The sequence below is a fragment of the Myodes glareolus genome, chromosome 4 (genome assembly GCF_982192425.1).
Source record: "Myodes glareolus chromosome 4, mMyoGla1.1, whole genome shotgun sequence".
NCBI classification, from domain to species: Eukaryota; Metazoa; Chordata; class Mammalia; order Rodentia; family Cricetidae; genus Myodes; species Myodes glareolus.
The window spans coordinates 47416154-47488242 of NC_142029.1; the positions used below are offsets into that span (position 1 = coordinate 47416154).

At 42.9% G+C, this 72089-nt stretch overlaps 2 protein-coding genes across 7 annotated transcripts in view; one reads left to right on the forward strand and one right to left on the reverse strand.

The window, feature by feature from the left end:
- The first annotated feature begins 1263 nt into the window (after window positions 1-1263).
- Nt5e (5'-nucleotidase ecto) lies at window positions 1264-48860 on the forward strand. The gene is made up of 9 exons (XM_048435809.3): window positions 1264-1695; window positions 26583-26805; window positions 29636-29824; window positions 40046-40243; window positions 41239-41393; window positions 43213-43318; window positions 44079-44228; window positions 45823-46023; window positions 46907-48860. The coding sequence occupies exons 1-9, from the start codon at window positions 1339-1341 to the stop codon at window positions 47068-47070; spliced, it is 1743 nt and encodes a 580-aa protein (XP_048291766.3). The 5' UTR covers window positions 1264-1338; the 3' UTR covers window positions 47071-48860.
- Window positions 48861-56913: 8053 nt separating this feature from the next.
- The window catches only part of Snx14 (sorting nexin 14), a 59156-nt gene continuing 43980 nt past the window's right edge, over window positions 56914-72089 (reverse strand). For 4 of the 6 annotated variants that reach the window (XM_087905458.1, XM_087905455.1, XM_087905454.1 and 1 more), the window contains 11 exons: window positions 70691-70774; window positions 70202-70302; window positions 68290-68401; window positions 67277-67317; window positions 67048-67167; window positions 63819-63942; window positions 63455-63619; window positions 63179-63274; window positions 61842-61933; window positions 61205-61261; window positions 56914-57110 (listed from right to left, as the gene is read on the reverse strand). In XM_087905458.1, coding sequence (XP_087761584.1) covers window positions 57072-57110; window positions 61205-61261; window positions 61842-61933; window positions 63179-63274; window positions 63455-63619; window positions 63819-63942; window positions 67048-67167; window positions 67277-67317; window positions 68290-68401; window positions 70202-70302; window positions 70691-70774 — 1031 coding nt within the window. In that variant the 3' untranslated portion in view covers window positions 56914-57071. The remainder of the gene's footprint in view (window positions 57111-61204; window positions 61262-61841; window positions 61934-63178; window positions 63275-63454; window positions 63620-63818; window positions 63943-67047; window positions 67168-67276; window positions 67318-68289; window positions 68402-70201; window positions 70303-70690; window positions 70775-72089) is intronic. The other 2 variants (XM_087905456.1, XM_087905459.1) reach the window with 2 other exon arrangements.

A 72089-nucleotide genomic window follows, 5' to 3' on the forward strand; every position in this document is an offset into this window, starting at 1 on the left:
CTGTATGCTTAAGATAGTAAATGATAATGCGTGTCATGTATGTTTATACGATGTGTATCTTACTGCAATTGAAAAACAACATAGTGGTGGGTGAGACAGGATCTTACTTACTTACAGCCCAGATTGTTCATGGACTTTCAGCTCTCCTGACTCAGCCTCCTGAGTCCTAGGATTAGGGGCATGCCCCAGTCTCTCTCTCTCTCTCTCTCTCTCTCTCTCTCTCTCTCTCTCTCTGTATGTGTGTGTGTGTGTGTGTGTGTGTGTGTGCGTGTTTGTGTGTAAAACAAGACTGGCCTTGTGCATTCTGGAGATGTGTGGAGATTAGATATTGTCTACATAATGTGCAGAACACATGAGAACCAAACTAATTCTCTTTCCTTTTTCAGAGCTGCTAGTTTATTGATTATACTTCATTCAAACGCAAGAGTTAATCTCTTTGACGTGGAAATCATGTAGCGATTTACATTTAATGATGACAATTTATTAACAACAAATATGGATTGCCACTATTACTTCTAAAAAGCTTTGCAAACACACACACACACACACACACACACACACACACACACACACACACACACCACAGCACATACTCAAAATCTCAAAAGTTAGGACAGAGAGGAAAGAAGACTGGAAAAGCACGGGGCAGCAACGCGCTTAACTGTCAAGGGTTTAGACCCTAGGATCCGCATTAGCTTTCAGAGCTGGCCATGAACGGCCACCGCAGAGGTTTTATCGCTAAGGTTTTCACTGTGGGTAAAAGCTTGCTTGACTTCTGAGATTCCAGATCTGAGCAACGTGGAGCAGTTGCCTCCTCAAACCCACATAGCGTCTCAGCCCTCGCTGTGTCCTGGTCCCACCGCTGTAACTGCGGAGCGCTCCTCCCGGTGAGCCCTGGACTTCTCTCTCTCCCACCCCATCTCTCTTCTCTTCGTCTGCAAGCCACAGCGCCACACAAGCAGTACACTCTTGTAGAGAAATCGGTGTCCTCAAGAGGTGAAGATCGGTGAGGCAGCTCCTGCAGCTACTAGTGCCGCCGGGGTCTACGGAACCCCGGCTCCCGAAGGTGCCCGCTCACCGCGCGAACAACCTCCTCTCTGTTCCTGCCGGGTGCATGTGCCAGGCCAGTCGCTCCACATCCAGTCCCTAGTGCCTGGGGTGCCAGGGTCAGATCGGGTGACTCCCGGAGTGCGCCTGCCAGCAGGAGGGCCTTGGACTGGAGGAGGCGCGTCCGGCCCCGCCTCTCCCTATTCCTCCCCGTAGCCTAGGGGAGGCCAGGGTAGCCGGAGCTCGTCGGGCTCTTGGCCAGTCCACCAACTCAAGGCGTTCTAGACAGCCATGCGTCCGGCGGCTGCTCCGGCGGCCGCTCAGCCGCCCAGGTGGCTACACATCGCGCTGAGCGCGCTGCTGTTGCTGTGGCCGGCAGCCAGAGCCTGGGAACTCACGATCCTGCACACCAACGACGTGCACAGCCGGCTGGAGCAGACCAGCGAGGACTCCACCAAGTGCCTCAACGCCAGCCAGTGCGTGGGCGGCGTGGCGAGGCTTTACACCAAGGTGCAGCAGATCCGCAAGGAGGAACCCAACGTGCTGCTACTGGATGCCGGCGACCAGTACCAAGGCACCATCTGGTTCACCGTTTACAAAGGTCTTGAAGTGTCACACTTCATGAACACCCTGCGCTATGATGCCATGGTAAGAAGAAGGTTACCGGGGTAGGACCCCGGGCCCAGAGGGAGGGGCTGGAGAACTCCCTAGTGCCCTGGCAGAGAAAGGATTCACAGATGAGCAAGTGGAATTCGACTCAGGCCAGTGTGCCGCGTCGATGCAAACTGCGTCCCTTGTATGATAGTCTTAAACTGATGCTTTTGGGGACCCACAGTGAACTGAGTATTAAAAGGGGGATCCTGCCTACGGAGTGATTTAGCAGAGGGAGGGCAGGGGTAGGTAGGAACATTGGAAGTTATTGAGGGCTGGAGACCAATCGGTCTCCTCCACATCTCCATCTGCTCCATCATTCAAAGAACGTCTCATCCCCACTTTTCTGAAAGGGAAACAGGGTAAAAAAAAATTATTCAGGTCACCAGGCCCCAAGGGGGGGAGATGGACCACCACACCCAATTGGCCCTGAGGTCTGAGCACTACAAACTCACCTTCTTAGGTAGATTTCCAGTGCTGTCACCTTATGTAAGTTATTTATTAGGCCTCAGTGGTCAAATCTTCTATAAAACGAAAAGAAAAATATTTACCTCAAAGTACTGTGTGCACACAATATGATCTCCATGCCTGTTCTTGCTACTCCCAGACACTGACACGCGGGTTCGAGGAAAAAGAAATATCAGAGAGAACACAAATGCGGAGAATCTGTATTTCAAGGGTTCAATAAAACCCTCTTGACTGTAGAGATTGTAGAAGAGCCCAGATTGAGGGATAAGGGACCTGGGGGTGCAGCTGGATTTTTAGAGTGCTTCCTTAGAATTCCATAGGCCCTGTGCAATCCACAGCATTGCGCAAACTCGGTCCGCGGGCCAAGCCTGGGGGAGACCAGAGGGTCAGGTGTGCTAACAAAGACAGCCAGACTAGGGAACGTGAGATTCTGTCTCAAAGGGAAGGAGGAAGAGAGAGATCTTAAAATGTTCAAACTTAATGCGGGGCGGTGGTGGCTCACACCTTTAGTCCCAGCACTCCAGAGGCAGATCACTGTGGATCCCTGTGAGTTCCAGGCAGCCTGGTCTACAAGGGCTAGTTCCAGGACAGGCTTGATAGCTGAAACGAAACCCTGTCTCGAAAAAAAAAAAAAAATCACTTCCCAATACTCTGTCGGAAATGTGCGTTGCTTGTTGAGAAGTGGGGGGGGGGGGGAAACAATGAAATAAACATAACTGAGATGTAAAAATTAATCGATCCACCACTCATGATCAACCAGGTGTGAATTCCTAGAGTAAACGATTCTGCGAGCTTGTGGGGTGGGGGAATAAGAACAATCTCCACAAAAACATAAGAGCTTTGCAAGAGAAATAACAGGGTGGGTACCCAGAACTCTGTGAAATCAGAGGGCGTGACAGGGAAAGGAAGGTTCCAAAGGCAGACCACCCGCTGTGTACAGGAACAGCTCAGAGGTCGGAGAAGGGGAGGGCTCCCTCTTAGCCAACGCTGCTTTAGAGGTTCTAAAGCGAGGGCGTTCTAGGCCTCCAAGCCTCCAGAGCTGATGGAGGAAGGCCCTGTTCAGCTTGACAGAAGAAGAATCGCAGGTCTCAAGAGCTCTGTGGTCTCTCAGCCCTCTTTTTTTTCCACCGCTAGGCCTGCTTGAATCTCTGTAAGTAGTATGGCAGTACAAACATTTACATAATTGGATTGTTAACTAGCTCACATCTCTCCTTCCCCCAGAAGGGTAGGATAAACACTGTGGGAGTTTGTTTTGATTTCATGTATAAACCGCCACTTTGCAGCATTTCCTCTTTCTAACACTCTTTTCCCCTCGGTTGTGTAAATACTCCTCAGTAAACACAGGTCCCTCTCTAAGACCTCAGGAACTCACTCTGCTGCTAGATGAGGCCACAACAATGTGCTGTGAGTTGGAGCTCATCCTCCTTGAATGTTTCCAAGACTTTTTTTGTGGGAGGGAATTGCTTTCTTACAAATTTCCCTCAAAATAATTGGACAGGGAAGAGTCAGCTACACTGACCCGTGTCAAGAGTGGGAGGAAAGGGAAAGACAAAGTCCATAGCTTTCCATCGCTGCCGTCAGAATTTATCTGTGGGATGAGTTGTGGGTGAGTTTAAAACACACGGATTGACCTGCATGAATGCGAGCTATTGTAGCATACAGCACGTGGCAGGGCTCTGCAGTCTTCGGATCTTACAGAGCATCTTCACTTAGTATACTAAAGCCTGAGGAGTTTGTGGCTCCTCTGTTATAACCCCCCTCCAGCCACCTGCTATGTCTTGATTCTGGGATACTTGGAGACCCCATCAGCGTGGACAGCTGTAAAGGGGTATCTCCAATTCCCTAAAGCCTCGGAAATTAGAGTAGGAGCCTTGGAGATAGTTTGTGTTCTCGAGACCTGCCACACTCCCCAGAGAACTGCTCTGGTGGCTACAGAGGACCAGGAGGAGCTTGAAGACCCCCTTGGGCCCTGCTGCTAGGCAGAAACGGGGAGGGGATGACAGAAGCAGCCAGGTGGGGTAGCTATCTATCCTAGTGGAAGGACTGGTGTCCCCTGAGGTATAAGAGGAAGACACATCAAGCTATTGCATAAAATGGCTCAGAGGTCAGGAAAGCACAGTACTGATTTCTTTTTTTTTTCCTTTCTTTTTTTTTTTTAATTCTTTAGAAACGAGAAGAAGGAAGGCAGAAAAAGATTACAAGGAGGCTCAGTTGCTTGGGAATATTCTTCTTTTCTTCCTTTTGCCCTGGTTATTTCTGAGCCTCATGTTCCTTAACTGGGGAAGAGGGGTGCTAACCCCTAGCCTGTAAACAGCACATGGTGCCATGAGAAACTCCTAGCCCCTGGCGCAGTGAATGCCACTAAAGCTTAGTTCCTATACCTTGGGGTTTGGGAAGAAGAGAACATGGCATCTGCCAGGCTAGGTGGGTCTGACAGCCTAGCACAGACTACCGCCAGCTGCCCCTCCACCGTCTTTTCTAAGTACTATTGTCTAGACTGTTCCTTTTAGCATAATTTTCTTTTTAAGGTCTCACATAGCCTAAACTGGCCTCTAACTTACTGTGTGGTACAGGATGTCCCTTGAACCTCTGGTCCTCCTGCCTCCACCTCACAAATGCTGACTCCTGTCTCAGTTACTTTTCTATTCCTGTGACAAAATACCATGACTAAGGCTACTCACTAAGGAAAGCATTTAATTGGACTTAACAGTTTCAGAGGGTTAGAGTCCATAATGGCAGAGCAAAGGCATGGTATCAGCAACAACTGAGAGCTCACATCTCCATCTACAAAGAGGAGGCAGACAGAGAGGGGCACGCTGAGAATGGTGTGTGTCTTTTGAAGCCTTAAAGCCCTCCCACAATGATACATCTCCTCCAATAAGGCCACACCTTCTAATTCTACCAGCTGGGGACCAAGTATTCAAGCGTATGAGCCTATGGGGGCTATTCTCGTTCAAACCACCACAGTAACCTTGCATTTATGATTTTCCCACCTCACTCTCTATGTGCCATGTCCCTGTGTGTCATGGTGCATGGTGACCTCTTCTCACATCAGACTCTGGTAGATTTGGAGATGTTCTAACCAATTCCCTGCCTCACAGATTCAGCAGATTCCACTGTGAGGATTTCCACACCCCAGTGCAAAGTTACTGGTCACAATGTGTGTGCTTGGTTCTTCCTTTGGCAAAGGATTGTCAGCTGTCTTCCTGCAGGCTTAAAGCCTACTACTTAGCTCCTCAGATAACATCCAGGCAGAGGATTAATCTCTGTATCTTTACCTCTTCTTCTTCTTTAAAAAAAAGATGCTTTTATTTTCATGTATTTGTGTGTGTACATGTGTGTACATGTGTTGGTGCCTGTGGAGGCCAGAGAGGGCATCAGATCCTCTGGAGAGATGAAGTCACTGGAAGTTGTTAGCCATCTGATGTGAGTGCTGGGTGCCACATTGCTTTCCTCTGCAAGAGTGGCAGGTGCTCTTAACCATTGAACCATCTCCTCAAGCCCCGACTTTGCCTGTTCTTACCTCTGCCCAGCCTGTCAGCAGCTTGTGTTTTCTTAATAATTAGGAATTTTCAGCCTCTTTTGATAAGATTGTGAATCTTTTTGGGTTTCCTCTTCTCAGGGCATGTTTACAGAATTTTTTGTTTCTTTTCCATTGGATTTGCTTTGTTTTGAAGCACTCTAACTATTGATCTATGGTCAATTTTAGACATAAATGTGATGATGCTACTGTGCCGGTCAGTGTTGCTCAACTCTGTACCTCTTAGAACAGAAATCCCTTATTTGATATATTTAATAATCAAATATTCTTTTGTTTGTCTGTTTGTCCTGCTTCTAAGTTCTTGAAAGCTTATGCAACAGTTTGTTCATTTAAGCTCCAATCACCAAGACTCTTACAGGGAATGCAATTGCTGCTGTCTTCCCTGACTTTGAAGACAGCCTGTGAAAATTGACTGCCACTTCCTCCTCGGGCAACATTTTAATGACACAGCACATCCCAGAGGGCGTGTCTAAAAATAGGAGTCCTGAGGAATGGTTTAATCAGCTGTGAGATACTCTTCTGTTCCATGAAGGGCACAGGTGTGGAGGCCTGGACCAACGTGAGACAGTGTGGCCAGACTGAGACCTTACAGACCCTGAGGTGAGCTCCTTTGCGGCAGAGCTCAGAGAAGCACACAGCTTCTCCGGAAGGTGACTGTGGTCCCCTGCTGCTTAAACAAGAGTTTCCAAAGTGGCAGGAAGTGTCTTTTGTTTTTCATAATGAGCCCCTTTGATAATCACTGAAGCTAATAGTTTAAGCTAACGAGTTTGTTTTGACCCGGAACTCTAGATAGCCTCGGGGTGGAACCCTGAGACGTACCTAATGCTTAGATTAGAGGATTAGTGGGAATTTCTAACCTCGCCCACCCACCTGCAGGGGGTGGGGCTGGAGATTAAATCCTGCCTTAATCTGTTCCTTAAACACAGAATTTGGTGAGCTCTGGAGCTGTTTCTGGAGGGTAGGGTGCCTGGAAGGGCATTGCAACTCTGTTTGTCCTATGCCCTGTACCTTGCCCTGGACATTTTTTTTTCCATTTGACTATTCCTAAGTGTATCCTTCATAATAAACCAGTAATAATGACCTTTGAAGTTTCATAAATTCCTCTAGGTAGCTATCAAATGTGGGGATGAGATCATGGGAACCTCCAATTTGTAACTGGTCTGTTAGAAGTCCAGGTGGCTCAAACCTCTGGACTGGGTGCCAGAATGAGCATAGCTTTGTGCAACAGAGCCCTGCGACTCACGGGAAACGGCACCATTTGGTCCAAGGTCAAGGAAGGCCCGTATCAGGATTGAATTGTTGAATACTTAGTCAGTGTTTTCAGAAAACTGGAGAACAGGTTGTTGCGGAAAAAAAAAAGAAAGAAAGAAAGCAAAATACGCAAAAGTTTCAGCTATTGGGCCCGTAAGCTGACTCAGCCCGTAAAAGTACTCAGTGTGCAAACCTGATAACCTGCGTTTGATCCCCTAAAGTTGGGTTAAAAAGATCATCCCACAGGTGCACAGGTGAAGAAGAGCTGAGGACGAGAAGCTCTTGGCAATGCTCATCCACAGAGAGGGCTCTTTGCTCATATGCTGTGGGAGGGGATGGTTGAGAAGAGGCTCCTGTCTCAGGAATGGCTGCTGTTGCTATGACAAAACACCATGACCAAACAAAAGAAATTTAGGGAAGAAAACATTTATTCCACGTTACACTTCCTGGTAACAGTCTACCCCTGAGGGGCATCGAGGCAGGAATGCAAGAAGGACAGGAACCTGGAGGCAAGAACTGAAGCATAAACCTAGGAGTAGTGATACTGGCTCCCTAGTCCTGCTTACTCAGAGTTGCCTACAGGCAACCTGAACAGAAGCATTTTCTCATCTGAGGTTCCTCTTCCCAGATAACTTGAGTTTCTGTCAAACTGACCCAAACCAAACAGAAACAACCCCACCCAAGTAGGACAGGTGTAAGGCAAAGATGCGTAAGAGTACTCGAGTCAGGGGCATCAGGGTAGTGGGCAGCTTTTGATACGACTACACGGGACCATTGGTTCATCTATTTAAGTTCCTCCCTACGCTCTTGGGTTCTCTATTACTTATTATAAAATATCTAAGATTGAAGGTTCTGTAAGGAAAAGAGAGGACATCGTCTCTCAGGTTTTCTGACCCGTGGGAAGTTCAAGATCAGGTCGGTCCGCCCTCCTTGCTGGTAGGTACTCACTACAGGTTCCTGAGACAATGCTAGGCTTTCTGGAGAGCAGAAAAATGCAAGGTCCACAGCCAAAATGGTTTTTACAACAAAGCCACTCTTAGTATAACCCAGTAATCCAGCCATGACCCAACACTTCCTAAAGGTCCTACTTCTTGACACCTCCCAACGAAGATGAAATGTCAATGTGAGTTTGGGTGGGAACAATCAAGCCACAGACACTCTTGACAGCGGAAGCCTGCTATTTTAAGCCCTGAGATGTTGAGCTTGCTAGGCAAGTACCCTGCCACTAAGCCACAGCTTCAACCCACAAGCCAGGTTTTGTGTCACCTATGTGAGTTTAGAAGCGGTTTCTCCGTTTGAAAACTGGGGTTAAAGAGAGAGGTCTCTTGCATTTGAGTTCTCAGCATCTCGGCTCCTGCCCAGTCCTCTGTCTGCTCCTGATCTGCCGCCGTACTCAGTATGTCTTTGAACTTAATTTTACACTCAAAGTCAAGTTTGCTTGGTGACTCCCATTTCTCCCTAACAGATCTCACAGATACCTGGGGACGAGGCAACCATTTCCTGGTGGAGAGACACCTTGAGCCTCCTCCTAGGTGCTTCCTTTTGGCCACTGTCTTCAAGGGAAAGGGCAACCAGAGTGCTCTGTGGAGAGTTGTTCTCCGAGTAGCACAAATGATGCCCCAGAGAACTGGAGAGCAGCAGCCTACTTCCAGGTTGTTGCTTTGGAGTTATTTAATCAGCCCACAGGTCTTCATGGAGTGCCGCTGGGCGCCAGCTCTGTGCCAAGTGCTGAGGATAGTATACAGGCTCGAGGGTGAACTGTGGTGCTTAGAATGCATTCCCGTGGGCAGTGCCCATTCCGGCTCCGTTTAACCACAGAGCAGGACAGGCTTAGAGATATTAAAGAGAGGGTAAAGGGCCAGCAAGATGGTTCCACTGGTAAAAGCCCTTGCCAAGCAAGCCTAAGAATCCGAGTTCAAGTCCCAAGAAGATGAAGAGAACTGATTCTACAAAGTGGTTCTTTGACCTCCGCACATGTGTCTACATACACACACATCATACACACACATAATGATGAGAGAGAGAGAGAGAGAGAGAGAGAGAGAGAGAGAGAGCATTTATATTCAGTTGCTTACTAGGCCTCTCTTTTTAAGGGCATTCCCAAAATGTTTGGGGGGAGTGCAAATTAGCAGTGTTAGCTTAAGAAGCTTGCAAGAGCTCTAGATGACAATGTGATCTCCAGGCAACTCCTACCCTATGCTAGGAACCAAACCCAGTAAGATAGCTCAGTAGGTAGGGGTGCTTGCTCCCAAGTCTAATGACCCGAGTTTGATCCTTGGAACCCAAATGGTGGAAGGAGAGAACTGACTCCCACAGCTATCCTCCGACACTAATACATGTTCCCACGTGCATATTACAAACATAATGATTTAAAAATTAATACACCTTTATTATTATCATTTTATTATTTATTTGTTTTGCGTTTTTGAAACAGGGCCTCTCTGTGTAGTCCTGGCTGGCCTGGAACTCCTTACTTTATACACCAGGCTGGCTCTGAACTTGCAGAGATCCACCTGCCTCCGCCTCCAGAGTTCCAGGGTTAAAGGCTTACACCACCACAACCTGATAAATTATAGCCAATTATTGCTTAGACCCTAGACCGCAGAAGTTGTATTAGGGGAGTTCTTGAAGTAGAGAGTTGGTTCTCAAGCCTCAGGCGTGAGTGGGAACCTCCCCTATGGGGGCTGTGGCCACAGCCTCTACTTCCTTGTCGGAGTTCTGGGCTTATGGAACCAGGTGACATTGGCTCTGGATGACTGGAGGACAAAACAGAGGCAGCCTCTTTGTTCATCTTGCCGTGACTTAGCATCTAGATTTACTGAGAACTGAAAAGAACCCACCATGCATCTCTTTGTTAGCCTCCTGTACTTCACCCACGAATACAGCTGAGTGCTATTCATGTTCTTTTCGCACTGGTTTTCTTTAGCCCCATAAGCAGATTTCAAGATTCTCTAGATGACGTGGAGAGACAGTTCAGCAGTCAAGAGCACTTATTGCTCTTGCAGAGGATCTTGGTTCAGTCCTGGGCTCCCCCATGGTGGCTCACAGCCATCCATGACTCCAGTTCCAGGGAATCCGAAGCTGGTTCCAGACACACATGTGTTGGGCATTAAGACATGACAGCAAAACACTCAAATCCATTAGTTAATTAACAACAGCTTCTTTAGGTGCTTCTTTTCCCTTCACATAAATAATTGCTTCTATATATAATGTGCACACTAGCTAGTGTTCTCTAGCCCCAGAGAGATAAACCTGCCCAGACCTATTAATTCTTAGCATGACTGTGCCACGCATATTTTGCCTGTGTAAAGACTGTACATTTCCCAGATGATACAGACAGTATTGCATGCTGCTCGTTCTGCTCTTTTTCATCCATTGATCCTTTCAGCTGATGTTGACACTACAGGTAAGCTGACCAGACCCCAGGATCCTTTCCGCCATTCAGTGGGATGTTACACTCACCCACCAGGGCCAATATTCCCTTGCTCATAGCTGTGGGAATGGAGGGTAGCCCAATATAGACATGATCCATGTATCAGATATGAATCACTAAACGTGCTTTGGAAGGCTGTGGTTGAGAGTCCCTAAGTGATTGACAACCGAGTTTCATTGTGTAATAGACCAATATGTTTCTCTAAGTCTTACACTGTAGGGTTTTCTGATGAATTGTTGTGTCACTCAGTAAATTAATATGCCTCCAATCTCTGATAAAGAGCCCTTTCGCATGGTTACAATTGAGTTTGATAGATTGCAAAAGAGCTTCTTTTCTTTGGCATCAAACATATTCTACTGCTCGTAAATCAGCTCTTCTTTCCTTATTTTCCTCTGGCATGGTTAAGCTTCTCTTCTTCACTTGGAACGTTTCTTCACTAACTCTCTTCCTCTTGTTTTCAATTTTCTATATTGTTTATATGCCGTTGAGGCTATTTGCTAGTGAGCCTTTGCTCCCTTCCATAAAGCTTTTCCTCTAATATTCTGCAGTTACTAAGATGCATCATGGACCTGCATCTTCACATGTGTGTTTCCCATGTGTTTGATGCATGGGTGGATGCATGCATGGATGGATGGTTCGTGGGTAGATGGATGTAAGATACTTCAGTAGGTAGAAAGACAGGCAAATGGATAGATGATGTAGGAATGCATGGGTGGATAGATGTGTTTACTGAGTTTTCTGTCCTGCCCAGTTCCTGTAATCGTTAAGTCCCAAAGAAATCACACACAGGTCTACATTAGTTATAAACTGATTGGACCATTAGCTCCGGCTTCCTATTAACTCCTATAACTTATATTAGCTCATTATTCTTGTCTACGCTAGCCACGTGGCTCAGTAACTTATTCAGCAAGGCAGTCATATCTTGCTTCTTCTGTGGCTGGGTCATGACTGTGGACCAAGCTTTCCTCTTCCCAGAATTCTCCTGTTCTTATTGCCTGCCTCTCCTTCCTGTCTGGTTGTTCCGCCTCTACTTCCTGCCTGGCTACTGACCAATCAGCGTTTATTTAAAATATAATTGACAGAATACAGACCATTGTCCCACACCATAGATGGATGGTGTTTGAGTGAGTGGACAGGTAGGTAAATGAATAGAGATGATGCATAGGTGTATGGATGTATGGATGGGTGGTGCTTGGGTGGGTGGATGTAGAGGTGGGTGGATATGCATGCTGGTTCTCTCCTTTGTTCTAGTCTGCCCTTCAAGCATCCACAGGACAAAGATTATGATGTTGTTACTTGGCATTCCAGAGCCTTGGAAAAACTAGCAAGGAGCTAAATGATGCTCACCTCAACCATTCGTGCAGATTGGCAGCAGTTAGGCATAGTAAGGCCCTGTATGACTCCTCAAGCCTCACTACTGTTTCTCAGGTCTCAGCTCTGCCACTCGCTAGTTGTAGGAATCCGTGCTTCAGTTTCCTCATCTATGAAAATGGAAAATAATAGCACCTGTTTCATAGCACTATTAAGATAAAATGGCCTAGTGAACGACACAAAAGCATGAACTTCCTTGTGTCAAACTTTGTCTTGTTTTCTTTCTTGGATTCTCCATATTTTAAATTTATTGATACTTTTGTATTCTTCTATGAACAAAACAAAGCTACAAGATACTCATTTTCTAATTCATATAAAGGTGACTTTTGATAGACCAAACAGTTATCTTAGATTTCCGATAAAAATAGACTTTTACAAGGTTCCATCTTCTCTCAGATTCCCATTGTGAAACCCAAATAGTTTATGTCCTCACACCCCCAGACACACAGAGAACAACTCAAAACTGTGCTGCTGTTGTTTTGAAATAAGGTGAGCTGTGTAGCCCAGCATGGGCTTAAATTCCAGGTGCTGTATTTACCCGTATGTACCACCATGACCTGATTTATGTTTTTTAAAATGTATGTTCCATTCATTGATAAGTGCCACAAAGATATTAACAAACACATGAAGGTAACTTGTAAATTAAAGCATAGGAAATGAAAGCACAAGGACCTGACAGTTGTCTAGAGAGGAGCCGGAGGTAGAAAAGCAGTAAGCTAGATTTATCACCAGTTGCCGAGCAACCTGGTTTCTCTCACTAGAAAACTGAGGCATCACGTACCTACTATTTACGAAGTTAATTTCATATCCTGCAAAGTTTTAATGGCTTCCACATCCTAGCAGAAAAATGGAGCCCATTTAAAAGAAGAAGATAGAGCGAGTGGTTTGATTCCTCATTCAGTAGACACTGGCATGATTCACCTGGTATCCCTGAGGGTACAAAGACAGACAATGTGTGAACACACAGCCACAGTGAGGACAAGCGACATGAAAGATGTGTGTGAGGTCTTGTGGACACACTAGAAGAGAGGGGTCTGCAGGGAACATGTCACTGAGGCATCCTCAGCATCTCAGTGCACCTGGGGGATTAGGGTTTCCTAGAGCTGAGGGTACCTAGAAGTTAAGCAGAATGGATTATGCCGCTAAGGGCATCACCAGAAGGGCATGGAGAGTCCACATGGTACTTGCCTTAGTTAGGGTTTCTATTGCTGTGAAGAAACACCATGACCACGGCAATGCTTATAGGGAAAGCATTTAATTGTGGAGGTTCACTTGCAGTTCAGAGATTTAGTCCATTAGCATCACAGTGGGAAGCAAGTCAGCATGCAAGCAGACATGGTGCTAGAAAAGGAGCTGAGAGTTCTTACATCTTGATGCACCAGCAACAGGAAGTGGTCTGTCTCACTGGGCATGGCTTGTGCATATTTGAGACCTCAAAGCCTGCCTCCATAGTGACACACTTCCTCTAACAAGACCACACCTACTCCAACAAGGTCACACCTCCTAAAAGTGCCACTCCCTTTGGGGACCATTTTCTTTCAAACCACCACAGTATCCAAAGAGGCAGGAATGTTTATTTCCTTAGAAAGTAGGGAGTCTGGGGTGAAATTAACTCAGAGGCAAGAGGTAGGTGTGTTGTTTGGGACACGGCTCACTCTGGTGGCCTGCAGTTCATGGATGAAGTCACGGGCCTGTGGCGGGAGGACTAGCTAGAAGATCCTGAAGTGGACTATATGTGGGGGTCGGGCAGTTTGGCACTGCAGACAGAGCATGGGAGAAGTAGGATCTGAGGGGCAGGGCAGCCGCGGAAACTGCATCACATTGGGGCACTGGGGTAGGACATGGATGTGATAGGGTTGTCTATGCCGCTATGTTCCTGGGTGTTTCCCACACTGAGGGCCATGTGTGTCCTCTACAGCGGCTCTTTTACAGCCATTCTTTCAATGCTCTGCTGGTGGCTGATGTAGCAGGGACATCCTTGGTCAGCAGATAATTGGGAGCAGAGAAGGCGTAGAAGGGAGGGAGCATGACCTCCAAAGTACTCCAGCTGACTCCATAGTGTCCCCTGAAGTAATCCAAGGCGCAGTGGCCGGGGTTGGGGGAGGGAATATGTAACATGAGGGGAACCTGCTTGTTTGGGGGGTTTTCTGTCCTCCCACCAGGTCCCCACAATTATTTAGTCCCAGAGAAAATCACCCACACAGAGGACTCTGTAAATTATAAAGCTGATTGGCCCATTAGGTCAGGCTACTTATTAGCTAACTCTCACATCTTGACTAACCCATTCTTTACTGATCTATGTTAGCCACGTGGCTCAGTACCTTTTTCAGCTGGCAGATCACATCCTGCTGCTTTGATGATCTGGGCAGGAGTGGGGGAATCAGCTTCCTCCTCCCCAGAATTCTCCTGCTCCCCTTGCATCATTTCCACTTCCTGTCTGGTTTTCCCACCTACACCTCCTGCCTGGCCAATCAGCGTTTATTTAAAACATGATTGACAGAATACTGACAATTCTCCCACACCAGGAATAGGCCTCCTCTCCACTCCTTGATCGCCTGCCTGTAGCCTACTTTGTTAGGCAGGACGAGAAGGGAGAAGGAGTCATTTAAACAGTTTATAAAAACCCAAGTTTTCTGATATAGTTAGAATAAAAATTCTACCAGGAGGACTAGGGGTGTAGCTAGCGACAGAGCGCTCAGCTAGCGTGCAGGAAGCTCTGAGGATCATCTCCAGCACTGCAGAAACCAAGCATGGTCGCAGCTGTAACCCAGCACTTGGGAGGTAGAGGCAGGAGGATCAGGAGTTTGGGGTCATCCTTGACTGCCTAGCATGTGGAAGGCCAACCTATACTACACGAGACTGTCAAAAAGAGGGGGGGAAATCTCCAGCCAGCAGTCAAAGTAAAGTGACCAGAGACCTAAAACGCTGGCCAAGAGCTCCTAAGCAATCTGACCACCTCTTTAACTGTGTAGTGGCTACGGAAGCTCTTTTAGCTCCGGAGGCTAAATGGCTCCACCTGCTTCTGCTGCTCCATTTCCTGCCCAAATGTTCATTTTGTGGCCGTGGCACTCCTTCCTCAGAAGCTTTCAAAGCAGAATTCTGCTTGGTAGCTGGGGCCTGGGACTGAGTTAGATGACTGTTTCCCCCATTATAAAACACAGAGGACACAGTACAGGTCCAGGGTTGGAGATCTCTCAAACAAAGCCCCACTGGGCAACTAAACCAATAATTACAGCCTCAGGGTTGTGTTTTTGTTTGTTTGTTTGAGACAGAGTATTGCTATGTAGCCCTCGCTGACCTGGAACCTGGTGTATAGACCAGGCTGGCCTTGAACTCCTACAGACTGCCTGTTCTGCCTCTCAAATGCTGTGATCAAAGGTGTGTGCCACCTCACCCAGTCTTGGAGTTAATTTATTAATTCTTTCTTTTTCCTTTTCCCCGCCAGCTGCTTATCTGAGTAGTAGTTCACTAGTAATAGATGTTCAATAAGTACTCCTCTCTGTTAGACACGTTTCATGGGCTGTGGGGACAAATCAATGTACATGGTTTAACTACTGAAGAACGAGGAGAGAGATTGTGTAGACCCATGGACTGCAACTTGGAGATTCAGAAAATGGGAAATTTTGCTAAACTATTTCAGAGTATCGAGAGTCCTTCAGTGGATAATCAGGTAGACACTGACTTCTGTGTCTTCTTCAAACTGCAGAGCAGTGTGGAGCTTAGCATGCTCCCTAGGAACACTCTCATTATCTGCTCCACACATCCATTCATTCAGCGCCAACTAGAGCATTTGCATATGAGTGAATCGATGCATGGCGCACCTCCTATAGGCACTGGTGCATCACCTCAGAGCCAGTGTGGGCAGCAGCTGAGCATTGCCACCGAGTGCGGTTCAGAGAGAAAAGTCAGATGCGGTCTGTCCTTGTTTAAAATTATGCCTCTAGCATTTGGTGCTGCTTAAGAGTACATTTTTCTAGTTACAAATAGATTCCATGCTCATAATTACTATCTTAGCAAAGGCATGAAAAATGACATCACTGGTTGGTTGACAGTTGTTCCCTTTATTACTGGGTTAAGGGAGAGTCAGAGGCTGGATCTAAATTCATCAGAAAAGAGCAACTCAATCCATTAATAGGCATCTGTCACAGACAAGCAAAAGGGTGTGGTACATCGTGTTTTCTGGTATTTATTTATAGTTCAACTTGAGTGGGTCTGAGCTACCTCCCATTTCATTGGTATCCAAAAGTTAATAATTGAATATTGCTTGGGATTATTTCAACATATAGTATGTTAGAAATTAAGTGACTACAGATGAGATAACTTCACAATTATCTATAGTTTCCTCTGCATATGCTCATTGCTTTTCCTCAGAGGGAAAAGTAGCGTTGGCTTGCAACAGAATGCATGAGAATTCCAAGCCAAACTTTAGGCACAAGTTTTCCATCTCCCCCAATTACAGGGTGTTTTTAATAATCAAAACAAGAACCCTGGCACCAGAAGCCTTCAAATAGCTTCATTCCTCTGTTGCTAATTCACAGAACTCTCTGAGTCTTACCTACAATCAGCAGAAGTTTCCTCCAAGGTTAAAGGGCTTTTGTAAGCCACCCATAGCCTGTGTAAATACTTCATACCTACAGTAGGCAGGAGAAACATAACGGTAGTCCTCAGAGTCCATTTACGGGCCACAGAGCCCTGAATCACAGAGGAACTGAGCCCTCTGTTGAGGTCTCTGTTCCTAACATTTTCATTTATTTGTGACTTTAAGTGGCAAGTAGAGTTTTGGGGTGTTGGGAAGTCAAGCATTCCACGTGTCTTAGCCAGTGTTCTATTGCCGTGAAAAGAAACCATGACCGCGGCAACTCTTATAAAGGAAAGCATTTAACTGGTCTAGCTTACAGTTTCAGAGATTTACTCCATTCTCATGCAGGGAGCATGGCTGCATGCAAGCAGACATGGTGCTGGAGAAGGAGCCAACAGTTCTATATTCAGCTCCTTAGGCAGCAGGAAGAAAAGAGAGGTGCTGGGCCCGGCTGGGCTCTTGAAACTTTAAAGTCCTCTCCTCTAACACACACACAACCAGTGATATGCTTCCTCACAAGACCACACCTACTCCAAATAAGGCCACACCTCACCTCCTAATCCCTCTTAAATAGTGCCACTACCTGATGACCAATATATGAGCCAATGGGGACCATTCCTACTCAAACCACCATACCAGGCTAGATGGATAGTGCGCAAAACGTCTTTCTGTAAAATCATCATTTCTTTTCTTTATGTGTGTTTTCCTCAAAAGAAGGTGAGGGAGAAGGAGGAGCCAGGACTGGACCAGTTGCTGAAATTGCAATCAGTGATTTCTCTGTTGGAAATACAGGAAGTTATTTTGCTAAGTTCATCTCTCATAAGTTACAGAAAAGTGTATTTGGTGAATATCCAATGTTGTCAAAAGACTCAGATTAATAAATGAATAAGATGAATGAATAAATGAAGCTCAGTTTGTACAGAAGCCTGTAGACTCTTTGACCCCAGCTGACTAGAACATTGTAACTGTGGGGTGATGGAATGTTGTGGATCAAGAGCCAAGATCATCTTGGGCTATCTTTAGACTCACTCAATAACCACTTACTAGCAACCTTTCTATTTGACCTCACATCCTTTTGACTACTAGATATAAATCCTGGAATTTATCTGTCTGCAAGTCTTTTCACTGTCTACAAAGCAAAAAAAAAAAAAAAAAAAAAGAATGTGATTCCAGATCATAGCAGGTTCTTACCTGAGATGATGGTTAAACAGTCAATAGCAATGGAGCTAGAGATGTGGCTCAGTTGGTAGAGTATTTATCTAACCAAATGAAGTTCTGAGTTATCTCACCAGAACCACATAAACTAGTAATGACCTGTAATCCTAGTATTTCAAAGGTAGACACGGGGGAATCAGATAGCAACTTCAAGGTCAGCCTGTGAGATGAAACCCTGTCTCAAAAAAAAATTATCACATTATTAAGATTAGAACTGTCAAGTTTAGCAGGATGATAAATTCCAGGAGTTTTTACCAAGAGGATATGAGGTCGGATATAGAGATTGACAGCCAGTAGCTATTAAAAGAGACTAAAAATAGCCCAAGAGGACCTTGGTTTGTGACACACAACATTCCACCACCCCACAATCACAATGTTCTAGTCAGCCAAGGTCAACCAGTCCATGGGCCCTTCAGTGTAGATGGGGCTTCATCTCGAGAGCTTCAGTTTGTAGATGAGAACTTCCAGAAAGGAACCCCCCACCCCCAAAAAGGCAAAGAACCACCACAGGGCAGTCTCAAATTCATAAATCCACCAAAAGCAGTTCCAAGGTAACTGGAAAAAATGTCCATATTGAATATGCACAGATAATCTTCTTATTAGTATTCCCCAAGCACTTAGATCTAACCATGTGCATGATATCACATAGCAGTTGTGTTATGCAAGACAATTTAAACAGGCTAAGGATGACTCAAAACTCATGGGAACATATGTATAAGCCAAAGGCAAATGTGACACCATTTTCTACCAATAAGGGGTTGTGGTTTTTCAAGGGACCTGGAAACATTTCCCCATGTATATTGAGGGGTGGCTGTCTCTTCTTTTATGTCACTCCATCATTATTGCTCAGTGTTCTTCTCTTGGACAGCCCTTTCTCGGGCATTTCCATGTCGTTACTATAAAAGCTAATGATGGGTAAGTAAGATCCATCCATTTAGCTCACTCCTGTGGTGCCTGCTGCTGTGAGCCAGCAGTGCGGGAAATCTGGTGATAAGTGTGGTATTCCTGAAGAGCTGATAAATTATAAAGTTCTCCTTACTGCAAGAGGAGTAAGGCAGCAGGAGAAATCCCAAGCGGGGAAAAGGAAATATGAAATATTTATACATGGAATTTTCTGCACAAACATTTGTAGGAAAAGTTAACTGTAAGGGGAGAAAAACAGGCACTTGTGAGTGATTCTCCTTTTCATCTGCTCACCCAGCAGAGAGTCCTGCTGTGGTTCAAAGAGACTGACCTCCCAGAGGGCAGGGGAGATGGCTACTGAAGGCGGCCATTTCCTCAGACAGGGATTCTCAGAGCATCCATCCTGGAAGGATCTTTAGGTGTATAAAGTGATAAAGACCAGCAAGGAGCGGCAAGATCCCGCTGGAACTGAGTGTGCTCCAAATGTCACTCATCTGTCACCAAACACAAAGCAACAAGGATAGGTAAGAGCCTGGGAAACTTCAGTTAAGATTCATATTGCCTTTCCCTCGCCTTCACTTTTTGAATGTTTGCTGTTGTCCTATGGCCGGCCGAGGACACAAAGGTTAGGAACGTGGAGTCATGTGGAAGTGGTTCTAGACTGGCTCTGCCACTTACAGAGTGTGTGACCTCCAAGTTCTTTCGCTTCACCGCATCTCAGTTATGTTCATCTGTCAAATAAGCATAGTAAGAGTAAATATCACAGCAAGCAGCAATGGTTTTTCTTGGGTTTTATTTTTGGGTTTATTTTGGTTTTTTTTTAAGTCCTTTTTTCCTTGTTCCCTCATTGTGGCATACGGCAAGTGCTTAACAAAGGCTGGCATGTATTAGTTACCGCTTCCATTTTACTCATTTATTGCCCTTTCAGAGGATGTTACCACTTAGAAATGTGTTTCCTCATGCTTGGTCATAAGTGGCAGAGCCAATCCTACTTCCTTTCACAGAGTGCAGGGCTGGTGGGGTCAGGGGTAGTGCCAGAAGTGAGACTGAAAGAGATGATGCCAGTTCACAAAGCAAGGTTAGGGTGCAAGCCTAAAGGAGCTCCGTGCTTCTGTGGGGCAGAGTGGCAACACCTAATCTGCAGCTCAGAAAGCTCACTCTGGCAGCAACACAAAGGATGGTTTAGGGAAGAGAATGGCAATGCCGAAAGCCCGGTTAGGAAGTCACGGTCCTGTCCAGAGAGAAGGACAAGGGCTTCACCGAGACAACAGCAATGGGCCAGAGGGAAATGGAGCGCTCGGGGCCAGGGAGGCTATGGGACACGTTACCAGGGAACATGGGGTCCCTTTTAAACCAGACTCAGAGGACATGAGGATAATTGTATTGGAATTTGAGAGGAAAGATTAACATAGCAGGCAAGGCAAGCTAGAGATCTCACTGGCTGCTGGTGGAAGCTGGAGAAGAGGGGAAGAACCGTGCCTTCTGAGTCAGATGCTAGGCAGGTAGGTAGGGGCTGTCTTCAGAGATAGTGAGAATGCCCGCTTTCATGGCAACTGGCTTTAGGATTTTGACTGATGTGCAAAAAAGGGAGATGCAAAGAGGAGGAAAGATGGGAAGATGGCTTAGTGGGTGAACCCTTGACGCAAATCCTTGCTCTGTAAGCAGGAGAACTGGCCAGGTATGGTTGTATATGTCTGTTTCCTCAGTACTGGAGCCAGAGATAGGCAGATACTGAGCTCCGTGACCAACCAGCCTAGCCAAAACACTGAGTACCTGGCTCAGTGAGAGTCCATCTCTCAAGACAGTAAGCTGGAGAGCCGTAGAGGAAGGCACCTGACCTCACCCTGCTCTGGTCTCCCCACGCATGTGCACAGATACATGTCTCCACAGTCACATGCATGCACCACATCCACACACACAACACACACATCCTCATCAACACAATGGAGTGGGAGGAGGGGGGAGGGAAGGAGGGAAGAAGGGAAAAGCTATACTTTCTGAGTCAGAAAGCCAACAGGCTTAGCAAGGAAGATCTGTAAGCAATTGCAGAGAGAAAGGGTCTTCTGGGTGCCTTCTACATGCCTCACTAAGGGGTAACTATCCTTCTCATGTTTTTAAACATACCTCCAGGTATATCACATTTCTTAAAGTTAGGACTTTTCGAGGGGTATTTTTCTGTCCAGGTGATTGGCGTGCCCATTTTGGTGGATTTAAGAGAAGGAACAACAGAAAATCTATCATCTTTTAACCTTTTGAGCAGTTTGCAATGTCATGTTCCCAGCCAGGGACAAAGGTACAACTCAAATGCCATTCTTTTGACTAAAAATCAGTTCAAAAGAATGAAAGAAAAAAAAAAGAAATACAGTTGGGTGTGGTGGCTCACACATTTAGTCCTTATACTGAGGAGACAAAGACAAGATCTCTGTGATCAAGGTTAACTTGGTCTACATAGAGACTTCTAGGTCAGCTAGATGTATATAGAAAGATCCTGTCACAAAAATAAATGAAGAAAGGAAGGAAGGAGGTAAGAAAGAAAGAAGGAAAGAAAGAAAGAAAGAAAGAAAGAAAGAAAGAAAGAAAGAAAGAAAGATAGAATTTGGCACAAACGAAGGAGGGGACCTTGATTGAGGAATTGTCTCCATCAGACTGGCCTGTGAACATGTGGGGCATTTGTGAGTGACGGGAGAGGCTGCTGTGGACAGTGCTATCCCTGAGCAGGTGGCCTGGGTTGTGTAAGCAGGCAGAGAAAGCCAGGGAGCAGCAAGCTCTCCTCCATGGCCTCCACATCGGACTTCTGTCTTGAGTTTCTGCCCTCGCTTTGCTCAGTAATGCGCTGTCAACTGTACCAAAAACCAAATCCTTTCCTGTTTAAGTCGTTTGTGGTCATTGTGTTTATTACAGTAACCAAAAGAAAACCAGGACAATAGCCGTGTTTTACCAAGAGGAAACAGCCTTCCCAGAATGATCTTGGCCAGCTCATGGCTATCTCCACCCTCCTGCCTTTCGTGTGGCAACTGTGACAATTTCCCCTTCCTTTGATATGGTGTTTCAGACTATGAGGAAGGGATTTGTCATCGTTTCTCTTCCTCAAAATTAGTGTATTGCAAGGCACTCAAGTGGTGGGGCCCTCAACAGCTCTCTGGCAGGAGGAGAGAGCTAGGGGAGCTAGGAGAAGGGCACGGCTGTGTTAGTGCTTGGTTGGCTGGAACTGTCCTTCTCCGTAGGACAATGTCACCAGCACTGCCATTTTGGGGGACGGGAGACTTGAGACCTGATACTTGGGACTGCAGACCCACATGACAAGTCTCAGAGATGGTTCTTTGGGTATGGAAAGCTGGGGTTCTGCTGAAACACCAAGGAAAAGTGAGCACATGACCATTGACTTGCAGACCTAGATGTCAAAATATTCAACAGAGATTGTAGATTTGGAGCTGAGGGTGAGTGTGAATAGGGCTGTTTGGTCCTCTCTCCAGAGTGCTGGTGGCCATGAATCGAGCTGCTCTCCCCAAAGGATACAAAATCAAAGACAGCCACAGGCGCTACTCTCAGGGATTGCACTCAAGTCATTGAAGAAGCAACAGATGAAAACTTGAACTGTTGCCATTCTCTAGGGATAGAACAGCACTGATAAGATGGTTGATCTTCCACAGAGAACTGTGGAACCACATGTCGTCATGCATGACCGTAATCCAGTATTCTGGAGGCTAATGCAAGACTGTGACTTCAGGTCATCCTGAGTTCCACAGTAAGACTCAAAAAAAAAGAAATTTGTTTGTTTTTTTGTTTGTTTTTTGTTTTTCAGTTTTTCGAGATAGGGTTTGTCTGTAGTCCCTGTCCTGGGACTAGCTCTTATAGACCAGGTTGGCCCCGAACTCACAGAGATCTGCCTACCTTTGGCTCCAGAGTGCTGGGATTAAAGGCCTGTACTTCCACTGTTTGGCTAAAGTTTTTAAACTGTAGAAACATTCACTAAAAACAAAACTCTATACTTAAGATTATTTTTTATTTTTTTATTATTGATATTTATTAAGCTCTACATTTTTCTCTGCTCCCCTCCCTGCCTCTCCCCTCCCTCCTTCAGCCCTCCCCCAAGGTCCCCATGTTCTCAATTTACTCAGGAGATACTGTCTTTTTCTACTTTCTACTTCCCATGTAGATTACATCTATGTAAGTCTCTCTTAGTGTCCTCATTGTTGTCTAAGTTCTCTGGGATTGTGGTTTGTAGGCTGGCTTTCTTTGCTCTTTATTTAAAAACCACCTATGAGTGAGTACATGTGATAATTGTCTTTCTGTATCTGGGTTACCTCACTCAAAATGATGTTTTCTAGTTCCATCCATTTTCTTGCAAAATTCAAGGTATTGTTACTTTTTACTGCTGTGTAGTACTCTATTGTGTAAACGTACCACATTTTTCTTATCCATTCTTCAATTGAGGAGTATTTAGGTTGTTTCCAGGTTCTGGCTATGACAAACAAAGCTGCTATGAACATAGTTGAGCACATGTCCTTGTGGCACGATTGAGCATCCTTTGGATATATACCCAAAAGTGGTATTACTGGGTCTTAAGGAAGGTTGTTTCCTAATTTTCTGAGAAATTGCCACATTGACATCCAAAGGGGTTGTACCAGCTTGCATTCCCACCAGCAATGCAGGAGTGTTCCCTTTTCCCCACAACCTCTCCAGCATAAGTTGTCATCAGTGTTTTTGATCTTGGCCATTCTTACAGGTGTAAGATGGAATCTCATAGTTGTTTTGATTTGCATTTCTCTGATGACTAAGGATGTTGAACATTTTCTTAAGTGTCTTTCAGCCATTTTAGATTCCTCTGTTGAGAGTTCTCTGTTTAGGTCTGTACTCCTTTTTTTATTGGATTACGTGATCTTTTGGTGGCCAATTTCTTGAGTTCTTTGTATATTTTGTACATCAGACCTCTGTCTGATATGGGGTTAGTGAAGATCTTTTTCCATTCTGTAGGCTGTCATTTTGTCTTGTTGACCGTGTCTTTTGCTTTCCAGAAGCTTTTCAGTTCAGGAGGTCCCATTTATTAATTGTTTCTCTCAGTGTCTGTGCTGCTGGGGTTCTATTTAGGAAGTGGTTCCCTGTGCCAATGTGTTCAAGTATAATTCCCACTTTCTCTTCTATAAGGTTCAGTGTGGCTGGCTTTATGTTGAGGTCTTTCATCCATTTGGACTTGAGTTTTGTGCATGGTGATAGATACGGGTCTATTTTCATTCTTCTACATGTTGATATCTAGTTATGTCATTTGTTAAATATGCTTTATTTTTTCCATTTGATATTTGATATTTTTTGCTTCCTTGTCAAAAATCAGGTGTTCAAAGATGTGTGGATTGATATCCGGATCTTCTATTTGGTTCCACTGGTCTGCCTGTCTGTTCTTATGCCAATACCAGACTGTTTTCAGTACTGTAGCTCTGTAGTAGAGTTTGAAGTCAGGGATTGTGATGACTCCAGAAGTTCTTTTATTGTACAGGATTGCTTTGGCTATCCTGGGTTTTTTGCTTTTCCATATGAAGTTGAGTACCGTTCTTTCGAAGTCTTTCAAGAATTTTTCTGGAATTTTGCTGGGCATTGAGTTGAATCTGTTATTCTTAAGATTATTATATAACAAAGGGTATTTATTTCACCATAGAAAGAAAATGATGTTTTAAGACTAGAAGAAAGAAAAGCATTTGCCTGAGCCTAAGAGAGCCTTTAGGACTTTATCAGCGTTTAGAGTCGTTAACTCAGTCAGAGGAAAGGGTGAATATGTAAAGCATCAAAGGTGGAGAAAAGTTCAAGTTCAGAAATTATGAACATACCAGGCAGACCTGAATGCTTCCTTGAGGATGCATGCACAGCCCTTTGAGTGACAGGTGCCCAGTGAGACAGTGTGCCAGGTGAAGAAGCAGCATGCTGAGCAGGACAGAACGCACAAGGTAGCTTTGGAGGATTCAGTCGAACCAGAGGACAGACAACAAATGACCCCACAGTATAGCCACGGAGGACACTGGTATCACATGACTGGTGCGCCTGTCCAGACCAGGTTTATTGGCTTTTGTCTTCATGTTAAAAGCATTGTAATAAAGGTACATGTGAATTGCAAAATAACAAGGAAATATCATTCAGAGTTCTCCCTAAAAGTTCACTTGCAGGACACAGTTTGCCTCACCCAGCATGTATCCTAACTTGCTCAGGCCAGATCACGTCCGTACCCTCATACCTAGATACTCTCATACCTAAATTATGACTTAATAGAAATCGCCTGTGTTTGATGGTTGTTAAGGGGAGAAGGAACTTAATTCCATTCAAGATGCATAAAACAAGGCTGTCGGTGGAATTCTGTCCGAGAGGACAAACCAGTGTGAAATAGGGCTGTAGCAGATTACTATAGGAGGGAGAAAATTCCAAATAGGTGTAATCATGGGCATCAACAGAGGTGCTTAGGACAAGGGCACGCACCCTTGGGTGTGGGCTGCTCAAGACAGAGATGTCCTTGTCATTATAATAGCCACACATACTGGTTTTGGTGACTTCTGAAATTGCACCTCAAAGGTAGCTTAGGAAACTTTTCATTTTGGGCAAATGAGATCACAGGGTGGTTCTTATATATATTGGCTAGGATTACAGCTGACAAGGTAAAACTCTAGGTCACAAGAGCTGTAGGGAACATTGAAACTGTTTTTACTGTAAACAACGTTTTAGTCTTATTTGAGAGACTGCCAGAAAATGCTTAAGAAAGGGTAAGAGCATAGCATGGCCCATCAAGTGGAGGCAGGACTGAGCTCCTCCCCTGTATAAGGCTGGGCAGGGTAATTCAGCATGGGGAACAGCTAAGACTCAGGGACAGGTCCTGATCTCACTGCTAGGAGCCTTGCAAAGAGACCAAGCTACACAACTGTCGCACACATGCAGAGGGCCTAGGTCGGTCCCTTGCAGGCTCCCTAACTGTTGGTCCAGAGTCTATGAGCTCCCAGGAGCTCAGGTCAGTTGTCTCTGTGGGTTCCTCCATCATGGCCTTGACCCCTGGCTCAGACTATCCTTCCTCCCTTTCTTGAGGAGAACTGCCCGAGCTCAGCCAGGGAGCTTAGGCTCAAGCCCAAGGGAGGCCTGGCCCCTTCTGAACTGAGACAGAGCAGGAGGAGTGGGAATGTGGGGAGTGGGTGGATAGGAGTAGGGGGAGGGAATGGGAGGAGGGGGAGGGGAAACTGTGGTCAGTATGCAACCTAAAGAAAAAAATGCTAATAAAAAAATACTTTATATAATTTATAATACTCTTCTTTAATTAAAAATGCTGGTTGTAATAGTTCCAAAAAGAAAGAAAAAAGAAAGGATAAGAGCAAGTCTTAAGCATGGTTCATTGATATTTTAACATTCTCCTTTGAAAACAAATTTTTTTCTATGTAACAGGAATATTGTCCCTCAGTCAGTAACCTTCATGGCCAAGGTTAATTGTGCTGGAATTCTTGATTCTCAGCTGGAAGGAGGCTCTACCAGGCTCCAGAGTAAGGGATTTCTTTGTCTTTCCACTTACCTGTAATGTTTCCTCGCTTTCTAACATGCTCAGAGGGCAGACTGCCTGGGATGTACTAGAGCAGGATGCAGGCTCCGCCCTGTCAGTCCGAATTTCCCCAGGAGAACTGGAGAAGTCCTTAAGAGGAGAAACTGAAAGCTTGAGTAATAACCCAAGGGAAGCGATGTGGAAAGAGATTCTGGGGGTGTCAGCATTCTACTATAATGCTGGTAGGTTGAGTGATTAGGTCTGAGGCGGGGGCTAATTGCAGAGAGCATCAGGAACAAGCTGGGTAGGGCCTGGTAAAAGCAATCTGTGAAGCTGTGTACTGGAGGGTGGCGGGACAATGTTTGCTGGGGGAGCTGTGAATATGCACATCCAGGGCAGGTCACTAGATGGCAAGCCCTGGGCAACAACACTGTACCTACCTGTGACCTCAGTGTCCCTGGGCCTCACCCCAGAGCCCCACGTCATATTTCTGGAGGTAAGGGGTCAAGTCTCAGAGAGCCCAGCCCATTTCAGGAGCTGCTGGGCTAACATGATCTGTTTAAATATATACTTCCATTGGAAAATCCAGGGTACTTAATCCTTTTTTCTTTTCCATTTTACTTAGGCACTGGGAAATCATGAATTTGATAACGGTGTGGAAGGACTGATTGATCCCCTCCTCAAAAGGGCCAAATTTCCAATTCTGAGCGCAAACATTAAGGCAAAGGGGTCACTAGAACCTCAGATAGCCGGACTGTATTTGCCATATCGAATTCTTGCTGTCGGTGGTGAGAATGTGGGGATTGTTGGATATACGTCTCAGGAAACCCCCTTCCTCTCAAATCCAGGTACCTTCTACTTTCTCGGCACTCATACTTGGAAACAGATGTGGTAAAGCAGAGCTTGGCCACGCCTTTATGAACTGTGGGATACAGAGGATGGTGGTTAGCAAACCAGGCTGGCAGATTCTGTGTTGTTCTAAGTTACCTCCGAAGGGTGTCGCTGTCTCTGCTCAGTGAACTTATCTGTTGACTAGACAGTGGCTTCCCTTAATTCCATGTATTCAAAAATTGTCAGTGAATCCTGGAACAAGAAGGTCTCATAGATCTCTAGCCCCAAGTACGTTCTTCCAGTTCTAGTGGTTGGAGCATGCACATTGATTCCTAGCACACTTAATTTATTTTAACTAGGTGATGAAATTCCTCTCTCTCTCTCTCTCTCTCTCTCTCTCTCTCTCTCTCTCTCTGTGTGTGTGTGTGTGTGTGTGTGTGTGTGTGTATGCATAATTCTTCTCCTGGCATTCTAAAACACGTCCCATGCATTCTATATATGTAGTGCCCAGACCTGAGGCATTTCTTGAAACTATTCTGTTGGACTAGCCAAAGGAGAGGGCGGGCATTCTTTCCACACCATTCCTCCCTGCTCCCTCCCGCTGGGAACCTGTGCTCCCCACACTGTTCTCGTAGCAAGGAACACCAACCAAGAAGTCTGTGTCCCCTGTGCTCACACGTTCAGTGAGAGACTAACTGAATGAGGATGTGTCAGGAAGTAGTGAGGTGAAGGAAAATGAGACCAGAGGGGAGGGCCTACGTGGCAGGAGGAGGGGTGCACCTTGCTATTTCAGAAGAATGCTCAGAGAAGGCAGACGGATAGCAGGGCTGTGACAGTCAGTATTAAGGGTCAGCTTCGCAAGCATCACCAGGCACACTCGTGAGGTACTGTCTTAATTGCGGTGGGAAGATCCACCATAAAGAAAGATGGCATCATTCTCTAGGGTTTGGTCCTGGGCTGCACAAAAAGAAAAGGAAGAACCTAGCTGAGGCCCAGCACTCATCCATCCCTGCTTTCTGACTGTGGATGCCATGTGACCAGCTGCCTCAAGCTTCTGCCACCAGGACTTCCCCAAGATGACATGTGTCCTCAAAGTGGGAGCTGACACAAGCCTTTCCTCTTATAAGTTGTTTTTGTCAGAGTATTTTATCACGGCCCCAGGAAGAGAAACCCCACAGAGCCTCAGCACCGAGGGCTGTCTGGGAAAGCCCCAAGGAGACTCGGGGTTGTGGCGGAGAATCAGATAATCCTTGATGTTCCCACAGAAGACAACTGAGGCAGAGCATTGCCTCTCCTGGGGTTTTCTTTCAGTGTTGCCCTGAGCTGCTTCAGCTCTGTCAGGCCATTCTGTCTGGGAGCTGCTAACTTCCCAGCTATCCGTCTGGAGCCTCTGTGAACACAGTGCTGTCGTGCTGATTCGTCTTCCATATTTGTGCGTGTGGAGCTGGCATGTGGCCGGGACTCAAGAGTGGTGTCAGGAAGGAGAGTCCTGAGCATGGCAATGGACAAGGGATGCCTCTTTAGTAGTCTGCTGATATTTGGAAAGACTCCTGATTTTCACCCTGGGCTTTATTAACTTACATTTTGAATGCTCTTTATGAGATTTTTGCATTTGGGGCACCTTCATTTTAGTGCTGGTTTCTTAAATTAGCACGAGGGCGTCTAGGTCCCCTGGAGGACTGCCGAGCTGCAGAGTGCTGGATGTGACTTCAGAACAGCATCTTTGTGATCCCTTCATGACCACTGAAGCTGTAAGACCTAAGGACTTGCTAAGTTTTGGCTACAGACTGGGAGGTCCTGTTCATGTCTCAGCATAGGAATACCCAGTCTGTGCTAGCTAGAGCCAGGGGCACTCATTAGCACTGAGTAGCAGAGCGAGTTCCGTGAGGTATGTATCCTCTCCCAGGGCCAGCAATGTTTAGATGAGGCCTCTCTGCAACACAGCACTCCATTCTACTCTAATGCTGCCTGCAAGTGAGCAGTTATCTACCATGCTAAAGTTAGTTTTCAAGGGCCAGCAAGATAGCTCTGTGGGTAAGGGCACTTGCCACCACATCTGAGGTTCAATCCCGGGAACCCACAAGGTAGAAAGACAGAACTGACTCCTACAGGTTGTCCACTAATGTCCACAAGCAGCCATGACACATACGTCCCCAAATAAATAAGTCTAAAAACCACTGTTTGAAATTGGCATTTCTTGTTGACATCTTAGGTTTGAAGACAGAATGCCCCAAGTTTCCAGACAAAGCAATGGAGTCAAGAGCAGCTGTGGACACCATACTTTTGTGCTGACACAATTTTTGACATAGTTATTGTGGTGGTCTAGATATACAAGACGTGGAAGCAAACCATACCTGAAGTATACTGCTAGTGTGAGACTGAATTTATGCAAATGTATCACATATGGCTCAGTAAGAGGGTTCAATAGATGTAGGTGTTCCCTACCTAACCTGATGTTCTCAGTTTGATCCCTAAGAGCCATGTAGTGAGTGAAGAGAATCAAATCTGAAAATTGTCCTCTGACCTCCATGCACATTCTGTGACATATATGAGCACACAAAAATAAATGTTTATCATCTATAACTTTAACCCAATATTTAATTTAATGTAAATATTTAACCTAATATTTAATATTAATATTAACTTTAACCTAATATTAGGTAATGCAACCAATGGCATTGATTTAAGTTTTCCTTGTTTGTCAGGGCTTTTGTACTAGATATATTCATACATTTACTCTCTATAACTAGAGAGCTTCAATAAGAAACATAACATGCTTAGTGTGTTGGTGAACAAACAGTATAGTGAAACTATTTTAATATCCACTTTATTAATTTTCTTCCTTAGGGACAAATTTAGTCTTTGAAGATGAAATCACCGCATTGCAACCTGAAGTAGATAAATTAAAAACTCTAAATGTGACCAAAATCATTGCACTTGGACACTCTGGTTTTGAAATGGATAAACTCATTGCTCAGAAAGTGAAAGGCGTGGACGTCGTGGTGGGAGGACACTCCAATACCTTTCTTTACACAGGTAATTGTTTCAAATGCATTCTGCAAGCTAGGATGTTCGGGTCAGTTATTTTCTCTCTTTACCTTTTTAACTGTTACTATTACTATTTAGTATGTAATATATATTGTATAAACTGTAATATGCCATATAAATGTAATCTGCGCTGAATAATGACAGATGGTCTTACTGGCAGACATTCCAAGAATTCATTCATTTCATGATTAAAAGTCAATGCTATAAGCATATAGCACACATAATAAAATGAAAAGAGTGCTGATATTGGGCCAGAGGTCAGTTTATGATAGACTTTTTAAAAGATAATTTTTAAATTGTATTAATTCTTAGACCTGAACCCAGGGCTTTCTGCATTTTAAGCATCTATATCCCCAACCTTTGGTTTTCAAAGACAGAATGTCACTATCTAGCTCAGATTAGCTCCAATCTCATGATTCTCCTGTCTCTGACTCTTGAGAGAGCGATAGGATTATAAGTATGCACTGATGCATCTGGTTTGGAAGGTATTATTATTACTATTATTATTATCATTATTGCTGTTAGTACTTTTAAATGCTGAATGTTATATTTAGAATCAGAAAATGAGATACAGTACAAATTATGGAAACAAAAGCACCCTAATATTGGGTGGAAAGTCCTCATTCCTAACTCACTTGAGTGTCCTTGAGCATACAGGTCACGGACCCCCTCTGGCTTCCTAATGAGGAGTCTATCACAACTTTGGATATTGAAAGCTCAGAACAGTTGACTTCACTAGCTTGGCCTTGGGTGAACATCCTTTTGGCTGCACTATAACATGACAGAGAATCAGGAAGGGAAACGGACAGCACAGAAGGAACACACATGTGGTGGCCTCGCTTTACAACCCCTCCCGCTCCTAGAACTAACTGGGGTCTCAAGAGAACCACACTGATCTCTTCTGAGGGTGGTGGCCCTAATGACCTCATCACCTCACATTAGACACCATCCCTCAGTGTCACCAAGGAGGACTAAGCTGCTCACACATGAACACAAAGAGGACAAGCCACATCCAAGTCACAACAGACTCAGCTAGGTCCTTATATTCACCTTCCCTAATTTTAATTCTATGTCACCCCTATGGATAAGACTCTTTCAAAACCTGGGCATTTTCATAGCTGTCCCCCAAAGCAGTATCAGAAGTCTGTAACTAGCAGCAGGAACAAGTTGGCTCTCCCGTCCCTTCAGTCTTTACAGGTTTGGCTGTGATCCATAGTAAGCATGACATTTTACAAGAGGCTCTAGTAAAAAATGTGTTCAAATATGTGTGTGCACTCTCACACAGATACGGATAAAGTAAAGCGAAATTTCCCCAAACATCCAGGATATCCTGCTTTGTTGCTGTTCTACTGCTTCTTTTATTGTCATTTTGATTCTTTTTATCTTGAGACGGGATCCCAAGTCAGCCCTGCTGGCCTTAAACTCACTGTGTGACTGAGGCTGACCTTCAACTCCTAATGCTCCCACCTGAGCTCCCAAGTACTAAAATTATAAGATACAGGCTTGTCCACCATCCCTGGCTCCTGTCTTCTCTTGTCCTTCCTCATCTCTCTCCCCCCTTTTCCTTCTCTACCTCTCTTCCTTTCCCTCTCTCCCCCACTTCATTATTCTGTTTTGCTTCTATTGAGAGTCTCACTCATGAGACTCACTATGTAGTACTGGTTGGCATGGAACATGTTGTGTTGATTAGGCTAACCTTGATTTAAGACCCCACCCGCCCCCGCTTTGCCCCTTCCAATAGCATAGCACCAAGCACTGCTGTTACAGGCATGCCATGCCACTTTGGTGTGCCCTTACATCATCTTGATCTATGCTATCTTGTGGCATCTGTATGGCTATTTACTGGGGTGCCCTCCTAACCCAAAATCTGGGTTGGGGGAGTACCTGTTATTTATTTGTTCTTATAACTATTGCCCCAGACAGCAAAGTCCTGCAACATAAGATAAGAGATCTAAGGACAAGTTGTGCCTGGCTTATCTGTAACTCCTGAATAGATTGTTCCTATCTCTTAGTGTCTAAGAGTGTCTGACCTGAGTCTCAATTGTTTATTCCACATTTTATAATAGATTTCAAACATTAAACTTGTTGTCATGAAAATGAATTTTTGGTTCTCTTTTGAGGATCTAATTTATCAATTAAAGAACATAGTAGTAGATGAGACCTACTTATATATTTAAACATTTTTTTTTGCAATAAAGAAAAATTAGGCTGACAAGATGACTCAGCAGATAAAGGCTGCCAAGATGACTCAGCAGATAAAGGTACTTGCTGCACAAGTCTGGAGACCTGGGTTCAGTCCTCAGAGCCCACGCAATGGTGGAAGGAAAGAAACTGCTCCCAAAAGTTGTCCTGGGACTTCATATGTGCCATGGCACTCACTCTCTCCCTCCCTCTCTCTCTCTCTCTCTCTCACACACACATACACACACATATATACAACACACACACACACACATACACACAAAGCTTAAGTGATTTCCACCACACTATTTTATGAAGCTAAATAATAGTCTTTAAATATTACTTATTAAATACAGAAAAAAAAACCCAGCCTATGAATAGATCCTTTTGTGTTTAGAGACCAGAACTCACTGTAGTCCAGGCTGGTCTGGAATTTATATTGTAATCCAGGCTAGACTCAAACTCATGGAAATTCTTCTACATTAGCCTCCCAAGTGCTGGGATTACAGGCATGAACCACCATTCCCAGCTCAAAATTTGAAATATAAGAAACATCTCAGCATACAACACAGACACAAACCCAAAAAAAAAACATCCCCAAAGCATCTGAACAGCACCCTGATATTTTATGTTATCTAACCTTTTGTGCTTGTTACTGCCCACTAAGTTAGTTTCCCCCCACCAACTCCCACCCTCGTATGTAAATGAGTTAAATGGCTCACATTGCATAAGTTACCACCTCTAATGAAGAGGAGGGAACTTCCCAGCCAGGCTCGCAAAGTGTTAGAGCTGCAGGAACGAGGCTTGAGAGGCAAATGCTGTCTCTGAAGGCATTACATCCAGGAGCCACAAAGTGGTCCATGACAAAAGTAGGAAAGTGAGTTCAAGTTGGAATCTGCAGCAGGCATGCAAAGGGCTGTCCTGTCTTCTTGTTTGTTTTTGATATTTGTTTTTTGAGACAAGGTTCTTCTGTATAGCCTTGGCTGGAACTCACTCTGTGGACCAAGCTGTCCTAGAACTCACAGAGATCCATTTGCCTCTTCCACTGAGTGCTGGTATGCGCCCAGATCATGCGCCCAGTATCTTTATGATTCCTGGAGAGACTCCTAATGAGCTGTTTCCTGTCTGCTTCCCAACACACTGGACATTTGGTTCTTCAAGTCTGTGTGGTCTTGGACAAGTGCAGACATCATGTTCTATTTGCAGTTCAGCAAAGGGCTGAAACCTGGAAATGTGTGACTCCCTTCTTTTCTGACATATTGTCCCTAAAAAGGCAACCATGCAGCGGCTAACTATTTACAGTTCAAGATTTTAGGAAATCTTTTTTTTTTTTTGGAGGGGGTAGAACTTAATGATGTTGCAAGCTACAACGGTAAACTATGTGACTCATACAACCTGCCCCTTCTTATCACTGTACCAATGACTTCTCAGCATCCTCCCATATCACTGAGTGGTGAGCACCAATTTCCTGTCTCCTTCTCCACACCAGCCCCTGCCTTCATCCTGTGAGGAAGTGTGTGTGTGAGCAAGGCTCAGGGCCTCTTGTTCCTGTTCCCTGAAAGACTGACACCTCCACTCCAGCTCAATGTCTTCACTTCTCAGACAGGCTGAGACTTGGTCACTTGCAGACAGCTTCAGAACTCCACTCCAGGACCCTCGCGTCCTACCCAGGCTCTCTCACTCTGTGTTCCTTTTCAGTCAGGCTTCAGAGGTTCAGAAGCCTTGGGTCTCCTGACCAATCTGGCTGATATCCCATTTTTCTCCTGATAGCCTGGTTAGCTGACACGTGAGAGGCAGATGTCCAGTGTTGTTTGAACGGATTCTTTTCTGTCTTTCTTTTGGTTTTGGTTGTTTTTTGTTGTTGTTGTTGTTTTGTTTTGGTTGTGTGTTTTTTGTTTGTTTGTTTGTTTGGGGTTTCTTTGTTGTTGATGATGTTTGTTTGTTTTATTATTTTTTGAGACAGTGTCTCACTATGTAGGCCAGGCTGGCCTCAAACTCACAGAGATTCACCTGCCTCTTCCTCCCACATGCTATCATTAAAGGCATATACCACCATGCCAGGTACAGCTCTTTCAAAAGATTTGATTGTTTAGGCTTTAAAAACAAATAAAAAGTTATTTTTAGAATGATTGACTCTGGACTTAGGCACACATTCACTGAATATGAAATTTACCTTTTTTCATATATTTAAGGAAGAGAAATTATATTAAGACTCCAGAATTAAAACAAATGGAGTTCACAAAATAATCGCAGAGCAGCCGGACCAGAACTGCTGTGTCCTGACCTTGAGCAGGGGTTAGAGTGAGAAGGGAGGGAGCAACTACTGCTGACAGTCCCTCAGTCAGGGAGCTGTGCCCCCAACCCTTCGATACCTGGCCGAGAACTTGCTACATAGCCAAGGATGACCTTGAACTTGTGGTCCTCATGCTTCTACCTCCTGAATGCTGGGGATACAGGCATGAGCCACCATACCCAGTGTTACGCAGTGCCTGGAATCAAGTCCAGGGCTTTGTGCATGTTCAGTAGATACTGTACCAACTGTGTCACGCCCCATCCTGGCAGCCACTGTTCATCTCTCCGTTGCGTACACTCAGAGCAAGGCTTCTGGAATCTTTTCCACTCATGACCCCTTTTTGCCCAGGATATTTTCATAAGGCCCGGGCATATAAATATATAAAATCGGGGATACATTTTTGAAACTTTCTGATAATAAATCAGAAAGAAAATGACTTTCCTTTTAAAATTTATTTTTGTGTGCACATATAGGACATGTGCACTAGTGGGTATGAGCACGGACACACCAGAGCACACGTGTGGAGGTCAGAGAACAACCCTGGGGAGTTGGTTCTCTCTTTCTACTGTGGGTTCCCAGGAGAGAATTCAGGCTCATAGTCCAACCATTTTTACCACTGAACATCTCACCAATGCAAGAAACTTATTTGAAAGAATTCTTTGGCATACATATAATTTTACCATTTTTTTAAAAAAGACAAAGCAAATTTAAATACTAATGAGGTGGAACTGCTTGTTTTTAGGTGAAGATTTGAATCTGGGCTGAATACTTGACACTTCAGCATCGTCAGTGTTTTTTTAGAGTTGATCAATATTTTGATTTTATAATCTTTAATCCTGAAAATGCCACTTGGTATAAATACGTAGTACAGAATGGCAGAATTACGTTTAGAACCACTTCAGAAATTGTTGGACTTTCTGTCCTAACCAAGGTTAACTTAATGTTTTCTATGAAACTCAAGTCAGTAATTCAAACAGCAACTTTTTTATAATCAAACATACTCTGATACAATAAACTCCAAAAACAGACTAGCTTGTTACTTATGTACCAAGGAATGGTGGCAGGAATGTATTACAAACCTTTGTTTTCAATAACAAAATCATGTTTTTATAAGAGCAAAAACAACTTTGTATGTACAGTAGCAACTATGCAGTTCTCAACATACAGTAGTCTCGAGTCTGAGCCTCAGCTACCATCCAATGGCACTGCCCGCTGTGACCATGTGTGCAGGATCAAGACTACAGTGAAGTCCGAGATGCAGATCCATCATATGTTTGATTTTGAACCAATTTTTGGTCCTTGTATGTTCAGAAACCTTTTACTGTTGCCAGATTTTCCATTACCCTCCTTTCAGTCACACTACCTCATAGGGGCTCATGACCCACAGTTTAAGAAGCTGGGTCTTAAGCCAGATGTGTTAACAACAGGCCCATCATTCAAGCACTTGAGAGGTAGAGGCAGGAAGATTAGAAGTATGAGGTCATCTTTCCCTACACAAAATGTTCTAGACCAGCCTGGGCTCCATGAGACCATGTTTCAAAAACAAAAACCAAAAAGCAGGGCAAGTGTAGTTAGAGATGCACACTTTTAATACCAGCACTTGGAAAGCAGAAGCAGCAGATCTCTGTGAGTTTGAGGGCAGCCTGGTCTACATAGTGAGTTCCAGGATAGCCAGGAACATACAGTGAAACACCCCCATCCCATCCCCTGCTGTCACTCACTCACACACACACACACACACACACACAAGCATAAAAAAAGAAAGAAAGAAAAGAAAAGAAAGCCGGGCTTTAGATAATCTTGCCTTTCCAGAGCGACCTTAATATTTGTTACGTGCACAGGACAGAGAAACAGTCTCCAAAAAACTGTTTCCAGGCCCGTGATAAGAACTGCTGAGGCTCAAAGGGCAGCAGTCTGACCTGTGGCCTCAGTGATCTCCCTGGGCGTTTCTTAGGTCAGCACAGGGACCTTCCTCATTCCAGTGGTCACTCACTCCTGTCCTTTAGCCTTTGCCTGGCCCAGCTTCAGCACCCGCTTCCGTTCGAGCAAAGCCACATCATTTTGCAAGCACACAGCAGTGGTCGGTGGTCTCGCTCCTCGTGAGGCTCCTTTCCGAGATGAGTCTATTGAAAACCAGGCTCTGAAGAGAATGGCCGTAAATAAGCGCGGTCAGGAGGTCAGGATCTCTGGGCAGGAAGGTCTGTTATATGAGGAGAGTTGATCAACTCCTGGGGACTCCCAGGCCAGGTACCCTGAGCACTGCAAACTGCACAGGATGGAAGCTTGCGCCCCCTTAGCTCTGCTGCTCCGTGGTCTGTGTGCAGGATTTCTTTTTTTTTTTCTTTCACTAGAATGTGACTTGGGGGTGTGAGAAGGGCTCAGTACTCTTACAGGCTCAGTTTGCTCCCCAGTTCAGTCAATACTGTCTGACAATTTACATCATCTCTTTGAGCCCAAGCTTTCCTTAACAACAACAACAAAAAAGATAGTGGTGAAACTTCCCCCCAAACATTGCCATAGGGATGGATCAAGGTAAGATAGGGCAGAAATGGGCTTGGAAAAGTACGTCTAAGACAAATACCCTAGTTTTATGTCCTGAGACTCTACCCCCTAGCTTCTTTATATCCGTGAACATAGTCCTGTTTCTCTGGAGAACACTGGCTTTACTAAACAAGGTGGCTTCTTCCTAATATAGGCTGCCACCAATTTATCCCCTCGCTGCTACTCATAAATATATTTTCTTTAAATTTTCAGAATTTTAAAGATGGAGAATCATTAATTTTGTTCTTCTTTTTCCAAATATTCTACAACACTGCTTCTATTTGTACAGCAAACCCTTACACAGGACTCTATAAACTTAACCATTAATCTTAAGCTTGAACTATGATATTATTTTTAAATATAATTTTGTTTTAAAAGTTCTCCAAAGGTATCTAACAGTTGTGCAGACCCTAACTGGAATCATGCACTCCTTGACTGAGGACAACCCCCTGCTGAAGTCTCTTTGGACACTTAGAAAGTCCTGGGAAACGGAGGGTTCATCATGTCCACGTGTGTCCACCGCACCACAGCCACACGGGTTGAGTCCTGTCTCCGTTACTGGAAGACGGTCTATACACACTTCCTCTCATGCCAAGATGATAAGCCACATACCTAAAGACAAAGTGTGGCTTCATGTGGAGACAATATTTTAGGTGTGAGAACCTTTGGCTGAAGGACTGGGGGTGTAGAACAGTGGTCATGTTTATCTAGCACACAAGCCCTGGATTTGACCTCCAGCACTGTGAAAGTAATAAACTTTTTAGGCCTTTGGCTGATAAGCACGAAACAGTGTAGGAAACTTGAAGCCTGAGATTGTTTTCCCTGCCAGGGGTTTCCTGGAGTTGCCAAATGCACAGAGGAGTGAAAAGGGTTCATCCTTGGTGGAGGCAGGGGTTAGCTACCAGACCCGATATTAACCTCAACCACAAGGGAAGCGCCTCGCCTTTCCTGACTATGTCTGTGTGAGATAACCTTCACATGTCTTTTATTCTCAGAAAAGGAACATGAAGACTTTTCTGAATTAGAAAGTAGGTGCTCCCTACCAGATGGGTGCTGCTGAGCTATTGAAGCATTTGACAGGATTGTCAGGTTTCTGACTTTTAACAATCTGTTTAAGCTATTTCCAGGGAAGGGGGTGGGGAAGAAGAACAAGGCAAAAAGTCTGGCTTGCCATTCTCTTTCATTTCCAAGAAACTGCGAGATGCCTGGTTTCTGCAATTTGTTAATCTCTTTTCCACTTGGACGGGATATTCTCTGCCACGCTGTGGACATTCAGGGAAACTGCAGCTTTCCAAACATTGCCCAGAAGAGGCTGCCCTAAATATACCTAGTCCCTGCAGTGAAGGGCAGGATCTATCCTTGCCCAAAGGAGCACAGAAGAAGACAAGGATTAGATTAGAAGTGTCCCTCCTCCCTGTTACTCTACTGTGTCTTAGATCATCTGCATCAAGCGAAACGCTAACTTGGGAAGCAGCTAGCCCAACTTGTGTAATGCTGGTGGTATTTGCAGTGCTTCTGTCCTTGAAGTTGACAGGGCACCTTAGCTTTTCTTAGGTAAATAGTAAGACCCTGAAAGCTTAGGACACAAAGGTACAAACCTGGCTTAGCATGTACTTTTGTAAGTGGTCTGCGCCAACCAGCTTACAGCTTCTCAGAGCTTCGGTTTCCAGTCAGCTCCTCACCACACTGCAGCAAGTGCCCTTGAGTATCTGCTACGGTAGTCAGTCTTCTTGTCTGCAAAGTACAGTTAATAACATGACCTGCCCCGTGGGGAGCTTGGAGAATTAAATGTATTATAGCCGCAGATGCCTCTCAGAACCGTGTGAAATGGATCATGTCTTGAAGTTCTCTGGACCTTCTGGAGACAGCCAGTAGGTGAGACCAGTCATGTGTGTAGTGGGCAATCGGAACAAAGTGGGCCAAGGGTATTAATTTCATAATCTGATTCTAAGCAGCCCAAACTGTGTCACTTCCACAGAAATTTGATATGAATCATGAAATGCATGCTGGGGCATACCTGTAATCCCAGCATTTATGTGGGAGGCTGAAACAGTAGAATTACAAAGTCAATGTGTAGGTTAGAACTACACATTGCTCTTCAGAAGATGTCTCAAAAGCAAATCAAAGGAAATGAAGCACACTGAACACCAAAGAGGGGGGAAGTTAACTTAAACACACAGGTCAGTGAGAGGGCTCAGCAGGGAAAGGAGCCTGCAGCCAAGCCTGAGGACCCAAGTTTGATTCCTGGGACCCACACACATGGCTCCTCCCACACAAATAAATGCTTAAAAATAAATTCAGCTTCTGGTAAGAAATTAAACATGGGCAAGTGAAGAGACGCTGGGCATTGTGCCTCCCCTGTGGCCACTCTGACCCTCAGGCAAGCAAGGAGGCCTCTGGGTGATGAATGGCTCCCAGGTTCTTCCCGTGGCCCCTGTGAGATAAAGGCCTGCAGAACTTGCCTGATGTAAAGGTTAGCTGGGGAGATGCTTGCTTTGGGGTCCCCAGGGTGGATGTGGCTGTTCCTAAACACAGCTGAGAATTCAGCAGTAAAGCAGCTCTGTTGTTCCTCCTTCGTTCTCACTGACAACCTAAGCTTGGGGCTGCACATGCTGTGTTTCTTCAGAATACCTTCATCTTATGCGAGAAAGATAAAGGGTGCACCTACTGTGCCTGGCAGGCACACACTGAAGAATTAAGACACTGAATTGTCTGAACAACCCTTTAGAATGAGAATTGTTATTCACCCACTTCAGATTCCTTTCCTGTACTTCTTGGCAGGAAAGGAATCATTGTGCACATCTGTAATCCTAGCCCCCAGGAAGCAGCAGCAGGAGGATTTTGCAGAAAACTGTCCAAGCGGCTTGTTCATCCAGTCAGGGTGAACAGAGGTGGAGTCTGCATGGTAGAGGGATAATCTTAGCAATATTCTATTTTTTTCTGACGCTCATCAGATCACCAGGCACAATACCCCAGACTTAGAAACAGCTTAGTAAATGCCCACTGAGTGGAGAATGGCAGGATTTGTACGCCAAAAGGGCATTTGGAACTAGTGACAAATGTCCCACAGGGCTCTGAAAGACCAACCATGCAGAACAGCAGATGGCGAGTCATCAAGTTAAAAGTCGCTGTCATCCAGCAAGTGGCCTGCCATGTGCAGACTGACCTGATCAACTTTGCCTCTTTTATTTCAGGAAGTCCACCTTCCAAAGAAATTCCTGCTGGGAAGTACCCATTCATAGTCACCTCCGATGATGGCCGGAAGGTTCCTGTGGTCCAGGCCTATGCTTTTGGCAAATATCTAGGCTATCTGAAGGTTGAGTTTGACAACAAAGGAAATGTCGTCAGTTCACATGGAAACCCCATTCTTCTGAACAGCAGCATCCCTGAAGGTGAGATCTGGGCAGAGTCTACCACACGGCAAGTTATGTGGCTAGATCGTCAATCCCCTTCTTCCTCTTGCTTTGGTTCAGGAAATGCCTGTAAGACTTGTGAAGAATTTAGCTTTTTCGTTGTGTCTACTCTCTTTATTGATAAGGAAATTCCAAATTCCCAACGTCCAAATCCTCACTAGATTTTCCAAGTCTGCTCTGTGTACCACTGCTCTTTCTGCTTTTCAAACGCTTCCTCTGGGGAGGCAGAAGTCACTGCCAGCTCCTGTCTAGAGAGGAGAGGGAGACTGAAAAAATAGGATAGCTCACCTAACAAGAGGCCGTGACAGTGTGGTGTGGGCCTCAGCTTCTTCTTCATTCATGAGACAGTTGTGATCTTTGTTGTTTTGAGAAGAGCTTCTCCATATATAGCCCGGGCTGGGGTTATATTGTACAGCAGCACATCTGGCTTTGAGACTCAGAATAAAAGCATCATTTTGCCATCCATTTTCACATGGTCTTTGTGAGCGTGATGTTGTGATTCTACCACCCCTTTTATGCTCGCTATCATCAGCTCAGAAGGATGGGCAAGGAGGTTCCACTGTACCCAGCAGAGTCTGTGGTCCATCACAACATAAGCAGCTAGCAAGGAAGCAAGCTAGGAACCATACCCTCAGCAGAGTCTCTAGACTTGCCCAACATCTCAGTCCATGGCACCACCACGGTGTCATCCCAGGTGGGCTGACAGGTACTCACCCAGATGTTGAGTGGATGCTGAGATGCTCAAAGGCATCCTTGAGGTAAGAAATGCCCAGGTATTAATGTTAGAAAATGAAATTCCCTAAGGAATTTCATAGTCCAAACCAAAATTCACAAATGTACTAATGCTGCTCTCAGCAGGGAAGCCTGACAATGCTTGATTTCTCTAGAATTTACCCACTAGGAGATCTGCTTTAATGACAGGCCTTTCCTTTCATTTGCACTTTTCTGATGGTCCTTCCTTACTGTCCTTCTAGATCCAGTCATCAAAGCTGACATTAACCAGTGGAGGATAAAGTTAGATAACTACTCTACCCAGGAACTAGGGCGAACAATCGTCTACCTGGATGGCTCCACTCAGGCATGCCGGTTCAGAGAATGCAACATGGGCAACCTGATCTGTGACGCCATGGTGAGCTCTCTGCAGGGGCAGAGCACCTGCATCTAGGGAGGGGAGAAAGGGAGATGGAGAGAAGAGACTACAAGGGACAAAGTGATGGCGGCAGAATTGAGGGTTCTGATACACTTAGTGCCCAGACGGGAGTTTGAAGCATGACTGGTTTCATGCTGAATACCTTGGTGAGGAGGCTCAGAGAGGTTAGGAGACCATCTCATTATTGCTTTACAAGGGCTAAAACCTTTTAAAGTATGTCTTTCCTAGATGTCTAAATTTGGGGTGTTTCTTTCGGTAAGATGATCTTACAGATCATGACGGGAACCCACCCCACCACTCCGCTGCCGCCAGATGTTACATAGTAGATCAAGCACATCTGCTTGGACCTGACTTGGCAGGACAGTTTTCCCTGATTTGTTTTCTTGGCTGTAAAGATCATGGGCCTCGTATAACTTGCATGTCTTTCCCAAGCATAGAATGACATACATAATTATAATAAATCCCAGGCTAGAGCAAGGTCATTCATGAAGAGCATTTTTTTTCTGGAGCCAATTGGCCAACATGGCTTTGTGGGGCTGTGCTGAGCAAAGGTCTCTATGCTGGACTGTTGCTCCCATGGGCTCACCCATGGTGGGGGCGGCTGTCGGTGTCAGTATCCTGCTGGTGTTGCTTTCTGTGATACAACCACACTCCACAAACTCTGGCCAAGTGAGGGACAGCATGAACGCCCTCCAAGAGAGGTTCAGACTGGTTACCGAACACCATGAAATCAGTATGGAAAACAAACAGACAGAAACATCTAGAGAAACATCTTCAAAGAAACACTCCAGGGTGCTACCAGCACTTAACCTTTCTGTTAAAAAGGCTGGGGGGGTTGGGGAGAGGTTGGAGTAAATCTAACTTTACTTTTGTGCTTGTTTTAAAATTAGAAAGCACACATTTTGAGGCAGGAGAGTTGGTTCAGAGCTTGACATTACTTGGACCTGGGCTCAATTCCCAGTACCCACATAGTTGCCCACAACCATCTGTAACCCCAGTCCCAGGGGATCTAATGCCCTCTTCTGACCTCCATAGGCACACATGTGGTACACATAACATGCATGCAGGTAAAACACTCATACACTTAAAATATAAAATAAATTTTAAAAATAAAAGGTTTAAGGTCATATATGGTAGTGTATGTCTTTAATCCCAACATTTGGGAGGCAGAAGCAGGTGGATTTCTCCAAGTTTGAGGCCAGCCTGGTTTATATAGCAAGTCCTAGAATAGCAAAAGCTACATAAAGAGTCCCTGTCTTAAAACAAATAAACAAAAGCATGCATTTACTTGCTTAACTGAATGTGTGTTTTTGTAAAAGTAAAGTAAGAATGAACCTGCTTTTCCCCAGCTTCAGGAGGCCATTCCTGTGCCTCCAAGATTGCCAATATGGGGGAACTGCATGGCATAAGATAGGTGATGGGCAGGCTGGAAGGTCCTGCTGACCTGGAAGAGCAGCTCCACAGACCAGTCCACCCTGGAGCAATCAACACCAGCTATGCCCCCTAGCCTGGGACATAGGTTTGAGGAGTAGGTAAAGAGCCCCCTGTCCTGAGAATGTGACACAGGACTAGTCAGAATATACTTTTTCTTCTGATTGATTGGAGACTAATAGAAGATAGACTAATAATTGTTTTGGATTAATAATGTATACAATTTGTTTTACTTACAGTTGGGAAACTTCTGGGGATATGGGAGCGAGGGATAAATATTTTGTTTTCTCAGTAGAGATAACTGGATTTCTGGAACTGATACCAAGAAGGAAGACCCAAAGTAACTAAATTACTGCTATTATTGCAGATTAACAACAACCTCAGACACCCGGATGAAATGTTCTGGAACCATGTGTCCATGTGCATTTTAAATGGAGGTGGCATCCGGTCCCCCATTGAAGAGAAGAACAATGGTATGCACCTAGGCCCAGTTTCCTTAGCTGTCCATGCTGTCCCTTCGCTGACTGTGCCTACGGCACCCTCTCTGCCAGCCTCAAACCAAAATGCCGGTCCTTCAAGTTTGTGTTAGCTGCCATTCAAGCCCAGTGCTTCGACAAAAGGACACACATGCTTTCTCATACGTCTTCACATAAATGCTAAACCTAAGGCTGGTCTAAATCTAATAACTGTTGCTGTTTTATAAAAAAAACTATTGACCATTTTTACATTTGAAAAGAGAAAGACCAACTCATTAACCTTCTGTGCTGGAAAAGCCATGTCAAAGACACACTTCAAATATTTACAGATCCCCACGGTCCTACCATACATTAAAACAAATCCACTAGACAGATACTTAAGGCTCTGTGGCAGTCCTCACTGACGTACTATCAAACCCCATCACTATAAGGCCCCAAGCTCATTTCAAACAATGGGGCAGGTGGCTAGAACACACTGCCTGTGTAGCACTGAACAGTGTTTAACCAGCTACTGAAGATCCAGCCCAAGCCAGGAGATCCAAGGCTGAGAACAGTTGGACTTGGTGCTTTGCAAGCTCAACCGCCTTGCCCAATGGTGGACAACAGAGCAGAACCTTTCAGTGCACTCCCTCCTAAAGTTCAACACAGTGGCTGTGACACCCCCTCCCCTTATTTGCTCAACTCAAGGGAGGCGGTCTCTGGGGAAACAGTTTCTTAAGCTCTTTTTCTCTCCTGATGCATTTATAAACTGCCTAAGGCACAATCACCTGGGAGAACCTGGCTGCTGTGCTGCCCTTTGGAGGGACATTTGACCTGGTCCAGATAAAAGGTTCCACCCTGAAGAAGGCTTTTGAACACAGCGTGCATCGCTATGGCCAGTCCACTGGGGAGTTCCTGCAAGTGGGCGGTAAGTGGCACCTCCTGCGGAGCATGTTGCCCAGTGACAGGGCTTTCCTGGCTTTTTTTTGGTTCAGCCCCTTACCTCTGTGGCTGGGCTTAATTGGGTTTTCTCACAGCCAACCCCATCTGTCAATGACTATGGTCTCCTGGCCTCCTGAACGCTCGTCAGATCAGCTGGCATGAGGTCTTTCTGTGGGACTCTTACTTGGAAGTGTAGGAAACATTCTTAAACAAAAACAAAAGCTCTCCATTATTGTTAGCTGCCCAGGACCATATTAGAGTTCAAAGGAACAAAGGTAGGGTAAAGACACAGTCTACTCTAATCCTGCTGGGGGTGGGGGCAGGGAGAGGCATGTCTTCAACCCCAGACCTGCTTTCTCTTTGACTGTAGGGAAGAATGGAAATGAATGTTCCTCATATTGCTAAAGGCTTCTTTCTTCATTGACGGTGGGTGTAGGGAGTGCTGGAGATTAAACACATGCAAGGCAAACATTTCTAGTTTATTTTATTTTGTGCTGTTGGGAATTGAACCTGAGGTCTCAAGCGTGCTGGGAAAATGCACTGCTATGTCCCAGCTCCTAAAGGATCCTGAAACGCTTTTCTTAGTAACCAATTCCACAATCCAGAGTTAATCCTTAGAGTAGTAATCTTATTTTCGTCCAAAATGGTTTTCTGGCCTTATTTTTTCCCTTTTATTCATCTTGCTTTGTTCATGTTGAGACAGGATCTTATGTAGCCCAGAATGACTTCAAACTATGTAGCCAACGCTGGTCTTTAAATCCTGATCCTCCTGTAATGGTGGGATTACAGTTACGTCCCACTGTGCCTGGCTTCATGTTGGCTGCCCTTTTTTGTTTGTTTGTTTTGTTTGTTTGTTTGTTTTTGACAGAGTCTCAATATGTTCTCTAAGATAGACTCAAACTACTTAGCTCAGCCTGACTTCCTGACTTCCAATGTGTGGTGACTCTCCTGTTTCGGGCCCTCCACAGGCTGGGAGTTCCGAGAATGTACCTCCACATCCAGCTTCATTTTCATTTTATTCCTGGAACTGCTTGATGGGTGCCGCTGTCTGGCAGGAGACCCTGGCCTCTGTCTGTGTGGTAGCCCTGACATAGAGCATTTTCCCAGGGCAGAGCCAAGGACCTCTGTTGTTCTGATGCTCTAGCAAAGTGCTAAGAATGAGTATTTGTGAAAATCTCCAAATCAGAATTACGACATTCCGTCTTCAAAGCTGTTACAGATGCTCTGTTGCATCTCCCAATGATGCACACCTCACTTTCCAAACCCAGTGAGTCATGTCTGGACCAGTGAATTCAGGATTATAAAGAGGAAAAATACTGGCGTTCCTCCCCGCAAAATCACCCTTGCCTTTCTGAGGTCAGTTCTCCTTTGGTGGTTCTCCCATCTATCGGAGGCCTCAAGGATGAAAGTAACTAAGGGTAGCTACACCACTGCCAACATTACCGATTAAATTTCACTCACACAGGAACTAAAGTAACACACGCCTAATATCCTGAGTCTAGATATTGGTCAAAATCCCTTTCATAGGCAAAAGTCTCTTTGGATTCAGGAAGAAAAAAATTGACTCATTTCTCTTCTAGGAATCCACGTGGTGTATGATCTTACCCGAAAACCCTGGAACAGAGTGGTACAATTAGATGTTCTTTGCACCATGTGTCGAGTGCCCAGTTATGAGCCTCTGGAAATGGATAAAGTGTATAAAGTGATCCTCCCGAGCTACCTGGTCAGTGGTGGGGATGGATTCCAGATGATAAAAGATGAATTATTAAAACATGACTCTGGTAAGCATCAGTACCTCTTCCTCTCCTCCGTTTAGCACAACAGAACTGGGCAGAACTGGGCAAGAAAAGGGAACTTATACCTTTGTTGTTGCTCCCTCCTGCTTTGGAGGTTGCTAACAACAGTACAACACTGAGGAGTGCTCTGTTCTCCCTTCCCCAGCACACACATTCACATCTATCTGACCCAAGGGAAGGCACATAGAGACATAGAGACATACATGGAGCTTGCTATGCAGACCAGGTTGGCCTGGTACTCACAGATCCTCCTGCCCAAGGGATGCGATTAAAGTCATGTGCCATCACAACGGCCCAGTATTTTTTTTCTTTACAGTAGACTACCGTGTGTTAACAATGCTAGGTATTAAATAGTTTCAATGAATAAACCCACGTGGAGGAATTGAAATAATAGTAAGATTTTGGGGAGTTGTCATGGGTTTGTCTAAGCAAGTCTTACTTCCCTATCCTCTTCTGGGAATGAAACCTCCAATGTCCCATCATCAAGTATGTGGAGACAACGTTGAGCAGACAGCATGAGAAAGCCATGTTTATTTCTCAGATAACTCTTGGCCCAGATCCCCATTGCCTTTGGCTCCGGAGAGGATTGCAGCGGTGAGGCCAACAACCTCTTAGAAACCTTGGAGCTGAGACAACTGCACTCCTCCCAATTACCTGTGCTGAAGTTCTCATCTGTAACATGAAAGAGCAATCAGATTCTTTGCACTTAGAATTACCAGAAGACAAAAGTCTTCTGAGGTGCTTTATCCTGAAATGAAAAGGTGTCTTCTCTTTTCAATTTCAAGGGCTTCAAAGACTTTATTTTTCTTCTTGCTGCTAATATATCATTCTCCTAGAGTTAAAATAACGTATGTGCTTTCTTCCCCAGGTGACCAAGATATCAGCGTGGTTTCTGAATATATCTCAAAAATGAAAGTAGTTTACCCGGCAGTGGAAGGGCGGATCAAGTTCTCTGCAGGAAGCCATTACCAGGGAAGCTTTCCTTTAGTACTACTTTCGTTCTGCGCAGCGATCCTTGTTTTGTATCAATAACGGAAAGCTCCTTGTCTTTGATATCAAACTACATTTTTCTTCCAGTGATATTCAAATCTGGCTCTTACCATCCTCAAGGCTCCTAGCTGATTCTCAGCACTTTGCTAGGAAGACTATAACTATGACATCATTTGTCAAGGCCAGCAACTCAGTGAGCAGACAGAAAGTCAAAGTGAAGCAACAGGGTCCTTTTTGGGAGTGGGGGAAGAAAACAACTAGATGTAATTTACATATCCACATAACACATTTTGTTATCTTTGAACCACAAAAATAATTCTTCACTTTCTATTTATTTATAATCCATCAAACAACTGATGTTTACATAGAACTTTATCATTGCCAGCTGTGGTGGCATATGCCCGCAGTCACAGCACTTGGGAGGGAGAAGAGGATGGCTGCCAAGTTCCAGGCCAGCCTGACCTACACAGAGTTTCAGGCCAGTCAGCAGGACATCAAGGCTCTCACAAACAAAAAAACATAATTTACAGGAGATTTTTGTAGATAAGTAAATGTTGTTTCCTTTGAAATGTAAGCAGAAAGGGTTGGCTCATCCAAGGTCATGCATCCCCAAATGATACATCTAAAACCTGTACCTAGGTCTTTTGACCTCAAAGTCAATACTCTCTCCTATATCAAGGCTCCTCTCTTCCCGGCAATGGCCCCAGATGACAAATCTCTGGTTTATTTCTGCCCGCCACACTATGCTTTCTTTCGGGTTCCTTTTGTCTACCAATTTTGAAAGACTGGAAACTGGACAGGATCCTGTCTCACAACACCAATGTGCCTTTGACGAGTCACTGTATAAAGCAAATAACACATTAGTTTAGGGACTGTAAAAGGCAGCTGGTCAAGGGTCCGGAGAGAACGGGAGGGGAGGAAATGAGCAGAACTGGTACATTACAGAAGAGAGGATAGGCACTTAGATGTGCTTCATAAACATTGACAGTGGGGCAGAACATTGGTTCTTTTAACTCTTGTGAGATTCCAGAGCCCTGCCTCTCTCTCCTTCCTTCTTCCTCACTTGGAGGTGTCATGAGAGAACATTCTAAAACAAACTGTAATTTTAAACCTGTACCTGTCCTGCCCAAGATGCCAATACAGCTCTCATTCCTGTCACACCTTGTATATCATGGAAAACTCCAGCATTCTGGAAGGCAACACTGATTTTAAGAAGTGGTACAAACATTTGAAGTCACTGAGACCCAAATCCCAAGCAACCACTATAAGGCACACTCAAGTACCAATGGTGAGCCCTAAGGGATGCCCAAGAGATACCCAGACTGATGAAATAATCTAGGCCCACAGAGCGCCTAAGATGGTCCTATGACCAAGTGAGTATGGCCAACACCGCATCAGTAATCAAGAAACGGGAGCCTTCACTTAACCACGAAACAACAGCTAGATGTTTGGACAGGAAACATGTTTCCTAGTGTTTACAAATATTAAGTACTTTTGACACAAAACATTTTAAAATTTCAATCCTTTTATGAAGTTTGTTGCAGTAAAACATTGCCTTCAGCTCTATGAATGTACAAACTAGTTATAAACAGAAATGTCAAAAAGACTGTGTAAAAAAAAAGGTGCTTTGGAGGTATATGTTTATGCTTGGCCAGTAAATGAGGAAAAATCTTATTACAGCATAATTTTTAAGTAATATTTTATACTTTTTATGAATATGTGTGTGTATATATATATGTACACATATATGTTTATGTATTGTGCCACAATATTGAGAAATGACTTGGACTACTTTGTAATTATAAACTCCAAACAATAAAACTCAAGATATACTCCGTCTTTGGTCTTACTTTTCTCAAATGCCCAAGACAATATAGCAAAGACAATTTTTCACCAGGATTATTTCTTTTGGTAAAAAAACACTTTGTCATCTGGAATCCCTCCTCTGTCACTTCAAAATTGAGAAGAAAAATGTATAAAATTTTTAAGCAAGAGAGAAAAGTCATTCTTTTAAAGGAAGACTGAGTCTCGACTTTTCTTCGTCTAGCCTTGCTTCACTCCTCAGTGAAAATCTACCAACCTCTGGATAAGATACTGGAGATGAGGTCGTACAAATCTGAGATTCCAGACATGACTGCATGTCACAACAAGCAAGGTAGTAAGGTGACCTCATCAGTCACCAGTGCTCCCTCGAGTGACAGCCTAGGTAACAGAGGCGGCTGATTCTGCTCAACTCTGTCTCTGTCCTGGTCAGGAAAATCAGCACCAGTGCTAGAAAGTGAGACCAGCACTCCAGAGCTTCTGTGATACGGTAATACATAAAGTCAGGAATATATTCTGAATTGTAGTTGGAAAAGCAAACCACAGCTGGGTATGGTGAACCATACCTTTAATCCCAACACTGGAGAAACAAAGACAGGCAGATCTCTTCTGTAAGTTTGAGAGTGCAGGCTTTGTTGACTCCCATGGGAGGTCTTACCCTTTCTGAGGAGTGGATGGGGTGGTAGAAAGGCGGGGGGGGGGGGGGACTGTGGTTGGTATGTAAAACAAATTTAAAAATTCACAATAAAAAAAAGTTTGAGGGTAGACTGGTCTACGTAGCAAGTTCCAGACCAGCCAGTTACAAAATGAGATCTTGACTCAAAACACCCCCCCCACACACACACACACAAACACGCAATACAAAAAATCTCAAACTCAATTCCTCTACCCCGCCCCTTGGGTTTCCGAGACAAGGTTTCTCTGTGTAACAGTCCTGGCTGTTCTGGCATTCACTTTGTAGACCAGGTTGGTCTCAAACCCACAGAGCTCCCACTGCCTCCACCACCTGAGTGCTGAAATTAAAGGCATGCACTGCATCACACTCAGCTTCCAAACTCAGTGTGAACCTGTGTGTGTGTGGAGAACTGGAGAGTGCCCCAGTGCGGATGGAGGTCAGAGGCAACCTTATGTTTCATCTTGTTCTATAGTTTCTTTTCTGTTTCTGTGATAGCACTCTGACCGAAAGCAACTCAGGGAAGAGAAGGTTTATTTGGTTCGACATGTCCAGGTAAGTCCATCATCAGGGAAAGTCAGGGCAGAAACTGAAGCAGAAACCAGAGGGACAGTTTGCTGTTCCCTCTCAGAGTCACGTTTAGCTTGCTTTCTTGTACAGCCCAGGAAATAGCATTGCCCACAGTGGGCTGGGTCCCCTCATATCAAATTAATAGTCAAGTCAACCCACAACACACATGCCCATAGGTCAATCTAATCTACATAATTCCTCAGCTGAGGCTCATGTATCAGACGGCTGAAGGCTGTTATCAAGTTAACAAAGCTAACTAGGATACACACTCAGGTTGTCTTTACCTTTGCTGAGCATGAGTAAGCCTAACTAACCAAGTTCTGTCTCCAAAATCTATGGTAGAAGAAAACTGACTCCTGAAAGCTGTCTTCTGACATTCATGTACACACTATGGCACGCATGCACCTTTTCATGTGTATGTCACAAATCACACAGGCAAATAGTATTACATGAAAGTTCTAAAAATGAAATATTAGTAACTATAAAATTACCATGAGCCCACAAAATTTGCAAAAGACCACTAGTCACTTTATCTTTTTTTAATTAAAAGTTTACTTTTCATTTTACATACCAACTCCAGTTCCCCTCTCCCTCCGTCCCTCCCTTTCTCCTGTCCCCCATCTCCCCTCCTTCCCATTCCCCATCCACTCCTCAGAGGGGGTAAGGATTCCTTGGGGAGTCAACAAGGTCTGGCATACCAACTTGAGGCAGAACCAACCCCCACCCCCCATTCCCATATCAAGACTGAGCAAGGTATCCCACCATAGGGAATGGGCTCCAAAAAGCCAGTTCATGCACCTGGGTGGGTCCTGGTGCCACTGCCTGCAACCCCTGCTCCAACAAATCAAGCCACACAACTGTTACCCACATTCAGAACGTCTAGTTTGGTCCCATGCAGCTTCCCCAGCTGTCAGTCCATAGTCCATGAGCTTAGCTAATTTATCTTAAGATCAATGAAAATCTTCAACTTTTAATCAACACAGAAACAGGAAATATAGAATGACGATGAGCACTTGGTACAATTAACCAATGCTTGTTGGGGTGTGATGTGCACGTGTGTATGTTGTGGCCGGAGGATGGCAAGGATCTTCTGCTGCTCTCAATCTTATTTTTGAGACCCAAAGCTTACCATCTTGACTACTGAGGTCCCAGGGTCCACTTGTCTCTGCCCTCCTTCCACCCCAATGCTAGGGATAAAGGTATATATAGCCATAGCTAGCTTTTTATGTGGGTGTTAGGGATTCAAACTCAGGCCTTCATGTTTGCATATCATGCACTCTTACCCAGTGAGCCATCTTCTCAGTCCCCAATTCTTTTGCAATGCCTTATTCTACCCCTCTGCTGATGTGGAATTCCCCTCTGTATGCTGTGAATACCATTGGTGAATAAAGAAACTGTCTTGGTCTGTTGATAGGGCAGAACTTAGGTAGGCAGGGAAAACTAAACTGAATGCTGGGAGAAAGGAGGCAGAGTCAGAGAGAAGCCATGGAGCCATTGCCAGAGACAGACACACCGAAACCTTGCCAGTAGGCCACGAACCTCGTGGTAAAATATAAAATAATGGAGATGGGTTAATTTAGATGTAAGAGCTAGCAATACGCCTAAATAATTGGCCAAGCAGTGATTTAATTAAGACAATTTCTGTGTGGTTATTTTGGGTCTGAGCTGCCGAGCGGCTGAAATGACCAAGTGCCTTCCTTACAACACCTCTGCTACTCCTCGGTTCATCTTGCTTTCCAACATTCATTTAAATATACCAGTGTGCAGAGCTGTATCTCTTATATACTTACCCTCCTTGCAAAAATTTGACCAATTTAACATACTTACACACAATATATAAAGTCAACATCAGTCTTTAACGTCTTTGAGTTTTGTTTTAATGTGTTTACTGCTTTGTTGTAATGTGTTTACTGTTTTGTTTTAATGTGTTTACTGTTTTGTTTTAATGTGTTTACTGTTTTGTTTTAATGTGTTTACTGTTTTGTTTTAATGTGTTTACTGTTTTGTTTTAATGTGTTTACTGTTTTGCACTGAACTTTAAGTAGCATCCAAATTTTCTTGCTCAACTGAAAATCATACTTAACATTTTTATTTCAGCTAACAGAAGTTGTATTATTTATGGTGTATAACATGCTGTTTTGAAATGTGTACCAACAGTATGAAATTTTGGCTCAGTCAAGCTAACTATCAAAGCCTTCTCTGGGCCTGTTCCTAATTTCTCAGTGACTACATTTCTGTAAGAGTCCCCTTTCCCTTTCCTCCTCTGTCATCCCTCTCTGGTTTTCTCTTGTTTCTTTGATGTACCTCTTTATTGACCTGATTTAGAAATCTAAAAGTATGAGCCTGGGATGAAGGACTGGCTCAGTGGTTAAAAGCACCTGCTGCTCTTAGATGACCCAAGTTCAATTCCCAGCATTTACATAGTGGCTCATAACTGTATATGATTTAATGCCATCTTCTTGCCTCTGAGAGCACCAGGTATGCATATGGCCCAGACATACATGCAGGCAAAACACCCATAAACATAAAGTAATAAGTAAATAAATATAAATAGAACTATGAGTTGATGGTAAGCTAAGACTGGCTGATACAAATACCTACCTATAGCAATAGTTCAGCTAGAGACATACACTGCGGTCTAAACAACTCTTCTTTCACTTCGGCAGTAACTATATAAAGAGATTGCCACAGGCTACATTCCTGCCTCCAAATACCTTCCTGTCTACTCCACTTCAACAGCATCTGCCCATAACAAATCTTGTACCCCAGCAGTACCACGCACAAAGAATGTTATTGCTGGGGTACAAACAAGAAGCACAGGGTAAGTGGGGCACAATTCTGTGCTTAGGCTGTCCATCACTGAGCAACGACACAGAAAACCACATTAATTCTAAAAACAGAAATTCAACCTTCTATTGTCCAAGGAGGCATTCCCACCCTTACTTTGGTAGATACTGTGCCTCTCCTGGCCCACCTACTAATAGGTAGGACAGCTAATTACAACCCCCTAGGTACAGAAGCAAACAGCCAACCTATTTCTGACAACTATAGTACCATTCATCTTGATTCAAGTTATTGATCCATGGATAAGAATGCTACCCAAACCAAGGCAGTAAGAGACCTGCAGTGGCGATTTTTTAAAAGATTTTTTATTGTGTACCTAGTACTCTGCCTGCATATATGCCTATACGTCATAAGAGGGACCAGATCTCATTATAGATGGTTGTGAGCCACCATTGCTGGGAATTGAACTTAGGACCTCTTAGCCATCTCTCCAGCCTGACATTTTTTACATGTCAGGAAATGCAAGACAAGCTTTTTCTGCCATCCATACAGTGATTTCACAGCTGTCTGAAACTGTCTTCCACCAAATGAAGCTAAATAACAGTCAACAGGACTGAAGATAGGACAAAAACCATGTGGCGACCCCATAGGAATTAAGGGCTGGCAAACTCATACATAGGTCAGCTTTACCACTACCCTTCTGGGGCTGAATTTCATAAAGATACACTTTGTATTCTCTCTAAACAAAACGGTTGATTTCTGTCATTGCCACCAAAAACAAAAACTGGCTCCAATTGGGAGAGAACTAAAGAAAGCTTCCCTGAAGACATGCATAAGTGGATTTAGGAGGCAGGAGTTAAACAAGCACATTCTATGTTAAGTAAAAACTGTCAAATCCCTCAAGAAAAATAATACAAGTTTCATTCTCATACTACTAAAATGAATCAGAAAAGCTGGACGATTAGCTAAACTGGTCACACAGTGCTTAGAGCTCATTCCCTTAAAGAAGAATTTTTTTTTTTTACAGAATATGTACTTTATTTTTTAAATTTATTTATTAAAAATTTCCACTTCCTCCCCACCTCCTTTCCCCCTCCCCCTCCCCTCCTCCCCCTCCCTCTCCAGTCCTAAGAGCAGTCCTGCTCCATGGGAAGTCCAAGGTCCTCCCCCCTCCATCCAGGTCTAGGAAGGTGAGCATCCAAACAAACCAGGCTCCCACAAAGCCAGTTCATGCAGTAGAATCAAAACCCAGTGCCATTGTCCTTGGCTGCTCAGTCAACCTTCATTGACAGCCACATTCAGATAGTCCGGTTTGATCACATGCTCCATCAGTCCCAGTTCCCAGTTCATCTGGCCTTGGTGAGCTCCCATTCAATGTCTCTCATTTTGCCAGGCTTTAAATCTTGGGCTGGAGAGTTGGCTCAGTGGTTCAAAGCAATGGCTGCTCTTGCAGAGGACTGGGGTTCAATTCCCAGCACCCATATGGTAGCTCACAGGTGCCTGTAACTCCAGTCCCAAGAAGTCCAATGTCCTCTCTAAGCTTTCCAGGCACCAGGCATGTACATGGTGTACATACACACAAAATAAAATATCTAAAAACATTAATTAAATCTTTCCAAGTGTGGACTCTAGCTATAATATATGTACACAAATATACATGTGGGTACAGAATAACATGGAAAAGAGAAAAGGAAAGGCTATGTCTTAGGGAATGAGGACAGATTGTATGCAGGTAATAGAAATGAGTAATGGGAGAGGATCAAAAATTTTTCATATCTGGTGGTGAGTGCATGAAGACATATTCAATAGTGAAAGTATAAGATGTGAAGTTCCACAGTCGCTGTTCCCAATGTCTATTCTAACTGCATACAAGTTCACTGAGCTGTATGGTTTTTGGATTTGGTTAATTCCAGTGTGTATTTTTTTATTTAATCCATTTTTAATAATTTTTACAGTTTATTTAAACAACTTTTTAAATTAAATCCTTTGAAATATGATGGCACATGCCTATTAATCCCAGCATTCAGGAGGTTGAGGGAGGAAGATCAAGAATTCAAGGCCAATCTTGCGCTACATAGCAAGTTCTAGTCTATCCTAGACTACACAATGAAATGCTGTCTCAAAGCCCAAGACATAAAATATCTGAATAAAGTAGCTTGGCGGCCTCCGCCTTGTTGGTGAGTTGGTGGGACTTGCCTCCATGTCCAAGCTGATACACATTTCTGCAAGCTGAATTGTGCCATAACATTTATGTTGAGGTCAGAGGACATCTGGGAGGAATCTATTCTCTTCTTCCAACACCTCAGGTCGCCAGGCTTGTCAGCAAGTGCCTTTACTCGCAGAGTAATCTTCTCAGGCCCTCCTCTACTTCTCATGAAAGCATCAATCCTGTTGCAGTAGAGCCCCACCCAAATGACTCTCTTAACCTAAATTGCCTCCTGAAAGGCTCTGTCTCCAAATATAGTCACTGCGGGATTTGTGGTTTCAACACAGAAATTTGGGAAAGATATAATTCAGACCGTAACAAGGAGTGAGCCCTACTTACAGAAAATGTGATACTCAGACAAAGTTGAGTAAGCCATTCATATTATAAAAGGAAAAAGAAAAGACAATACAGTTCCTATTATCCTCCAGGCATTCTGTGTGCAGCATTCTCATGGTAACTGTGAATACTGTCTTGTAGGTGATAACGTTAGACCACAGAGAACTATGAAGGTAGAAGTCACATTTGGATCTCTAATCTTCATGTCCTTTTTATTGTTGGAGTATCGAAATACTTGATACTCCAGAAGTAGTTAGTCTTGACCCCTTTCAGAAGCCTGGTGCCCTGGTTGTTAATGGATAATATCGATAATAGTCAAGCTTGTAGTAATGTTAGTCTGATTTTCTAGAAGTGCACAGATATATTTCAGATAGACATTCATATCTTTCAAAGACTACAGAACATGGCATTTAATGTTTTAATAACTTAGGACTTTTCATGACAATGAGACACGTCTGCTCCTGGCAGCACCAATCTACTTCAAGAGGAAGATGGGCATCGAAGAGGCTCCTTATGGAGTTGGTTAGTCATTTGGGCAAGAAACTGCTCTTGCCTGGACTGTTGTATAAACTGGACACAGAGAACCTGCAGAGAGAGGACTGCTGAACTTGCCTAAAGGTGAGATGATATTTCGGAGTTCCTGATTCATGAAAGAGTCTGCGAGACATTCTGCAGGACACAGCAGATAGTGACTGAATTGCCTTTGAAATTTCCTGCTTCATAAAAATGTCTCTGGATATTATGGGCCTGAAGGCTGAAGATGGGTGCCCCAACGATACAGAGGAACTTTGGGTGACTGTCCAGGCAGCGAGATGTCTCTGTCATTTCTAGAGTTTTGGAAGTTGCTTACTTCTTGTTTACTTAGGTAATATATCCTTCTGGAGTCTTTGATGGAGTTAAAGAATGAATAATCGTAGTTATAGTTTTCCATTATTATGATAAAGATTTAGTTATAAATATTGTGACTGTAATTCTTGCTTGATAACTGTTTTGTTATATGTAATTTTACTATGTTAAAATGAAAGCCTTTCTTTTTTGTTTAAACAGAAAAAGGGGAAATGATGGAGGAGGGTTATCTGTCTATTGTGTTATTTTCATTGGTCAATAAAGAGACTGCCTTGGCCCCTTGATAGGACAGAAAATTAGGTAGGCGGAGTAAACAGAACAAAATGCTGGGAAGAGGGCTATGAGCCAGAAGCCATGGAGTCTGCCACCAGGTCAGACATGCTGAATCTTTCCCGGTAAGCCACACCTCATGGTGTGATACAGATTATTAAAAATGGGTTAATATCAAGATATGAGAGTTAGTTAGTAACTAACTCTCTAGAGATAATGGGCCAGGCAGTGCTTAAATGAATACAATTTGTATGTTGTTATTTCTGGGACTAAGCTAGCCGTGCGGGAGCCGGGTGAAGCGAAAAGCAGGCCTGCCCGCAGCTCCTTTCTACAACTTATGTTCTCATAGAATCAAGACAGTAAATATAAAACAGAAAGCTATAATAATTAATCACTTTTTATTGCTATTGTTTGTTAGTCTTTATTAAAACACAAAATATATTTCAAATACTAAAGTACATGATATTTATAAAAATATACAAAGTGAAAGAAAAAGTACATTTCTATTATAGTGGTATGATATTCTATACCAAGTGTTTACATCCAGGATGTCATGGAGGTAGCTTCCTTTTGTACCTAAAGTAAAAATAAAGTCCACTTAATAGAAGACAATAGGATAGGGTTCATTTTTTAATTACTTAACAGCTCTACTAAGTAATATTCTAAGTAAATGTTCACACACTCACACACACACAAAGAGAGCGAGAATGAGAGAGCGAGAGAGCGAGAGAGAGAGAGAGAGAGAGAGAGAACGAAATACTTAAGGCACGCATTGCAGAGAATAGCAATGCATTTATGAGGTCATAGACCTGATTAAAATCTCAGAGCTAAAAGTTTTCTGGTATTCATTCCAATGTAATTTAACATAAAATACCTAACATTACTACCTTTTAAAAATACATTTAATATTACTAAAATTTGAAAACTTACAATCAATAGATGAACAGCCCAAATCTGGTTTCCCTACTCTATAGAAGTGGATTTTCACTACCATGCCACAATCTTGACAACAGTTTGTTTGTTTTAATCTAACAAAAAGTCAATGAGCTGGAGGGATGGCTCTGGTTCATCAGCTAACAGCTCCTGCTGTACAAGGATAAGAACTAGAATTATGACCCCATTAGCCATGCAGCAGGCCAAGCACTGTGCTTGTAAATACAGCTCCTAAGAAGACAGACAGGAGAACTGCTTTGATTTGTTGACTTCCAAATGTGCATGCACTCACACAGACACATACAAAAAACCTCCTACGTACACACAAATGTACATATACACACAAATAACTAAGAGGCCAGGTGGTGGTGGTACACATCTTTAATTCCAGCACTTGGGAGGCAGAGGCAGGTGGATCTCTATGAGTTAGAGGCCTGGTGTAGGAGGTCCTTTATTGGGAGCCAGATAATGCATGAAACAATCCCACACCAGTTTGGATTCAAAGGGTTATTTGAGAGGAAAAAACTTACAGAACACCATCCTACATGGCAGCTAGGAAAGGAGTCTAGTCACTGGAGCAAGAGAGCGAGCGGAGGGCTGCTGCTGCTTTTTAAAGAGAGAGAGACCACGCCCCAGTGGGCTGGTATCTCAATGGCTATTGGCTGAAGGAGCAGAAGGAGCTCCCGCAGCACCTCCCCCTTTTGTTTAAGTAAGAGAGTTCTAAACCTACTATGAAATTATATACAATAAGAACAAATATCCTATTCTAACTAGCTTAAGTCTTGTATAAGAAATAACTTGGCCAAGTTATGAGAGGAAAGTAACTACATTTATATAGTCTTCAACCCCATCAAAGATCTGAGAAGGGAAATAATGTCACCTGAGTAATTAGGAAGTACAATCAAACAACTTCCAAAACATGCAACAAATCACAGAGACAACTGACTACCTGGGTAATCACCCAAAGTCACGATTGCAGCGTTGAAGCAACCAACTGTGGTTAAGGCCTAGAATAACTGACAGATTATTTTTAATAGGCAAGAAATTTTTCAAAACCATCTTACCCTGTCTTGGTAAGATTTAGCAGTTGTGCTTATCCATTTCTGGATACTATGTATTTTGTCAGTAGTTGAGGTATGGGCAGTTCCTTGCCCAGAGGCCGGTTTTGCCAAGAAGACAAGCTCCAAGTAGAGTGTCTTTGATGCTTCACAATCTCTCGGGAATAATGGTGTAGGAGGTCCTTATGTATTTGTGTTTATTTCATTGGTTGAATAAAGAAGCTGCCTTGGCCTTTTGATAGGGGAGAAACTTAGGTAGGCGGGAAAGACAGAAAAGAATTCTGCGAGGAAGAAGGCAGGCAGAGAGAGCCACCATGGAGTTACCAGAGTCAGACATGCTGAATCTTTCCAAGTAAGCCACAACCTCGTGGTTATGCACAGAGTAACAGAAATGGGTTGAATTAAGATGTAAGAATTAGCCAATAGGAGGCTAGAGCTAATGGCCAGGCAGTGATTTAATTAATACAGATTTCTGTGTGATTATTTAGGGCATAAGCTAGCCAGGTGGCCGGGACAACAAGCAGCCCGCCAGCCCAGGCATAAGCTAGCCAGGTGGCAGGACACAGACCGTTCCTTTCTATTACAGAGGTCAGTCTGGTCTACAGAGTGAGTTCCAGGATAGCCAGGACTGTTTCATAGAGACACTCTGTCTCAATAAAATAAAAACACAATAAATAATAATTAATAATAATAATGAAAAATAAATAATATTAAAGAATAAGCAATGGTTGTCCAACATAACCAGACTGTAAGACCCTACTTATAAGGATGCCATACACTTTGGCTACAGTACATCTGAAACTGACTGGGAAACTTCCAACCTGCTGGCTAGGTTTCCAAGTTCCAAAGAGTCCTTTACAGGCTACTAGGGAAAAAAAGTAATTAAAGGTGGACCAGCCAACAAGTGCTGGATCCTGCATGCTACAACATGAACTTGCCAGGCAAGACATGTCCTGAGTACAATAGCAGCATGATTGCTATGAAGCTAAAAAAAACCTTTTTTCTAATTGGATTTAAGGCCTGCTCCACAGCAGGGAATTCATGCCCAATACCGTAAATCTGGTCAATAAGCAATGGCTGGAGAAGTCATAGGCCCTAGGACAGAGCCTAGTATCACTGTTAAAATGTCTTGCTGAGAAGCACCTTCTATTTATACCCATAGACTGCTGCCTAGTGTTGCTCTCAGCCGTAGGCAGAGCACTTTATGCAATGCGCAGCGGTTAGTGCAGATTTCTAACCGGTCAAAGTGCTGGGAATAAGTGACTGTGAGTGCTCAGTTCTAAATGGGACACTTACATCAACCTCACATCCCAAGGCTAAGAAAACATCTAGGAAGAAGGGGAGGGGGGAAGAACCCTAGACCTGAGATGGGGAGCAGTGCTGTGAATTGCTCTCACACTAATGAACTCACAGTAACTTGGGCACCCGTACAAGGTTAAGTCAGTCAGACCTAAGGCCCAGGTTCAACCCCTGGTATCTCAAAAAGGAAAAAAAAAAAAAAAAGCGGGGGTGGGGGGGCAGGGGAGAGATACACTAGAACAAGATGGCTCAGTAGTAAGAGCACTGCTTCCAAACCTAACAACCTGAGTTCAATCCCTGATACCCACACAGTGGAAAGAGAAAAGCACCCCTGCAAGTTGCCCTGTGAACTTGCACTGTGTGTGTATATATACATGAATGTACTCCCCCAACACACACATCAATTAATCAATATGTCAACACTTAAAAAAAAAGCAGTTATACAGGAGGGGGTGAAGGGCCCCACTCCTAGGTAACTAATGGCAGATGATGGCTGTTAAGAGGAACCATCTGGGGCTGGAGAGATGGCTCAGAGGTTAAGAGCACTGACTGCTCTTCCAGAGGTCCTGAGTTCGATTCCCAGCAACCACATGGTGGCTCACAGTCATCTGTAATGAGATCTGGTGCCCTCTTCTGGCCAGCAAGCATACATACAGACAGAATACTGTAAAATATAAAATCAAAGAGGAACCATCCTTCTGAAGAGTGACCATTGGGAGGGTACTCACGCTCCCCTGGGTGCCCCATACCCACACACACATGAGCAGCACTAACTGAACTCAGCAGGGTATTTTAAAAGAAATGAAATTGGGAGGGAGATGTGTTGACAGGCAGTCCAGAGGGAGTTATGGGATTAAAGAGTAGACAGGTAAATATATGATATACATGTATGAAATGTTAAAAGAATAAATGTTTAGATTATATTTTTAAAAGATCAACATCCTCAAGATTATATATAGTAGCAACACCATAGACTAACTCCAATTCATTTTGTATTCTTGGATTCACAGATTCATGTTCAAAAAACATTCGAGTCTCTGATTTATACATCAGACAATATTGCAAATGATCATCTGAACAGCTAGGCCCATTTTAATGCTAAGATTAGTGACGTCTTCAGCCGAGAGCACAGCAAATGGTCCCTGCCTACTTGTAACTAGGAAAAGAAGACATCAAGGCAGAGACTTCTCAGCATCTGCTACCCCAAATCCACTCTACATTTGGACATGTCAGAAAAGAACAATATAAAAAGACACTTGGCTCAGGTTGTTCAGCTTTCAAATAATTGCAGTCACAATAGTTTCTTTAAATTCTGTGTCTCTAACTTAATGTCCATACACCATTCAGAAAAGAAAAAATACATTACTGCTTTCCAATTACCTTATTTAGCTCTGGAAACAGTTCCTGTATCACAATGTCCAACAACACATAGGTCAGCTGCAGTACAAAAACATGTAATAAAATGTAAAATACTAGACAGTAAAAATGAGAGACACAAAATCCAGGACTGTGGTACTCGCTAAACGGAAAAGTAGGGAATGCGATGGCAACGTAAAACAAGCATAAAATCTATCTAACACCCACTAACAGTGTTCTACCCTTAAATGCATGGTAGAGACATTTGTGAATAAAAAGACTCACATTATTATACTTCACCCATATTTATCTAAAATGCTTTGCACAAATTTTAAATAAATAAGCAGAACATTAAAATTATATTAAAATCTCAACAAAATATACAGACACTATACAGATAAAAATGTTAACTGGTTATTCAATGACTTGAATTACCAAAATTTAAATGTTTACTTCATGTCATAAATTTTCTATAAATTCAAAATTTTCTACTAGGAAGATATATTAACTTTAAGTAACACTGCATGCTGTAAATAAAGATAACCAGCAAAAACTGCATATATAGATTTTCCTATCTGGATTTTTAGATTATATGGACCTGATTTTGTATAAACCAGATACCATATTGCTCAGCAAAGCACACCAATGCTAGCCTGCTTACCTGCTTGTTGAGTACTGGCTGCTGCAAGCCATCAAACAGAAGTCTGATGCTTTCATACTTGGTTTCCTCACCAATACACTTGACTAGCAGATCTAAACAAGAAAGCCACATGTGAAACAATTCATATCAATGCATCACTAACTGCCTCTTAGAGGAAATGCCTCCTCTGCTCACAGACACCCCATGAAAGCTGTAAGCCGGTACTTCTCAAACCAGTGTTTGCAAGAAGCTCCTAGAAACAAGTTTTATAATCAAGTCAAAAGAATATAGCTGTCATTAATCCTTTTGGAAGTTTGCAATGCACAGGACATACAGCAGCATATAAATCAACTACAACTAAGTGATTAAAAAGAGGCTTTATATGTATATATAATATACATTAATACATAATATATGTTATTAAACATTATGGTAAAACAAAATCAATTTTTAAAATATTTATCTTTTTATAGGGTATATAGTTTGTGTTTGTGAGGAGAGATGTGCACATGAGTGCAGTACCCACAGAGGCCAGAAGAGGGCATTAGTTTCTGGAGTTGGAGTTATAGGCAGTTACAAGCCACTTAATGTGATGTTCTCCGCTAGGACAGAATGTAACACACATACACATCAAGACAGGGTTTCTCTATGTAACAGCTGCCCCAGGACCTACTCTGTGAACCAAGCTGACCTTAAACTCAGAGATCCACCTACTTCTGTCTCCAAGTGCTGGGGTTAAGATGTGACTGCCACTGTCTAGCTATATACTAAACTATACTCTTAGCTATTTGAGCCATCTTGCCAGCCCCCAAGCAAAAGAATTTAAATTCCAATGAGGTTTGTGAATTTTTGTACACACATATAGAAATATACAGATAATGTCTATAACCAAATGTGGTGGACACCTATAACCTCGTCATTTGAAGCCAACCTGGTCTACACAGCACATTCCAAGTTAACTAGGAAGACAGTCGCTGCTTCAAAAAAACAAAAAACAACAACAAAAAAATAAAACAAACAAAAACCCTAATTATTGTGTGAGTAAAAATAACCTTGTCATAAATTTTAGGGATGAACCAAATATGGTGGTTATACATGTAAATTCAAACACTCATATGACTGAAAGAAGAGAACCATTGCAAGTTCAAAGGCAGCGTGGGCTACAATTTGAGAATCTGTCTCAAACAAACAAAATATTAGTGGTATCAACAAAAGAACAAATTGCATTTGTGAATGGGATTAATTTAACAAATCCTTGCTACTATTTCTAAAGTAAAAACTCATAATAACTACTAGTTTCAATAGTTATACTACAGCTTCAGAGGGTAGTGACCTATATAAAATTAAGTTATTTATACCTGGAATGTAATTCATCATTTCTTCAAAAGTCTGTTTTGCTCCTTTTTGCTTATCTTGGAGGGAGCGAGGTTCAGTATTTTCACAAAATATAGCATCTAAAAATGAGTACAAGAAATTTACACAATTATTCTCCAGTTCATATACAAGTATTTTCTAATAGTAGAAATGCTAGCTTTAAAAAAAACAAAAACAAAAACAAAAACCACCCCTTACTTTCTTAGACCTAACTAAAATCACAAGCACAAACACAAAACAGAGACTCGATAGGTACAGACCTCTAAGAAGTGTTATCAGAGAAACCAGCCGGTGCTCCTGAAGGAGCTGCTCCAGCTTGCACTGCAGATAGTAATCCGTGCACACTTCCAGTGTGTTTTTAAAGAGGATCCGTGCTCCCATTAAAAGATGATGAAGCCAATCTGGGATTTGAAAAACAACTCGTCCTGAGGAAAACCAATTGAGAATCAGCTGAGACCTGTAGTTGCTCAAGGTCAATTTTATTTACAATCACTAGTAACTTCTACGTGTGCAAGCCAGTGTAGTAAACCTGTGAAAGAAGTGTCTTTCACAAAGCTGAGGTAGGGCTGTACTTGTACCATGAGGCAGATTAACGCCGAATAACACAGACCATTTAGACCTTACCTACATACATCAGGTAATCATAGACTCCGTCCACAGTCATCACCTCCATGAAGTAGTTCTGATTTTGCTTTCGCTCTGTATTCTCAGCACGGTTCGCATTATTCTTAAACAGATCATTGAAAAGCTAAAGTAAAAATTGAAACAATAAAGAGACATATAGCGTATTGCACCTATCTATATTAACGGTAAAAGAATACACAGCAAAAATGGCATTAAGAAACCGTAAAATCTGTTTTCAAAGTTTCACATTTTACTGACCAAAGTTTTACTGACCAAAGCTACAGTAAAAACATCTACTCCTCTCAAACTATTACATAAATAATATATCACTTTTGATATGAGTTAATTCATTATCCATAAAAGAACTTCTTTTCTGTGTCCCCCACCCCGACTTTTTTTGGTTATTTGCTTTGCAGTGCTTGTACGCTCTAAACCTAGAGCTTCAAGCAAGCAAGGCAAGTGCTCTACCACTAAGCAATGTTGTTGTTTCCTAATTGTTATTGTTAATTTTTCAGAGAGATGCAGAGACAGGGCAAAGCTAAGCACCCCCAGACTGGCTCCTCCCTCGGCCTCCCAAGCACTATGCTCTCCAGGAATGCACCACAGCATTTTCTCCCTTTCCTTCTGCTCTCGGGGCTTTGCATTTGTCACTCTTAGCCCTAACTGGCCAGGAATCCAGTACATAACTCAGTCTGATCTCAAAGTTTTTTGTTTGGTTGGTTTTTTGTTTCTCAGTGTAGCTCTGGCTGTCCTGGAACTCACTCTGTAGACCAGGTTGGCCTCGAACTCACAGAGATCTGCCTTTCTCTGCCTCCCAAGTGCTGGGATAAAAGGCGTGCATCACCACCATCCAGCTGACCTCAACTCTTGGCAGTTCTCCTCCCTAATCCAGCTAAAACGCTCTCCTTTGTTTACATAAACAAAGATATTTGTTAACACTGTGTAAATATTATTACCAATAGCTAATTTTAAACTAGTATGATCTTAAAATCACAAATTACTCACTAATGTGCAGATATAAAATTTCACATTTATACAAAATTCATTTGTACACTATTATTCAAGCCCCAAACAATTTAATCAGTACAGGGAAAAACTGTCCTGGGGACTGGCTTAGTTGGAAAAGTACTTGTCAAGCATGCATGAAGCTTCGAGTTCTATCCTCAGCACCACACAACACTGTGTGTGGTACATGGCTAGAATCCCAGCACTCAGGAGCCGTTCAAGGTCACCTACTGGCTATACAGTGCATTCATGCCAGCCTATACTACGTTAGATCCTATCCCAAAAAAGAAAAAGCAGTCCTACTAATCAAAAATCATGAAAAGCAATGACTCGTTGGCCAATAGCAATCTAATATATGTTAGGTAATTCATTTTAACAAAGTTATCGCTTTATTCATTTATGCTTCATTCATTCATTTGCTTTCGTAGTAAGCAAATCCAAAAAAACATTGAGTTCTATGAGATCATACAAAGGGCAGTATAAAACAGAGTAGAAATTTAACATCTAATAGAAACAGAACAAGACATACATAAGCTAAAGTCAGACCTGGTGGCACATACACCTTTAATGCCAGTACTTGGGAAGGAAAGGGTAGAGGTAGTCAGATCTCTGAGCATTAGAGGCCAGCCAGGACAACACAGTGAACCCTACCAGAGTGTGGGGGAAGGGGGAGGAGGCCGTACAGATGACAAAGATAAGGGAAATAGAACAGTGGCTACCACAGAGGAAAGCGTATTCAATTGTATCTGAAGACGATTCTCCCCCCACCACCTACCTACATTTAAGTTTAATTTTTCATTAGAAAACACAGTAAGTCTGAACAAGAGAGGGAGAAAACCAACACTCAAAATCCTAACTACTATACTTGCTGTATATCCCTGTCTAGTGTCTGAATATATCTGTAATCATTCAGGTTCAAGAGAACATTTCTTGGAGCTGTGTACTTAGCTCAGTGGTAGAGTTCTTTCCTAGTAAGCAAATCTCCAGTTTAAAAATAGAAAAAATAACAAAAAGATCAAAAAATGTTTTTCTACTTTCTTCACTGAATTAAGTATTTATATAGAGCTTTGTGTATTTGCATTAATATAATTTATCTATTGATAACATTCTTTAAGATTATCAGGCCTGTAATGCTAGAGTTCATTTCTAAGTTTCCCTTTTATGAAAAACTTTTAGTAAATAGTTCTACATATTATAGGTTCTTCTGTTAATTTACTTTCTTCTATAAACACATGAGCATAAACACATGATGACCCTATTGTAATGCCAAAATTTCTTATCCTAAAGAATGAGCCCATTCACAAGCCATCAGCAAAAATAAATTTCCAGTTTGATCACCTGCCTTAACTTTGCAAATGTACCCCCTGTTATGAAATTCACACTCCAGTATACTTTCTCGTTCCTTTCCTTTCCCCCGACAAAGTTCCGTGATGCTGCTCATCAGAGAGTGAATACTCCACCGCTCCTGTGTATGAGCACAAGCACAGAGTGGAGGGCACCTAAAGGAGAGCCTCCGAAAACTTCAAGTTGTTTTTTAGTTTCTACATGAAGGTTAATTTTCAACCCAGGAGAGAAGTGGATATTACCAGCCAGGTGGTGTGCTCTTGTATCTGTCTGTGTCTGTCTCTAGGGCTGAGAACGGCTTACAATAATGACTGAGGAAAGGAAAAATTTGAGACTCATGTTTTAATTTCTTCTCTTGAGCATGCTTTTCTCTATGGCCTTTAATGAAATTTCTATGTTCAACACAGGAGAAGACAAGTCTCAAGTGTTTTGTCTCAACTGTCTGTAGAAAACAGTGAGCCATTATTGAAAATGATAGGAGACTTGGAGGGGAACTGTTTTTTAATTATAAAAGTAAGTAACACAACTCTTAAAAGTCTGAATGGGTTTAAATAACAGAAAGATAAAAAACTAAATAGACATGGCAGGAGATGATGGATCAGGATAAATAGAGACAGAAATAGTGGAAAGGAGGGGGACAGGAGAGCAAGGAGAGAGCTAGACGATGCTGGAAACAGAATGAGAACTGCATCAGTGCTGAAAGAAGACAAGGAATGGGAAAAGGCATGGGCTGCAGACAGAATAGTGGAGAATTTTAAAACCAGTAAGAAAACCAAGACTTCAAAGCCACAGTCTGTGGTCATCCTGCGTAGCCTTTCCTGCACCCCTCACCTACACTGCACTGTGCATCACTCACTGCCTCTTTAATAATATGGAGTACCTTCTTGTTGTTTTCAGAAGTGGGGCTGAGAATAGTCAGTTCTGGTCTACTCGGTTTAGGTTTTGGAGATTCACAAGAATTAATGAAACTCATGATGAAAGGTTCCAAATGCTGACCTTTCTGCAGTGACAGAGGAGAGAAGCACTTTTAATATCACAGAAGCCATACAATTCTTCAGTAACTAAGTACATCACCATCATTTATAAATATACATAAATCAGTAATTCACCTCTTTCATTAGTTTTCCAGGAACAGACTTTATGATTTTCCCTGTAATTAAAAATAAAATATCAATTTTATGAAAGTATAACATAACTGTTTGTTTACATGAATAATTCCCTAGGTAGTTTTAAACAGTAAATAGTCAAATAAAAAGTCAAAACTGTATAGAGTATTTATAATTTATCATTTCACTCTCCAACAGAAATTCCTAATAAAGGTGATACCCCAAACTAAGTTGCAGATGCATTGGGGGTTTATTGTAAAACTAAGTCGTGAGTTTGTAGGAGAGATCTAAGAAGCTTACTGCTGGTAAATGTTAGTATACAATAATGAGATGACAACGAATTCTCTATTTTGATGTCCATTTGACCCAATGTTTATTTGTTTGTTCACTTACTCATTTATTTCTTCCCTCCTCACTCCCCTCCTTTTGTGTCTTTGGTGCCAGAACCAAACCTAGGGTCTTCACATGTTAAGTAAATGGTCTACCATTAGCTCATGCTTTGCCCAGAAAAATTTTATAACAATGTTTCAACAGAACAGGAGAGATGATTTAGCTGTAGAACTTGCTGCTCTTCAGAGGACCTGAGTTTGGTTCTCAGTCCATGTTGAGCTGCGCACAACTGCCTTTAACTCAAGCTCTTGGGGATACATCCTCAGAAATCTGCTTGGTGATTTTGTTGCACAAACTTCAAAGAGTGCACGTACACAAACTTACAACAGCTATAAGTCACTAGGAGACATAATTTAATGGACCACTGTCATGCAAGCAAGCTCTCACTAAATAAAGCACGGTTGTGCTACATGACTTTATTTAAATGTACACATAAATGCAGGAATATTAATAGTTTTCTGTGATAGAACAAGAGGTTAGAAATGACTGGTAAAACAACAAGGAAAATGTATCTCTAACTTCAAAAGAAGTCCTTTGGAATTTATCACGTGCCATACTATCAAAACCAATTTTTTACACTAGTCTGAAAACATTGTTCTTACATATGTTTTCTCCAAATGACTTACCAAGATTTACATCTGGAAGTATCTTATCAAGAAACTGTGTTTCCCCACCATTTGGGGAGAGAAAGTCAGCCAGAAGTTGACTGTTACTCAGTTCTGGATGCTGCAGAAGTTTCTTCAATGAACAGAACAGAGGAGGGAAACAGATTAGAACTATGGAAGGGTAATCAAAACTGATCTAAAATGATTGTAAATAAAGAAAAAGCAAGAAACTTTAAGTCATCAAAATGTATTTCCTATTCTATCCACTGAAATAATACACACACAAATAGTGTATATATATATGCATATATAGTAAGTGATTGCAGTTTTTATGTAACACAATGTACATATACTGAGAAAAATGGGAAGTCAATTCTGACTGATGACTGGTAGAAAGCTGATCCCAGAAAACAAACAAACAAAAAAAACTCTACAAATTGTATAATAAAAATGACTAAGTAATAAAGTGAGAAGGATAATTCCTAAGCTGAGAAAGTTAAGCATAAAATCAAACAAGTGCAACATTCTTAGAATACATTTAATTTTTTATATCAAAAGGTTTTATTTCCTAAGTCAAGATTTTAATCAACATAAAACTAATTAAAACCCTCTCAAGAAATTGTTAATATTTTATTGGTTGTTAATTTGAAAACAGCATCAGGGATATACCTCAGTGTTAAGAATGCTTAGCTGGCATATGTAAAACCTTGAGTTTGATCCCCAGTATCACAAAAATACAATACAAACAGTATACATATGATATTTTCCCCAAGACAGGTTCTCACTATGTAGCTCTATCTGTCCTGAAACCCACTATATAGATCAGGCTAGCCTCAAACTCACCAAGATCCAACTGCCTGTGCCTCCCAAGTGCTAGCTAGCATTAAAGATGTGTGCCACCATGACCAACCAAAAGTTCATTTTAAAATCCACATAGAAAAACGTATGTTGGGCTAGAGACATGGCTCAGAGGTTAAGAGCACTGGCTGCTCTTCCAGAGGTCCTGAATTCAATTCCCAGCAACTACATAGTGGCTCACAACCACTAAAATGATATTTGGTGCCCTCTTCTGGTGTGTAGGCAGACCACTGTATACATAATAAGTAAATTTAAAAAAAAAAAAAGAGAGAGAAAAGTATGTTTTAATTCTATGGACAGGTATTACAGAGCAAAACATGCATGAACAAGAGACATCTGCATATCCATGTCTACTGCGGTACTACTCACAACAGCCAAGTTACAAAATCAGAGCAAAACTACGCATGTATCAACAACAGATAATAGATAAGCAAATGTATTATGTATGCACACTGTTGATTCATTCAGTCACAAAGAACAAAGTGATGTAATTTACTAGAAAATGAATGGAACTGGAATCATCATGTCAAGCAAATAAGCAAGTCTCAGAAAGATAAACACTATACATTTTCCCTCCTAAGACTGTAGATTACCAAGCTGGAGAGACGGCTCAGCACATAAGAGCACTGGCTGTTTTTCCAGTGGTCCTGAGTTCAATTCCCAGCAACCACCTGGTGGCTCATAACCATCCATAATGACATCTGGTGCCCTCTTCTGGCATACAGGCATACATGAAGGCAGAATACTATATACATAATAAATAAATAAATCTTTAAAAAAGATTGTACATTTTTTTAAAAAGACATGAAAATGGAAGAGGGCTATTTAGGAAGAAGAAAGCAACCAGCAGGAGTCAGGGAAGGAGGAAAAGAGAATTAAGGATTATGAGTGAAGTATGATCAAAATACATCATCCATGCATATAGTAATGGCATAATATAAACATTACTTTGTATAATAAATATATGCAACTAAAAAGAGAAGAAATAACTGAGGAAAACAGGAAAAGCACAAAGAGAAGAAAACAAACTGGAGTTACTGGTGTCTCAATTTGAGCACGAGAGCTGGAGCTGTACCTGCAGATACTCCTGAAACTCCTCTCTCTTTGACTTTAAGAACTCGTAGTTTTTGGGACCAATGATCCTTTTGGATGGAAGCTGAGCATCGGGAAATGTGCCTGAAATTGGTGCATACAGTTCTTATTGTTTTGGCTACTTTAAACACTATTTGAAACTAGTATGAAAATTCAGATTCACAATACTGTCTTGTGGTGATATGACATTATGTTTTAAACAATCTTCACACAGAGAGTTGGATAGCAATTTTTTGTGTACAAACAGTTGTTTTAAACTTTTATTGCTTAAAAAAGTCAATATACATTGTAAAAACTTAAAATATATAGATATAAAAAAGGCAAAAAACTCAACATTCTTCTTTTCGACAGACCTACATACAGCTGTCAACATCAACCAGTACACTTACTTAAAGTAAAAAAAATCTGGTACAAGACATTTCAAGAAGGCCAATCACTGAATTATTATGTTTTATATAAGAAAACAACATACCATGAAATTCTGTTAGTTTTGATTCAAGTACATAGAATTCAAGGTATCTTCTATAGACAGACCAATGTTCAGGTTCATGACCAACTGTAAGTTAAAAATAAGCAATTTTATAACCCACTACAAAAAGTGAAACAATAATACTAAAATGGAGGTATTACATCACAATATTTATTTTAGTTATCACATTATCATATTTCATTTCATATTTTAATTCTAAATTATCTAGACGAAATTGATAAATTTCATTTTTATGATATTACAAGCAAACAAATGGTTTTCGATAATAGAATCACAAAGCTAGTAGGAACTTTTAAAAGTATGCAATTGCTATTTTTAAAATTTACAAAATTATTTATGTACGTTTGTCTGCATACACATGTATGCCGTGCCATGGCACATATGTGCAAGTCAGAGGACAACACAGTTCTCTCTTCCACCATGTGGGTCCCAGAGCAGTAAATCAGGTTGCCAGGCTTGGTGACAAGCACCTTCTTTTATCCCGAGTCATTACATCAGCCCGTAAGATTGAGAACTGTATTTTCCTGCGCAATAAACATCAGTGTAGCAAGTGATGAAAATGACGCACATTTTCCTCCTCTGGAGGTCATGCTTCCCGGGCGTGGACGGTAAGGCTCTGTCATGCTGATGACTATACCTATTTTTAGAATATGTCTATATTTTATATTTTAATTATTAAGTCAAACTTTCAGAAATAGAGCACAAAAATTTTAAATGTTTGTTCAAAAAGTCAATAACAAAAGTATTTGACCGCCAGGTGGTGGTGGTGCACACCTTGAATCCCAGCACTCAGGAGGCAGAGGCAGGTATATCTCTGAGTTCGAGGCCAGTCTGATCACAGAGTGAGTTCCAGAATTATTACTCAGAATAATCTGATTTTATGTTCTGTGTTCCTGAACTAGGATTAGTTTCTGAAAATATTTTTTGAAAATCAATAAGAGAAATGATGAGCATGGGCCTTCACTGCTCCTCAGTTAACTAGTCTCTCATCCCCTTCTCACCTCACAGATGTTCCCCCTTCCTGAGCTTTCCTTGAAGCTCATATTCATCAGTCCCATAATGTGCAAGACTTCGTATTCCCTTTATACTGAGTGCCCCACCTGCTCAACAAAGCTGAGTGGCAAGTGATTATTCTGCTGTCAGTGCTGTTCAATTCTCAATTACAATCCACACCTGAGACAGCCAAAGGAGAAAAGACAGCAAAACATGAAGACATTTGGTAAAGTTGTATTTGATCATAGCTCATCCAATTTTACTTTCCTTTTAACAAAAAAAAATGGGGGGGGGAGGAAAGATGTGGGGAAAGGAAAAATATGATCAAAATATATTGCATGAAGAAAATTTATTAAAAAATGTTTAACATGAAAAGAAAAAATGTTTA

Bases quoted from the DNA above. Each gene is read 5' to 3' on its own strand.
- Nt5e (XM_048435809.3), top strand. From the start codon at position 1,339: ATGCGTCCGGCGGCTGCTCCGGCGGCCGCTCAGCCGCCCAGGTGGCTA. The intron at 26,806-29,635 runs GTACCTTCTACT...TTTCTTCCTTAG, and splicing joins CCCCTTCCTCTCAAATCCAG to GGACAAATTTAGTCTTTGAA. The intron at 46,024-46,906 runs GTAAGCATCAGT...TTTCTTCCCCAG, and splicing joins ATTATTAAAACATGACTCTG to GTGACCAAGATATCAGCGTG.